At 41.6% G+C, this 72089-nt stretch overlaps 3 protein-coding genes across 4 annotated transcripts in view; 1 reads left to right on the forward strand and 2 right to left on the reverse strand.

Annotated features, from left to right (window-relative positions):
* Positions 1-12804: 12804 nt before the first annotated feature.
* Positions 12805-29595, reverse strand: dync1li2 (dynein, cytoplasmic 1, light intermediate chain 2). 2 transcript variants are annotated; one of them, XM_010863938.4, is made up of 13 exons: positions 29326-29595; positions 28514-28587; positions 28231-28347; positions 27913-28143; positions 24133-24299; positions 20061-20154; positions 19246-19381; positions 18989-19100; positions 18827-18886; positions 18074-18118; positions 17822-17939; positions 16511-16633; positions 12805-15903 (listed from the first exon to the last, which is right to left on the reverse strand). In XM_010863938.4, the coding sequence occupies exons 1-13, from the start codon at positions 29418-29420 to the stop codon at positions 15794-15796; spliced, it is 1482 nt and encodes a 493-aa protein (XP_010862240.1). In that variant the 5' UTR covers positions 29421-29595; the 3' UTR covers positions 12805-15793. The 2 variants fall into 2 exon arrangements, with proteins under 2 accessions (XP_010862240.1, XP_019900704.1); XM_020045145.2 differs by having other exon boundaries at positions 12805-15898; positions 29326-29592.
* Positions 29596-33867: 4272 nt separating this feature from the next.
* Positions 33868-40359, forward strand: si:dkey-56m19.5 (translation initiation factor IF-2). The gene is made up of 2 exons (XM_010863940.4): positions 33868-34117; positions 37528-40359. Exon 2 carries the CDS (start codon positions 37536-37538, stop codon positions 39780-39782), a length of 2247 nt encoding a protein of 748 aa, XP_010862242.2. The 5' UTR covers positions 33868-34117; positions 37528-37535; the 3' UTR covers positions 39783-40359.
* Positions 40360-62588: 22229 nt separating this feature from the next.
* nae1 (nedd8 activating enzyme E1 subunit 1) overlaps positions 62589-72089 on the reverse strand; it is a 12982-nt gene continuing 3481 nt past the window's right edge. Inside the window, exons 14-20 of the mRNA XM_010863941.5 lie at positions 71874-71949; positions 71713-71752; positions 71204-71290; positions 71017-71109; positions 70791-70905; positions 70377-70426; positions 62589-68690 (exon numbers count right to left, since the gene is read on the reverse strand). Coding sequence (XP_010862243.1) covers positions 68581-68690; positions 70377-70426; positions 70791-70905; positions 71017-71109; positions 71204-71290; positions 71713-71752; positions 71874-71949 — 571 coding nt within the window. The 3' untranslated portion in view covers positions 62589-68580. The remainder of the gene's footprint in view (positions 68691-70376; positions 70427-70790; positions 70906-71016; positions 71110-71203; positions 71291-71712; positions 71753-71873; positions 71950-72089) is intronic.

Genomic DNA, 72089 nt, shown 5'->3' on the forward strand with positions numbered 1-72089 from the left:
CTCCTTGCAACAACTAGTGGTGTGATAACGAACGGATTGGCGAGACGTGTGATTGACATGTCGCCATCTTCGACTACGCCAAATAGCCAGCCATGTTTGACAGATGGGGTAAAGATGCAGGGTAAAGATGCATTTCGGGATTGTTGACCACTGTTGCTAAAACTGGCGCTGTCGAGTAAAAGCGGCTGTGTAGATTAGGGTGTGTTGATCTAGGGTGTCCAGACGTCCCCGTTTTCTGGGATTGTCCCCGCTTTGGGTGGCCTCTCCCCGGCTGGAGCTTCCCTCGGAAATGTCCCCTTCTTAACATGTGCGTTCAAAACAGACCACATAGAGAAATAATATTTTACGTGGCAAGAATTGCGGGCAGTAGAGCCTACCGCTTGACGTCTCAGTCGCTTGGTGCTTCTTTTGGCCAACAGAGGGGACTGCTCGCTATGGCTGCTGCACTCTTCTATTCACGAATGGCTCACGTTAGTTTCATAGAAAACTGCTGTGGAAATCTTGGCCAGAAGCTAGCAAGTGTTAAGTGAAGCCACATCATCACAAACGTCTTTTCAAGCGTTTGAGATACTAGCTAGCAGAGACGGGACTAGATCTTTCGGTCTCGGGACCACATAGACGTGGTTTTGGTCTGGGTTTCCAGGGTTTGGGTCTTGGTCTCCAGTTTTCTGGTCTTGACTCAATCTCTGTCAAATTATGGTTGATCGTTATATCTGGTTGTATGGTGAAAGTAATTTTAAATAGCATTTTTTGGGGATTATCATTATCTTATTTTGGACTAGAATTGCAGTCATTAATAAAATTTTTGATAGGAAATTATTGAATTACGTTATGGTCCTTTACATATTGGATTTGCTTTAAAAGTTATTTTCTTACATTGTGCTGTATGATAAATAATCGGCAACTAACAAATATTGTGGCCTACAAAGTAAAATGATTTATTTCTTTATAATAATTTTCTCACATTGCTTTATATTTGGGAAACATTGGACCATCTTGGGTCTCAGTCTGGGTCTTGTTTTGTTTTTGTTAAAACTGGTCTTGGCCTTTTCATGGTCTTGATCTGCTGGGTCTGGGTCTCCAGGGTTAGGGTTTTAGTCTCCCCTGTTGTGGTCTTGGACTCCATCTCTGCTAGCTAGTGATGTTGTAATGTCACAATTGATTGCATAGATAGATCATCGGCACTATACGATTTAAATAGGTTATGCTAGCTAACATTAGCTATATGCACTGCTCAAAAAAATTGAGGGAACACAATCATCACAGTATAACACCAAGTTAATTAACATTCAGAGACATCAAAATGTCCAGTTAGGAAGCATAAGCAATTTTGAATGAATGTCACCTGTCTTGGAGAGACATCAGCAAGACAACCTGCAAAAAGGGAATGGTTTTGCAGGAGGTGGCCACAGACAATTGCTCTCTCCTTATCCTTCCTGACTGATTCTTCTCAAGTTTAGCATTTTGCTAGTTTCCTTGTCACTACTGGTAGCACAAGGCGGGACCTGAAAGCCCGTTCTGGTTGAATCGGTAGCCCAGCTCCTCCAGGATGGTACATCCATATATGCAGTCGCAAGAAGGTTTTCCAATTACAGTCTCAAGAGCATGGACAAGATTTCCAGGAGATGGGCCGTTACATGAGGAGAGCTGGACAAGGCCATAAAAAAAGTAATCAACCCAGCAGCAGGACTGGTATCTGCTCCTTTGTGCAAGGAGGAACAGGAGGAGCACTGCCAGAGCCCTACAAAATTACCCACAGCGGGTTACTGGTGTGCATGTTTCTGACCAAACTGTCAGAAACAGACTCCAGGAGGGTGGCATGAGGGCCCAACGTCCTCTAGTGGGACCTGTGGTCACAGCCCAGCACCATGCAGCTCGACTGGCATTTACTAGAGAACACCATAATTGGCAGGTCCTCTTTTGGTGCCCTGTTCTCTTCACAGATGACAGCATGTTCACCCTGAGCATGTGACAGACGTGAAAGTGTCTGGAGACACCGTGGTGAATGTTATGCTGTCTGCAACCTCATCCATCATTACTGGTTTGGCAGTGGGTCAGTAGTGATCAGGGGAGGTATATTCTCGGAAGGTCGTACAGACCTCCACGTGCTGGCCAATGGTACCCTGACTGCTGTTAGGTACCAGGATGAAATCCTCAGACCCTACGCTAATGCAGTGGGCCCTGGGTTCCTCCTGGTGCAGGACAATGCCTGGCCTCATGTGGCCAGAGTGTGTAGGCAGTTCCTGGATGACAAAGGCATTGATGCCATTGACTGGCCATCATGTTCCCCAGACCTGAATCCAATTGAGAACCTCTGAGACATTATGTATCGGTGTGTCCGGTGCCACCAAGTAGCACCATAGACTGTCCAGGAGCTCACTGATACCCTGATCCAAGTCTGGGAGGAGATCCCCCAGGACACCATCCGCTGTTTCATCAGGAACATACCCAGACTTTGTCAGGAGCGCATACAGGCATGTGGGAGCCATACACACTACTGATTCCTATTATCAGTTGCTGTGATGAAATTCACGCAAGTTGGAACAGCCTGTGATTTCAATAGTTTGCTTAGATTTGTGGTGTGAGTTTGAATCCAGCCCTCACTCAATTGGTGATTTTGGTTTCCATTGACCGTTTTTACGTCACCTTGTTCTCAACGAATTACACAATGTACAGTAAATATTTTGATCTTTAATATTATTTAGTTCATCGAGACCCGATGTGTGATTATAGTGTTCCCTTCATTTTTTGGAGCAGTACATTATTATGAATAGATTAGCTTGCTACTGACATGGTAGCTAGGTTAAAAAAAACATTCACTTGTAAACATGCAGCGGACGGGCTGCAAGATTACAATTTTAGTGGTTTGGTATTATAAGTATTAAAAATATATGTTTTAATTTTCATGGATAACATTTGCATAATGTTTTCTGTTACAGAGTGGAAAGGAAGGAGGAAGACTGCAGGTGCTGGTCATAAAATTAGAATATCATCAAAAAGTTGATTTATTTCAGTAATTCCATTCAAACAGTGAAACTTGTATAATGTATACATTCATTCCACACAGACTGATATATTTCAAGTGTTTATTTCTTTTAATTTTGATGATTATAACTGACAACTAATGAAAACCCCAAATTCAGTATCTCAGGAAATGTGAATATTGTGAAAAGGTTCAATATTGAAGACACCTGGTGCCACACTTTAATTAGCTAATTAACCCAAAACACCTGCAAAGGCCTTTAAATGGTCTCTCAGTCTAGTTCTGTAGGCTACACAATCATGGGGAAGACTGCTGACTTGACAGCTGTCCAAAAGGCGAACATTGACACCTTGCACAAGGAGTGCAAGACACAAAAGATCATAGCTAAAGAGGCTGACTGTTCACATAGCTCTGTGTCCAAGCACATTAATAGAGAGGCGAAGGGAAGGAAAAGATGTGGTACAAGCAATAGGAATAACCGCACCCTGGAGAGGATTGTGAAACAAAACACATTCAAAAATGTGGGGGAGATTCACAAAGAGTGGACTGCAGCTGGAGGCAGTGCTTCAAGAACCATCACGCACAGACGTATGCAAGACATGGGTTTCAGCTGTCGCATTCCTTGTGTCAAGCCACTCTTGAACAAGACACAGCGTCAGAAGTGTCTTGCCTGGGCTAAAGACAAAAAGGACTGGACTGCTGCTGAGTTATGTTCTCTGATGAAAGTAAATTTAGCATTTCCTTTGGGAATCAAGGTCCCAGAGTCGGGAGGAAACGAGGAGAGGCGCAGAATCCACGTTGCTTGAAGTCCAGTGGAAAGTTTCCACAGTCAGTGATGGTTTGGGGTGCCATGTCATCTGCTGGTGTTGGTCCACTGTGTTTTCTGAGGTCCAAGGTCAATGCAGCCATCTACCAGGAAGTTTTAGAGCACTTCATGCTTCCTGTTGCTGACCAACTTTATGGAGATGCAGATTTCATTTTCCAACAGGACTTGGCACCTGCACACAGTGCCAAAGCTACCAGTACCTGGTTTAAGGACCATGGTATCCCTGTTTTTAATTGGCCAGCAAACTCGCCTGACCTTAACCCTATAGAAAATCTATCGGTTATTGTGAAGAGGAAGATGCGATACACCAGACCCAACAATGCAGAAGAGCTGAAGGCCACTATCAGAGCAACCTGGGCTCTCATAACACCTGAGCAGTGCCACAGACTGATCGACTCCATGCCACGCCGCATTGCTGCAGTAATTCAGGCAAAAGGAGCCCCAACTAAGTATTGAGTGCTGTACATGCTCATACTTTTCATGTTCATACTTTTCAGTTGGCCAACATTTCTAAAAATAATTTTTTTGTATTGGTCTTAAGTAATATTCTAATTTTCAGAGATACTGAATTTGGGATTTTCATTAGTTGTCAGTTATAATCATCACAATTAAAAGAAAAACATTTGAAATATATCAGTCTGTGTGTAATGAATGAATATAATATACAAGTTTCACTTTTTGAATGGAATAAATCCACTTTTTGATGATATTCTAATTTTATGACCAGCACCTGTACATAGGAAGAAGTTTGAAGGAGTTTGAAGTTTGAAAGTTACAGATCCTGCCAATAGTGTACTATTTATTATAAAAGATTGGAAAGGAAGGAGAAAAGTGTGAGAAGGAAAAATTAAGGAAGTAAAAAGAGTGAAGGGAGGAGAGTGTAGAAGAGTAATGTGGAAAGGTAAAGAGAAGGAAAGGAAGAAAAAGGAAAACAAATGAAGAGGAGAAAGATTGGAGAAGAAAAAGTTGAGAGTAAGAAGAGTGACAAGCAATCCTGAAGAAAATACATATTTCTGAGAAATACACAGATTAGGTATATTATGTAGTTACTGATCTCATCATCTTAATACTTTATTTTGTTGTATAAGATTTCACATATGCTATTGTATTATTTTTTAATTTTGCTCGTGTTCTCTTCTGCTCTTAATCTACACAAGTTCTGTAATATAGCATTTCCTTTGTCTATCAGTGTGCCTGTTTGACTAAATACATGAAACTGGAATTCCCATGCTTTTGTATTACATAGATAATAACATTGGACATTTTTATAATATATTTACCTGCCAAACTGAGAAATCTGGTCACCTTATTATAGGATGTCAAACCATTCATTACTAGCTAAGGATTGATTGTGATTTTACCTGTAGATAATGTACATAAATAACATGTTACATTGTTACGTTACGTTATTCGCAAGTCCCTGGTAGCATCTTTAACATCACTGTGAAAAAGGACTTATGCGGCGATATATTTAATGAGGTTGGTGCAAATCAAACAGTTGGACAAAAAGGCCAATGGCTGTTAAGAAGCTCACGTCATCCAACTAACCATTTATATGTAGCATTTTGAAACTATTCAAGTCACAGAAGTCTTTGTCCTTCTTTGCCCATAATTCGTTAGTTTTGCTAAGATAACATACACCGATCAGCCATAACATTATGACCACTGACAGGTGAAGTGAATAACTCTGATAATTAGTTATCATGGTGCCTGTCAGTGGGTGGGATATATTAGGCAGCAAGTGAACATTCTGTCCTCAAAGTTGATGCGATAGAAGCAGGAAAAATGGGCAAGCGTAAGGATCTTAGAAACTTTGACAAGGGACAAATTTTGACAGCTCGACGACTGGGTCAGAGCATCTCCAAAACTGCAGCCCTAGTGGGGTGTTCCTGGTCTGCAGTGGTCAGTACCTATCAAAAGGAAAAGCGGTGAACCGGCGACAGGGTCATGGGTGACCAAGGCTCATTGATGCACGTGGGGAGCAATGGCTGGCCTGTGTCATCCGATCCAACAGACGAGCTACTGTAGCTCAGATTGCTGAAATAGCTAACTTCACTAATGACAGAAAGGTGTCAGAACACACAATGCATTGCTGTTTGTTGCCTATGAGGCTGTGTAGCCGCAGACCAGTCAGGGTGCCCATGGTGACCCTATCCACTGTCGAAAGCACCTACAATGGGCACGTGAGCATCAGAACTGGACCACGGAGCAATGGAAGAAGGTGGCCTGGTCTGATGAATCACGTTTTCTTTTACATCACGTAGATGGCAAGGTGTGTGTGGGTCGCTTACCTGGAAACCTTGGGTCCTGCCATTCATGTGGATGTTACTTTGACACGTAACACCTACCTAAGAATTCCACAGATCTCAATCCAATCGATCATCTGTGGGATGTGCTGGACAAACGGATCCAGTCCATGGAGGCCCCACCTCGCAACTTACAGGACTTAAAGGATCTACTGCTAACGACTTGGTGCCAGATACCACAACACACCTTCAGAAGTCTAGTGGTGTCCATGCTCTGATGGGTCAGGGCTGTTTTGGCGGCAAAAGCGGGACCTACACAATATTAGGCAGGTGGTCATAATGTTATGCCTGTTCGGTTTATGTGTCCTTTAGTGATTTGAGGTAGTGTATTTTCGAAAAGGATACAAGTTTTGTTGTTTTGAATTACAGCTCTTTCATACATATTCCCCCAATTTTGTGCAACTGGTCAAGCTAACAATCCTACATAATTTGTCATATTGAGTACTTGGTTGCAAATCCTTTGCATTCAGCGTTTAAATAAACACAACCAGATTGTGGGTGTGATCCATGGTGATGCTCTGCTAAGCCTACACTGCAGCCGTGTTCAGTTACTGTTTGTTTCTGGAATTTTTTTGCCTTCAGTCTCGTCTTCAGCCATTAAATTCCATGCTCAATTGGATTCAGGTTGAGTGATTTGATTTGGCCAATCAATAATGTTTCACTTTTTGTCCCTGAAAAATGTATTGGTTTTTCCAGAACTGTACAGCATTTTAAATTTACTTTTTAGCTAACTATAAAATGTCCATTATGTTGTTGAAGCTTACAATTGGTTTGCATCTTTTGTACAAAGGTTTTCCGTGGTGTAATAAGTCATTTGCCATGTGTGATGTTGATTCTTAATGTAACAAACATTTGGTTTTGACATACCTATTGTTTTGGCTACATGCTGGATTGATATATTGTGATTTTCTTAACCTCTTAATGGACTGCTTTACGGGCATTGACACTTGGCTCTTCTATAATATGAGACAACAGCAACAGACTCCAAATGCAAATGCCACCCCTATAATCCCCTTTTGTCAGCTTTCTTGTGCATCATTTAATGATGCAACGACACACCTGGCCAACGAACAGCTGAGCACGCATTTGTCCTTTTGGTTCCCCTTAAATGGTGTGACTGTGTAAAAAAAGCTGTAATTCCACTATGGTTCATGGATGTAAATACCCTCAAATTAAAGCTGACAGTCTGCCCTTTAGTAAATTTTTTCTCCAACTGTTATGTCCCAATGTTTAATTTCTGTGATTTAACAACTTTGAATTAAGCCATTAGCGACACTGAAATAATATGTATGTAGCGCATTAATCCACACCAATTATAGTTCTTTAAACTATGTATTTCATTTAAATTAACCTAGATATTTGTAGATCAAATTGCGTCATAACCTGAGTATTAGAGAGTAGGTTTATAAAAATTTTATCTCTAGTCCGCAGAAAGCAGCAGCATATTTTATAACATCCAAGTACATTAGACCAAGTACAAGTGAGTTTCACTGAGTAGTATTTGGATGTACTGCTGTTTCACATGGAAAGTACTGAAAAAAATATAAAATATAAATATACAAGCTTACTCTCTGTTTCTTTCTCTAAACCCATTGAATGAGAATGTCAGAACTGGTGGGATGGATCTTTGCATATTTCACATCATTACAGATTTATGTGTGGTTATAGATAAGTACAACATATCACAAATACTAAATATAATCAAGGAAGATCCTATGAAACATTAGCACCCCTGAGATTGGGAACCGCTTTGCAACTTCATCTGTTGAGCCTCAGTGCTTAATTTAAGCAAGTACCCTTGTGTCTGGGACAGAATTGCACTGCCCTCTCATGGTGAATATCGTGAGAAAACCAATACTACTACTGACTCTGAAAGTAATTTGTTCAGAAGCCTACTGAACCATTGTTGGCCTCAACAATGGTTCAGTATCCAAAGAACTGTTTTTAATCTTCAGTATATTACATTTGTCTGCCAGCCACTGAAGTAATTGCTACAACATGATTAGGTAAGTTGAAAGTGCCATATCTACATATTTGTACGGCATAAATGACCAGAACAATGTTATAAGTTAATGTCTGGAAGGGTAATGAGTTAAGAATGCCTGAGATATTCCCCATTTAAACTTTCTCCCTGGTCCGTCTATCAATTTTCATTGATGTGCATTAAAATTCAGGAGAAATGTTTACAGACTATAATTCAGGCCTAGTCGCAAATTGTATTTTTACAACTGTTTGCAGTCTTTAAAAGGAAAGCAAGTGTTAATGAAAAAGTAGTCATACTCAAAATTGTCTTATTAATACACACAAAGCTTCCTATTGTATGAATACTCACAGCACATTGCTGAATGTCATCATCATCTTCCGCTTATCCGGGGCCGGGTCGCGGGGGCAGCAGTCTAAGCAGAGATGCCCAGACTTCCCTCTCCCTAGACACTTCCTCCAGCTCTTCCGGGGGGACACCGAGGCGTTCCCAGGCCAGCCGGGAGACATAGTCCCTCCTGCGTGTCCTAGGTCTTCCCCGGGGTCTCCTCCCGGTGGGACGGGACCGGAACACCTTCCCAGGAAGGCGTTCCGGAGGCATCCGAAACAGATGCCCAAGCCACCTCAGCTGACCCCTCTCGATGTGGAGGAGCAGCGGCTCTACTCTGAGCTCCTCCCGGGTGACTGAGCTCCTCACCCTCTCTCTGCAGAGAATGCTCATTTCGGCCGCCTGTATCCGGGATCCCAAAGCTCATGACCGTAGGTGAGAGTAGGAACATAGATTGACCGGTAAATCGAGAGCTTCGCCTTGCGGCTCAGCTCTTTCTTCACCACGACAGACCGATACATCGACCGCATAACTGCAGAAGCTGCACCGATCCGTCTGTCAATCTCCCGTTCCATCCTTCCCTCACTCGTGAACAAGACCCCTAGATAATTAAACTCCTCCACTTGAGGCAGGCACTCTCCACCAACCTGAAGTGGGCAAGCCACCCTTTTCCGATTGTGGACCATGGCCTCGGATTTGGAGGTACTGATTCTCATCCCCACTGCTTCACACTTGGCTGCAAACCGTCCCAGTGCATGCTGAAGGTCCTGGTTTGAAGGGGCCAACACGAAAACATCATCCGCAAAGAGCAGAGACGAAATTGTATGGTCCCCAAACCTGACACCCTCCGGCCCCTGGCTGCGCCTAGAAATTCTGTCCATAAAAATTACGAACAGTACCGGCGCCAAAGGGCAGCCCTGCCGGAGTCCAACATGCACTGGGAACAAGTCTGACTTACTGCCAGCAATGCGGACCAAGCTCCTGCTTCGGTCGTACAGGGACCTGACAGCCCTTAGCAAAGGACCCAGGACCCCATATTCCCAAAGCACTCTTCACAGGATGCCGCGAGGGACACAGTCAAATGCCTTCTCCAAATCCACAAAACACATGTGGATTGGTTGGGCAAACTCTCATAAACCCTCCAACACCCCGTAGAGGGTATAGAGCTGGTCCAGTGTTCCACGGCCCGGACGAAAACCACACTGTTCCTCCTGAATCCGAGGTTCTACTATCGGCCATATTCTCCTCTCCAGAACCCTGGCACAGAGGCTGAGAAGTGTGGTCCCCCTATAGTTGGAACACACCCTCCGGTCCCCCTTCTTAAAAAGAGGGACCACCACCCCGGTCTGCCATCCCAGAGGCACTGTCCCCGACCACCATGCGATGTTGCACAGGCGTGTCAACCAAGACAGCCCCACAACATCCAGAGACTTGAGGTACTCAGGGCGGATCTCATCCACCCCCGTGCCTTGCCACCGAGGAGTTTCTTGACTACCTCTGTGACTTCAGCCCGGGTGATGGACGAGTCCACCTCTGAGCCCTCATCCTCTGCTTCCTCAATGGAAGACGTGACGGCGGGATTGAGGAGATCCTCGAAGTACTCCTTCCACCGCCCGACGACATCCCCAGTTGAGGTCAACAGCTGCCCACCTCTACTGTAAACAGCGTTGGTAGGGCACCGTTTCCCTCTCCTGAGGCGCCGGACGGTTTGCCAGAATCTCTTCGAAGCCAGCCGATAGTCCTTCTCCATGGCCTCACCAAACTCCTCCCAGGCCCGAGTTTTTGCCTCCACAACCACCCGGGCTGCAGTCCGCTTGGCCTGCCGGTACCAGTCAGCTGCCTCAGGAGTCCCACAAGCCAACCAGGCCTGATAGGACTCCTTCTTCAGCTTGATGGCATCCCTTACTTCCGGTGTCCACCACCGGGTTCGGGGATTGCCGCCTCGACAGGCACTGGAGACCTTACGGCCTCAGCTCCGAGCAGCCGCTTCGAGAATGGCGGTGGAGAACATGGTCCACTCGGACTCAATATCTCCAGCCTCCCTCGGGATCCAGTCGAAGCTCTGCCAGAGGTGGGAGTTAAAGAGCTATCTGACAGGAGACTCGGCCAGATGTTCCCAGCCGACCCTTACAGTACGCTTGGGCCTGCCGAGTCTGTCCAGCTTCCTCCCCCGCCATCGGATCCAACTCACCACCAGGTGGTTATCAGTTGACAGCTCCGCCCCTCTCTTCACCCGAGTGTCCAAGACATAGGGCCACAGGTCAGATGAAACGACAACAAAGTCGATCATCGACCTGCGGCCTAGGGTGTCCTGGTGCCACGTGCACTGATGGACACCCTTATGCTTGAACATGGTGCTCGTTATGGACAAACTGTGACTAGCACAGAAGTACAATAACTGAACACCGCTCGGGTTCAGATCAGGGGGGCCGTTCGTTCACTGGGGTAAACTCCAACACATGGCGGCAAAGCTGGGGAGCTATAAGCAAACCCACACCAGCCCGCCGCCTCTCACCATGGGCAACTCCAGAGTGGTGAAGAGTCCATCCTCTCTCAAGGAGTGTGGTTCCAGAGCCCAAGCCGTGCGTAGAGGTGATCCCGACTACCTCTAGTCGGAACCTCTCAACCTCACGCACGATCTCAGGCTCCTTCCCCGCCAGCGAGGTGACGTTCCACGTCCCTAGAACTGAATGTACAAAAATCTATTAATTGTAAGTTGGTAAAGGCCTTTAAATATAGTAATATATATATTTGAATTATAAAAAACATGTAGGTGAGACTCCCTGATTTTAATGATGGCCCTTGATCTTATTATTTTGTTGTTGAACACTTGTTGCTGCAGTATTTGTGTAGTGAATGCTACAGCGAGGCCAGACCACCCCAGGCCAATCTCTGATCTAAATATGTTTTCCCCCAACTTTCTAGAACTTAACAAATGACAAAGCACACCTTTCATCTCACCATCTCAACAGTTTTATACAACTCCAACAGATAGCAATTTCAAAACTAATATGGTACCAGATTTGAATACCTTGTAGTAGTTTACAATCATTTTATTTTGCAGTAGGTTATGACCATTTGGAACAAATATGTAGTTCTGCTAATTTTACATGGTTCATTCTGTAATCAGTATTTCAACACCAATTATGAGAGATCAAACCGTTGAGGTAAAATTGTTTCAAAAGAAAATTGCTAATCAGTAAATAAACTAGCGTCACAATTACTGACACACCTAGACTTACTTATCGAGTGGCAGCATGTTTTCAAGTTCATCTGAGTCATTAGGAACTTTTAAGAGGTCAACCATGAATCATTATATAACTGTTCTAAAAACATACCAAAATATCCATATTCAATCAATCAGAACGCGTTCCAGCAAGATAATTATCCAAAGCATTTCTCCATGTCAACAAGAAAATGTCTCAATTTACCACGGAATCTTTTAGCAATGGCCATCCCATTTCCCTGACCTAAACCCCCTTAAACACCTGTTGGGTGAGCTGAAGGAGTCCACAAGCAAGGACCAAGGACTCTGAGGAACCTAGATCCCAAGGAATTCTGGATCCCTTTAAGTATTCTCCCTCCTTATCAATCATCAAGAGTAGACTTGTAGAAATGTTATCATGCTACACATTTTTGAGAAAACAATTATCCTATTGTCAGTGTAAGATCAAACTGATCAACAACAATTACATACATTTAAATAATTGCATACATTTCTTTGCTCCTCTTTACCAATGGTGTCAATAATTCTAAAGCAGAATATGGTTTTCTTTATCAACCTTATGCACATTCAGCTAAGAAATGTGTTCTACAAATTATTGTAACAACTTTTTGGCAAGCCTCAAAACATATTTTACCATTAATCAAACAAGTCATTCCAGTTCAGCCACTAAATTGCTTTGGCATAGTACACCTGTAAGAACATACCGTTAACGTTGCATGAGATTTTGTAAGGTATAGCAGATACTTGAAGCGGTGTCAGTTGCCAAATGGCTTGCCCAATTAGGCATATTTTTTTTAAACAATTTAAAATCAAACTTAATTTAACATTCAATAGTTAATAAAATAAGAGCATAATTTCTATAATTTATTCACTTGGTAGCATTACATAGTAGCACAAAATGTGAAGTATAGCCTAAGCCTCATATGAAATCCTTGTCAAACAAAGAGATGTCTACTGTTGCGTTGTGTATGTATGTCCAGATGGTTTGAATAGAATCTCCATAAGAAATGGTTTTAATCAAATACAATAAGAATAATGGCTCCAGTTTAAGCTTAACCTTTCTACTGAGATTCTTTTTGGATACAGGCCCAGGCCATATTAACAGGATTTGAGACAAAGTGAAATTCAATAAAAACAGGCAGTGAAAACAAAAGGTAACAAAAGTCTGGATTCTTTGTTTTATTGAAGCCAGGGATAACAGACAATTTTCCTTATCTTTGTCGGCACAAAAAGCAAGATACCACATGGCTACATACTGCATCATGTTAAAGCCTTACAATCACACTCATCTGAATATGTCCTGGACAAAACACAGTCCATGTGGCTAAAATGTATTTATATCCTGAATAGATGAACTTGAAGCAAAAGCTTTTACATCTCCTATAAGTGTATTATTTTATGGAGTGAAGGCATATCACTAAGATTATAAGATCTGTTTTTCCATTCAATCCAGGGGATATCCAATATTATCAAAACAAGTGCAAAATTTAAAGCAGCATGAGTGTACAAGCCAAACATACTAATTTCTTTAAGGTAGCCAGATCTTTCTTGCTTTTTGTCTAAAGCAGATGTATTGTAACTGTGTGGAGAGAAACATTTGAGCAGTGCTTCACCCACAAGATGGCCATATTTGATGAATTGGCAGGTTGTTCCCACTCTAAAGATATCATTCCTATGTCATCAATGTAGTAATGCCTGCCAAGAACAGGATACATTTTTGTGCTGTAACTGCTACAGAATACTAATAGGTAGATGCAGTGCCATGGGCAGGTGGGTCAGAAAAACACCTGAAAAACTAAGGAACATTGTATTTTCTTTATTTGGATATTTTGTTAAACATCCTTAAAAAAACAAGTTGAGCAATTTTGAAGGCCAGGGACAAATCCAGAACATTTTAAGGGATAAAAGTGTCATACTTGTATGAATAATTCATGAATACAGGTTCTAAGCAGGCAGGATGAAGAGGATGCATTTCCTAGTTTTACCAATAATACCAGGGTGGGAAATGGCTTACTTCTACAAAAGGTAATGCATCAGACTGTCTCTATTGTGCTTGCATTTTAGAAACAGATCCTAGAAGCTAATTTCTGCCTATTAAAGATAAAAATAAGCATTCAGAATCAAAATCCAATTGTCATTTTGCGAATAGATTAGTTTACGCAAATATGAAGTAGACCGCACACCTTGTGTTTTTTTCCCTTCTTTAGTTACCAGGCTAACTACATAGACTGCCTCAGAATGGACTTTGGAATGATGGTTGTGCCAAGCAGGGCCAGGAGAGATGGTCACCTGGGTACCCAAGGGTATACTACACACAGATCGCTGCATCTTTGGTTCCAGGTCCCAATTCTGTTCTTTCCTTTTCTGTTGTTTTAAAAGCCATGTAGGTTTTATTGCATGGTTTTTATGTAATCAAGACTATAAACGCTGATCTGCAAATTAACTAAAGTTAATTCAGACTGTAGTTTTGAGGGTGATCAAGTAAATTGTATGTGGTCAATCTGCATTGCAAAGAATTGATTTTTTTTTTTAATTATTTGATATGGTACAGTATTAGAGAATATAATCATCGAAAATGTAAGAAAAAAGCTTAACAGAAAGCAAAAACAATTTGAAGTTGCTAAGGAGAGAAGCAAATGTGGGTTTAACTAAGAACTACCGAGTGAAGATGGTGAGCAGATGGACACATTTTAAACTGTACATTGAAGGCAAAATGTCAATATTGTAAATGGGCACTGAACAACATTCTGTGGATACAGCAATTTCCTACTGGGACGCAATTTCTACATCTACATGTAAAAATTGGGAATGTTTAACCTGACCTGTCTTATACTGTAGCTTGTATCAAAACATTGTAAACAGAAAAAGAACAGATCTGCATTTCATTTTTAAGGATAACCCATTTCATTAGAAACCATAGCAATTGATTTCCATACAATTTGGCTGCACAAGTGTTCATCTGGGGGACACAAATACTCTAAACATGTGGAATCTAAAAATCTGCAGCTAGATATCTTTACAGTTTATACAAAGAAAGGCATTCTTATTGCTCAAGCGAACAATGTCATCTAGGCCATGGATGTAAGCAAAAATTCTTATGCAAAGACCACAGACTTGTTATACAAAAAAATAAAATAAATTACTTGAATGACAGAACTGGACAGACAGAACAAACTTTTACCATTGGTGCTACAGTGCATTTCCTCTTTAAGTAGACCAGCACCTCTACTATGACACAAACAGTTACTGTGCCAGGCACTTGGGAGTTATAGTAGGAAAGCTGCTGCCCCTTCAAACACACCTGTAGGCAAAAGAGCATTCGTTGCAAACTCTACACCTGCCGATCCCAACCATGCTTGTTTTATAAGAGACATTTCTTCGTTATTTTGTCAATTGATTTTTTTGTACAAAATCAAACAAAAGCTAGAATTGCAATTTTGCTGATATTTACAGAATCCTTAGAGATTACTGGTTGGACCTGACATTTCTGTTGGCAAACCTCGCTGTTCATCAGCTATCTGTGTCACATTAGTGTCATGACGTCAGTGGAGTTTAACATATGAGATACAGCTAACCTGTTTTCTAATCGGTAAATGGTGAAAAACATTTGAAGTACAGAGATTTGTTTTATATAAATACATCAGTATCATATCTCTGACCTTTTTAAATACTCTAGAACATACTTTGTTTTTAAATGGATATACTCAGGGTTAAATTGACTTTTTAATAGCAACCGCTTTACTTCCATAAGATTAGCTGAATAAGAAGCCACAGTACTTTTCCACTCTAAGCTTGTGAGGGAGTTTCCCGAGCTAACTGGGGGCTTGCAGACCAGGGGATTTGGCTGCTTCCCAGGGAGTGTGCACACATTATTTAACCAGACATCCCTTGCAAAAAGAAACTTTACAATTGAAGTTATAAGGATAAATACAGCAAAGTCTTCAACTTTCTCCATCTCCAAACCTTCAACGTTAATTATTTCTCTGTCACCAAAATAACCAATATATCTGATATCTCAAACTCATTTGGTGAAACAACGGTCTGTTGCTGAGTGATATACACACTGAGAATTTGGTCATTTCGTATTTTTTAAGCTTGTGTATGTGTTTGTTTTCCAAACTAGTGGACAATGCTGTTTTTGCATTCACGCTTCGTTCTCTGTTGGTGGTGTGTTGTTAGTGGTAACCATGGCGTCCGGTTTGCGAGTCATTCTATCCAACTCTGCCTGGACGTCAGTCAAAACCGGCTTCTGCCCTTGGAAAATAAAAGAGAAAACAGAAAGTAATCTCCTGTAGCTTCTGTGCTTGTACTATAAATAAGACATTGACTGTTAAGACCAAGCCAGCAAGCGGATGGAATCTGATGTGCGGTTCCATGCTGGGAGTTTCGCACGATTGGTGCACCCATGCAAAACCAATCACGATACACTGAAAAACAATCCATGCATATTCTCTCAGTTTTATATCATTATTGGTACAGGCCAGGAGGACACAAGGGCATGTGAGGACGTTGGGACAATGGGTTAAAGCAACTTCAAACTGAAAGGATGAACAAAAAATTAGAAAAGAAACAGGCAGATGTGGTAAGTGCCTGATGTCAGTTGAGGTGGTTTTGAGACATCATGCAGCCAGAGGTTGACAGCAGAGCTGTTCCATGCATACAGGCCTTTCACCCGATCCTCCATTGGCAGGGACGTTGAGCGGAACTCTTCCCCTAGTCTAAAACCTGCCAACCCCGCCCCCTCTCAGGCTCCACAAGTAAACCTTCAGACAAAAGCATAGTCCAAAGACAATAACAACAAGCGGCTAACCCAGAGAAGAGTCAGTGAGGCACTGGATGTCCACACCAGAGGAGATCATACCAGTTTTCTTGACAGATCCTGGAGATCCTGCTCCTGCAGCTCCTGGACTCCCAGGGGCACCAGTCTTTTTACTCAACAAGCTATTGAAGAAGTTGGCCAGGACTCCCTCATTTGCTGCTGCGCCTGAGAAACACACGAGACAAGCATCCTTTAGGATCTGAACCAAGACATACAATTTAAAGAAGTTGTTTCTCCCGTGCAGATATTATAGTATGTTATTTTATCTTTAAAAGATAAAACATTCAAGGCATAAAATGGGATCACGTTTAAAATTAACACAAACTATGTTGTTAAATTCAAAGCACATGCTTTCCTAGAAGATTAACTGTCCAAGCTATCCAATTCCATTCCTCCCCACCTGTCCTTGCCAAAAGCAATCAACCACACAGTGGGGTTGCAAGTCTCAATAAAATGTGGTTTAATTTACACGAGCGCACACGCACACACACGTTGATGCTTGGCAATGTGGGTGGATTGACATCCTACCTGTTGGGCCCTGTCCGGGGCCTCCCACAGATAGGGTCACAGTGTCACTAGACCCCCCTGTCTCAGCCCCAAGGTTTAACACTGCTATATTATTGTGCCGTGGGGAGTACGGTCTGTTCTCCTTCTCCACTGTAAATCCTTGTAAAACTAAAGAATGCACTCTCTAAATGTTCTTGTCTCCTGCTCCGTTCAAACTTAGGAGGACATGAAGTCTTGGCCCACATCTCCTGAGTACCAGGCTCTAAAGACTCATTGCTGCCACAGTCCAAAGTCCTCCTGGCTGTGTTGAAGATCAAGACAATAACCTTGACGATTCCAGCTGCTAGTCTGATAACCACTCCCCACCCCACCCTCCTGTCCCTGTCCTTGTCCTTGTCCATCTGGTCATGCTTTTGACCTGGATTAGGTTTTACAGACTTTGGACACAACCCAAATGCATTTACTAATTATTATAACTTGTTCACACTGGTCACCCCTCAAAGCCTGGTTCCTCTCTAGGTTTTTCCTAGCCACTGTGCTTCAACATTGTTGTTGCTTGCTCCTTGGGGTTTCAGTGTTTTTTAAAAGCACTTTGTGACAATTGCTGATGTAAAAAAGGCTTTATAAATTTATAAATTGATTGATTCTCACACACACACACACACACACACACACACACACACACACACTATTTGAATGTATACCTCAGGGGGGCAGTAGTCACACAGCAGTCACACACTTCCAACTCCCATTAGAAGTGTTGCTCAAATTACTGCCAGTTCCCATACAAATGTTTCCATGGTGCTCTGTAAAGGGAGGGGCGTCTGTTTCAGTGGGCCTACTTACCCTTCATGTTTGGGTCAGGTTTCTTCACTGTAGTCATTGGCGAGACACTGGCCACATTGGTAGGGCCTGTACGTCCAGTGGGCCGAGGAGAACCAGAAGCAGCCCGTCCAGGAGATTCCTAAAACAAGGACATAAAACAGAGCAGGGTAGAGTGTGGCAAATTACATTAATGGCTCCTATTGATGCAATGATGGTCATTAAACAGTTATTTGTCAAGAGGCTAGGGTTGTGGGAGGTAAAGATCACACTTACGGTTGTTCCTCTGGTCGGTGTGGCAGGCTGCTTGGCTAACAATGACTGATCAACAAGGAAAAGGGATGAGGGAATAGAAAAGGATCAGAAACAAATTACATATTGCCAAACATTCGACATTTTATATTTCCAACCCCAATAAAATAAAAAATTGAAAACTCAGTAGGGGGGAAAACACTGTCTTGGATAGATCCTGGTACAGGATCCTAACAGGAAATGACTGAAACCCAATACAAAGAGGAATTGGATTTCTATGAAGGAGGTTCTCTTGACAAGAGGAGGAAGTGAGAAGCCCAAATGAGCAGACTTTTTGTTCTTCAGCAGATGGCGTCTTTAAAAAAACTAGGTGAAGGAAGGACTTTGGGTAAATATAAAGCTGAAAAGATTATACCATTTCCATTAATATTTCCGTTTTAAGAAGTTAGACACTTTGTAAGGCTTAGGGTGTTGTAAATATTGTAAAATAAGTAGGATATCCTAGCAATTTAGAGGAAAAAAAACATAAAATTGACCCCAGTCAGGCTAAAGCCATGGGAGTTGTCAGGGTCCTGACTGCCCTGTGTGGAAAAGGAAAAACCATGCTTTTGATGCTGATGAAATGAAACTTGCTAAACAATCTACAATTGAACCAAACCAATCACTTTCTCCGCTCACTGCCATCCAGCCAGTATCTTTAAAAGTGGAGAAAAGAGTATGACAATGTAAACATGAACGTCACCCCGGAGTTGGTTCTAGAATGTTAAACACACCTACCTGTTGCTTCATAAGGAACACCTGCTCATCCTCCGCGTTTATCTCCTTATCATGAACCAGCTGGAGCGACAATGCGTGAATGTCAAAGGAAGTTGCATAAGGAACATCAGAATGAAACGGAAAAGGTCATGGCTCTTATCTATACAAGTCTGACAATCCTACCTTTCGTATTGGAGGCTTAATAATGAAGTCTTCAAAGGGGTCTTCAGGTCTCACTGTCGTGAAATTTTCATGCAAAATTGCAATTTTCTTCTCATTGTCCCATCCAGATGGACTAACAAAAGAAAAGTTCTGTTTGGTATAGGAGGTACAAGTATACTGAGCCCTGCTCAACGTGTTTTTACTATAACCATCAGAGATTAAGGTATGTATACCTGTCACCACTAAACGTTTGGGCACATTACAGAACATTCACTTACATCAAAATAGCGTCCTTCTCCACCACTAAGGCAGGCGTGGTAAATTGGAAGTCGTATGTTTTGTGCACTATGTATTTATAGAGGTGATCCAGGTTCTTCTCCTCTTTGACGGAGGTGTAGATCAAGGCAGCACCATCTGTCAGGTGAGGTTATGGAACATGCAGCAACAAGACAGGGCAGAGGATCCCAAAAGTTTGAAAAATATGACACACCTTGGTGTATACAGTTTTGCAGCACACCTTACATTCCCCTATTAATATATTTAATGGAAATCAACACCATCTCTTCTGATCCACACAATGTTTTCTGTGAAATCTCCCCTCTTAGATCATTTGAATTATTTCTCATGACGTGTACATTTTCTAAATTGGTTCCGTAAAACAAATTAAACTTTGAGTTAACACACTGACTGAGATTTTTCATCATAATAACAGACAGTTTTTTGTTTCTAGGGCAGATGATGCTGTATAGCCAATCATGCTCACAGGCTATCATACCAATTTAGAGGGCTGGGAAAAAAAGCTACAATACAGATGTAGCCTCACTGAGAACCAGGAGTCAAGAAACATGAAGGATGTGTGACAATTCTTTGGAGGTATGGCCAGTCGCACAGATAATCGGACCAGTGAAATGGTTTATCTGATGGGTATGGGTGCTATCAAGTAAAAATGCTAATTCCACAAGTCATGTTCATACAGGACATTTCTCAAGGCAAACCAGTTAAAACCCAGTGTTAGACATCATTGTGTGTGCCCTACAATATTATTTTAATTGTGTGTAATTCTTAGAAGTGACAGTCTGAGTGGTAAGGATACACTGTAAGCAAAATCGTCGGATGTGGGACTGAATGAAATCGAAGTGCTCTTCTCTGTAGTCATGCTCCTTCTCTAAGACACTGACTGCATCACACTGAAAAGAAGGAAGAACACGGCCATTAGTTTAAAAGGAGCAAGAAAAGGATACACTCTTGAGGAACATAAAAATGACTTGCATTAACTCAAGCTAATCTCCACCACTCTGCCTCCCTCTTATCAGCTCTCCTATACCGCATTCCGTTCACCTTGTCATTCCTCCCACCCTCCAGAACGGGGCAGAAAAACCTAATGGGCAGACATTGCCACATCTCACACACACACACACACACACACACACACACACACACACACACACACACACACACACACACACACACACACACACACACACACACACACACACACACACACACACACACACACACACACACACACACACACACACACACACACACGTTTGTATGGCTATCCTCATGGGGACCACAAAATAGAAATTGCATGCTCCCTTGCCCTAATCTTAACCCTAACCCTAAACTTAACCTCAATAAAGTAACATTTATGCCTAAACTTTACCTAGATGTAATGCCTAAACTTAACCCTAAAATTAACCAACAATGCCTGGACCTTAAAGAAAACCCAATTCTAACTCTAAAATGAATTGTAAGTTTGACCCTAAACCTAAACCCGACATTTACTTTTGCCTCATGGCGACCGGCAAAAGGTTCCCATGAGTCCAATTTTTCAGGTTTTACTATTCTCATGGGGACATTTGGTCCCCATGAGTATAGTCAGACAACACACACACCCCACCCACACCCCACCCACACCCCACCCACACCCCACCCACACCCCACCCACACCCCACACACACCCCACACACACCCCCCACACACACATTGACAACAAGACTGACTAGCTGAGCATGACTAAACAAGTGCTGGATTAGCCACTTCCTGAAATCAAAAATGGCTGTGGCAGACATGGCAGTACTAATTAAAAATGTAGGATCCTGTCATAAAATAAGTGCAGTGGAACATCAACTCGTCAAACCAAGAAAACCCTTATTATCCAGATAAACCACGGTATTGCTGGCATTATCTTTCCAATATAACAAGATTGGTAACCTGTGCGGTCATGTCCATAATGACACAATTGACAAAATAAATTACTATATTGAAATACACTGCACTCGAATACTAAAGCTATGAGGCACAAGGTGTGGTAAATGGCCAATATTACAGCTAACAGTGTGTGATCAACAGTTAGCCATGGAATACTGGTAATACACCAAACTGCCTGAGATATGTTATTCTTATGAACCGGTAACCAACACAAATAGCGCTAAAAGAGGTGGTAAAAGAGGTGGTAAAAATAGTCTAAAAGAGGTGGTAAACTTAACACGGATCGGTCAAAAACATTTCTCTGCTTCCCTAACTGCTTGGTTACCAGTTGAAAATAACAATAAGGGACCTCTGAGGTTTGCAGGACATTTACGCAAAGTAAGAGGGGAGTGTGGGTTTTGGTCAACTCTGCGGTGATGTGCATAAGAACAACGGCCAAAAGTACTGGCACCCATGCTCTTCAAATAATTCACCATGTCTCTCTATTTGGTCTCCAAAATTAACTGCAATTAAGCTTCCTATAGCCATAGGAGGCAGCAAAGCAACACCAAAACATTGCTGAATGTCCTCCATGTTTGACTATTGGGAGGGTTTTATTTTTTCTTTGCAGGCTTAAATTTTGTTTTCTGCAAACAGAGACATTGTGCTTTCTGAAAAAGCTCTTATTTAGTTTAATCAGTCTACATGAAATTGTGCGAGAAGGACTCTGGTATGTTCATGTGAGTCTTGGAAAATTGCAGTCAGGCTTCTCAAGTCACTGAGCAAGGGGTCTCCAAACATACAACCCCCTTTTACTAAGTTGGCAACAGGCAGTGCATGTTGAAACTAGGGATGTGAAACTAGGAATGTTAAACTAGGGATTAGCGTTAGACATGAATGTGATTAAACGTAAAATTAGCTGGATATAAAAAATAAAAAAAAAGAATTTAACAAAATGTATTGTAGATTCTTCAAAGAAACTTCCCTTTGCCTTGATGATAGCTTTGCACAATCTTGGCATTCCCTAAACCAGCTTCAAGGATGTAGTTACCTGGAATGTTTCTCCAACAGTCTTGGAGTTCCCACATATGCTGAGCACTTGTTGGCTGCTTTTCATTCACTCTGCAGTCCAAATCACCCCAAACCATGTCAACCAGGTTGAGGTCAGGTGATTGTGGAGGCCAGGTCATCTGATCCAGCACCATCACTCTCCTTCTTGGTCAAATATCCCTTACACAGCCTGGCGGCATTTTATGGGACATTGTGCTGTTGAAAAACAAATGATAGTCCCACTAAGCGCAAACCAGAAGGGATGACGTACTGCTGCAGAATGCTGTGGTAGCCATGCTGGTTGAGTGCGCCTTGAATTCTACTGTAAATAAATCACCAGCAAAGTGTGCCACCAGCAAAGCAGCCCCACACCATCATACGATCTCCTCCAGGCTTCACAGTGGGAACCACACACGCAGAGATCATCCGTTCACCCACTCTGCATCTCACAAAGACACAGCCGTTAGAAATCACAAATTTGGATTCATCAGACTAAAGGATAGACTTCCACCAGCCTAATGGCCATTTCTTGTGTTTCTTGGCCCAAGCAAGTTCCTTGTTATTGGTAACCTTCAGTCGTTTTTTCTTGCAGAAATTCATCCATAAATGCCTGATTCATGCAGTCTCCTCTGAACAGTTGATGTTTTCTGTTATTTGAACAGTGTGAAAAAGTTTTGGGCTCCAGTTTAAGGTGCAGTTACAGATTTCGGAGGCTGGTAACTCTAATGAACTTATCCGCTGCAGCAGAGGTTAACTCGAAGTCTTCCTTTCCTGTGGCGGTCCTGATGAGAGCTAGTTTCATCATAGTGCTTGATAGTTTGTGACTGCACTTGAAGAAACCTTTAAAGTTCTTGAAAATGCTGAATGACCTTCATGTCATGAAGGATGGACTGTGGTTCCTTTTCCTTATTTGAGCATTTCTTACCATAATATGGATTACTACAGTACAGACATAATGATGGTCTTCTGTATACCTACCCTACTAAGTCACAAACCAACTGATTAGCTCAAACAAATTAAGGAAAGAAATTTGACAGATTAACTTTTAATAAGGCACACATGTTAATTGAAATGCATTCCAGATGACTACCCCATAAAGCTGGTTGAGCGAATTCAAAGTGTGCAAAACAGTCATCAAGCCAAAGGGAGACTACTCTGAACAATCTACAATATATATATATTTTTTTTTGTTTAATACTTTTTTGATGTGTAATTTTATAGTTTTGATGTTTTCACTTTATTGTACAATGTGGGAAACAGTAAACCTTAAAAAATACCCATGAATGAGTAGGTGCCCAAACCTTTGATTGTTACCGTATATATACAGCAACATGTTTTAATTTCAACTGTCTCATTTAAGAAATTTTATATTATTTGAATAAACTGCATCGTGCAAATAATTTTGACAACAACTGTAGTTCTCAATCAATCCAACATTGTCAAAAATCTAGGTAATAATGTACTGAGAAATACAGCATTTTAAGACATTCCACATGTAACATTAAGTCCACGAACACCCTACGAACAGTGGAGAAGACATCAACAGACTGAGTATCAACAGACTCCACAACAGACCAAAGATGAATTCCGCTGAAGTAAAATAAATAACATCTCTCCCTAAAGGCCATGGAGAAACAAAAATAAATGAAAAGAGCTCATTCAGTACATCCTTGTCATGACCAGCATGTGAAGTACTGCTGACGGCAAACTGGTGTTCTTCTAAAGCAGCCATTCACCAAATGCTCACAGCCATTGAATAATACAGTGCTTTCATGGCTTGAATGTGCGGTCTTATGGGCAACCACCGAAAATCAATGACTCTAGACAGGGGATGATCTGGCAAGAACCAGGAAGCAGACCACCAGTGGAGAGTCAGTTGCCTACTAATTGTAGGTATATTCAACAATAGGACCTCAACTTACTTTTGTGCAAACTACTAGTACATGGATGCCCAGGTTGTGTGTGAGTACGTTGTCCCCAAGTGGTAACACCACGCCCTCATCATCACCCCCCGCAGGAGGACCACGTCTCTGCGGGGAGGCTGGGTCAGCCCCCTCCGGTTCTGTGTACTCCTGGAAGGCCTTTACCACTATGGAGCAGAGAGGAAGGTTGCATGGTTAGATTAGTCATAACACATTGATTTTCATACGGAGGTTTAGATCTCCTCACCACATCATTCAACAGGTTTTACACAGAGACAATATTTTCCTGGGATATATATATATATATAAAAAAAAATTGCATTCAGGACAATAACTTCACATGGGACATCATTGGAAACGGGACATGTTTAACTAGGGCCCTGGGTTTACAGACAGAGTAACCTAACATGGGAAACAAAATCACTAGTCTCTGTTCTTTACAGATTGTGCTTTGGAGAGGAAGGTGTGATGGCTTCCAGTCAACCCCTTAACCTCCCTGTTCCTAAGGCCATGCTCACTGTGGTCTGCACCAGGTGTGTAGACATGAGCTGATCTGACATCAGATCATCTCCTGCCGGCTCCAGCTCTGGGGCTGGAGAATGAACTCCCACTGGGTTTTAACATACAAATGAATAACAGTCTGCTGTAATCAAGAACAAAACCCATCCATCATTTCAGTTCTCTACTCAGGCTGGGTCTAACTTAATATGAAAACATGAGCTTGTCTCTTAGTATTGCTACAAGAGACACTTACACACCCTAGACTGTACACTGTCAAAATGAAAACAAACACTTTACAACTCACTTTTATACTTTGACTGAGTACATATTCACCCACCAATCTAAAAAAAATATTCAATTGGGACTCTCACCCTTTGATTAACACCATGAAACAACAAATGGACAAATTGTCACAACCAGACTGTGAAACACTGTAGCTCCTACAGGGACACAATTGGCCTTGGTGGATTTCAAACATCAGACCACCAAGTTTGGGGTAGTTTAATAACCCAATCTTGATTAGTGCTTTTCTATTGTGAGGTGGTTTGGATGCTCTCTGCTATACTTAAAGGCCTTGTAAAAACAGATCAATCTAATCAGACATCATGACACACCAATTTCTCAGAGGTGAACTTGATTCACAATAATTACCTTTGTGTCATATTTGCGCAGTCAAGTTTTAGTTTTTCTATTTTAAAAATGTCCACCCTATTTACACCGCAAAGAGCTTTACTAACATGATTACTGTTGTCAAGGATGAAGAATAACAAATCAATACACAGGTCCATTTCCACAAGCGGGTCTGGATACCATGAAGATGACTCAACAGGGCACTGTCGCAGTCTGTCCACTGGATCCTAGTACTGCAGCTGTCAGGGGTTCTCTGGGAAGCCACTTCCCTTCCTCAGGAACTTAAGGAATGTTGCTATGTCCCAAAAAGACAGCGCTGCTACAGGACCTTCATCTACAAGGAACAGAGTCTTTACATGTCAGGTGGCCAGGCCTGTGTCCTCTGACCCAGGCACTCCCGCTGCCCGTTCAGGGTCTTATCCCCGCCAGCCAAAGCTACAGTAGAACCCGGATGCAACAGACAAGTAAGGGAGACAAAACAGATGATACACATGTGCTCCCCAAACAGCTACAGCAAAAATGCAATGTTATGACATTTAGACTCTAGTGGACAAACAATAGTCTCCTAGAAAAACAAATGACTGCTTGTGTGATAGCAAGCTCAAATCACATGGTTATCCCTGCAGAATATATACTCTCAGGCTGGAACTACTTTGTTATTTAGGCTTTTTTGAGGATGACATAGATAGCATAGCCCTACAATTCTTACATAACCTAGCTGAGCGACAAATGTCTTCACAGTAGTAAAGATAATTCAGTGCCTGAGAGACTACGGAGGTCCCAGGTCTAGCCGTTATCTGGACTGTTATGATTACAGATTTCTACTCAATCTGACACCAATTTAAATCAGAAGGAAAGAGAAATAAGGGTGCAAGTCATTGTTGGACTTTGCCTACTTAACTGTTCTAGTACAAACACAGGTGTGGCCAAACAGACTAACAGCATGTTAGATACACATTTACAATCAATTCAAAGTATAAAAGTAATCTTACATAATTCAGCTGTGGTCTTATAAGGCAGATACATAAGTTTTACTGGCAAGAAGTTGCTTTGGATTAAATTGCTAGGGCATTATGTGAATGGGATACTGTCAATCTGTATTATTTTACTGTAAATTACAGCCAGGATAAAAACAGCTGCTAGAGAGGCACCATAAAGCTGGACCTTGACCACAACTGGTTAATTCTTTCATGCTTAGATTCATTCTGGTGTCAGAAGCAACCATGATGCAACACTGCTGTAAGAGTGCATGGACGTGGACACCAGGAATTTGGCTCCTCCTCCTTTTGGATATGTCGCACTATTCTGACATGTGCAACGATGACATCATTTCTGACATCCTGAAAGATGACCACTGTCTGGATGATATGCTACACCGCTATATTGGAAAGATGGCATCATTTGTGGATGGGCAAGTATTAAAAAAAAAAGAGCTTGGCAGGGAGAGTATTAATGTATCAGTCTTGCCACTGTGGGCGAATATTTTAGGAAACAAGCCAAAAACAGACCTATACTATTGAACAAAGTAAAACATATTTACTAGAACAACACAATTGCCAAACCAAGGATCCATCAACCTAAATTCTGTCCTTTTGCCCAGGGGTTTTCAAACTAGAGTCCTTGAATTTATCTGTCACTCAGCCAATGAGAATCAAATGTTTATCCAGTAAGTAAGAGTAAAAATTATTCATATTAGTTTGCTGCAAGCATTCCAGTACAATACTTATTTTAAGAACATGATACAAAAAATATTTTAAAAAAGTAGGGGGTCCTCTGCTACAGATTAACATTTGTGGGCCCCGACATTAAACGTATGAAAACACTTGATTTAGCCTAGAGTATAGATTTAGTAAATCACAGATAATTGGTTCAGTATTTGCCTTAGTTTATTCAAAATAGGCCACCACTCAATATTTGCTTAGAATCCAGTAATGTGTTAGTACTTTTTTGTCAAAGCTTTTTTGCTTAAATAAACATTATACATTTGCCACTTCCCTTTCCTCTTTCACACAACACACATTTCAGTTTATCACTAAATTCAACTGGTTCTCCAATTAGAAACAGAAGTCTAGAGTAGTTCTAGGTCTAGAACCTGACAAAACATTTCTGAAACTATCCCTTGGGCAGATAAACAAGGCATTGGCTCAGTTGTGGACCGCAAATTCAAAGCAGTCTCTTAAGAATCCACCCCAGAACTTAAACACTGCCTGCTCAAGAGATAACCTCTGGCAAAACTAGTAAGAGCACGCAACTTCAGAACAGACTAGAAAAAACACTATTTAAATGATCAGGATGGGATCGTTCAGTGCATCAAAAATCATCAGAGAAAGTCTTTAGTCCTCATGACTACACACAGCTGATAAACATGGGGCATAATAATGACCATAACAACAAGTCATTTTAAACTTAATTGTCCATGCTTTGTACTGCCACTTCCTTCATATGAAAAACCAGCCAAGCATCCACATCCTCTGCCCTCTCTGATGGGGTACAAAACCATGTCAACAACTCAACAAGCAACCAGATTCTTGCAATAGAAAGAGCAACGATTACAGGCACCTCCTGTGTGACTACAAACAAGCAACGCTCATAGTTATGACTGGCCTTTGCAGCAGTAGAGGTAAAGCAAATTAGTTTAACACTACATACTCCTCTGTTCCATCTCTCTCATCTCCTCCGGTGGGATCTTGAGCTTGTCCACATGATCACGTAACACACTGGCCCACTTCTGGAGTGACTCCATAATGGTCCACGGCCTTGACATGTCTGCCACAAACACTGCTAAGCTGTCGTTCAGGGACTCTGCTGTCACAGCAAACTTCAGGAGGCCTTTGTGATACAAGTCTCCGTCTAGGATCCACACGTTACAACGTGTAAGGTCTGCAGAAATTGAGAGATTCACAGTCACTAACAAAAACAACATAACCCAGGGCAATCATTTGTTGGGCCACTGAGACAATAACTTACCATCTATGTCCTCATCATGGACATTCAGATACAGATATTCCAGCCCTCGTCCTTTCTTATTGTGTTCTGCTCCTTGAAGTTTTGCCATAAGTGTTGTTTTTCCTGACCCATCTTCCCCTAATAGGAAAAATAAAAAGAGAAAGTTGGTTAATATTATGGTTTCCCTTTACTGAATACATTAAAATGTTATCGGTATACATATGCAACCTCTCCTGAAACTGAGTTAATACTATAGTCCCCTATCTTTTGTGATTAACGTTAAAGTTTATGGATTTGCACTTACCAAAAACCAATATGTTTTTCCCGGATGGCAACTTAGAACTTGAACGTGTGGAAACCTCGCTGAGAATTAAAGTCCTGAAGGATACAACAATAAAATTAGTTCGCTAACAATAAATGACAAAATAAACATCAGCTTTTATTGCGGTCTGCCTACAAACACCGTTAGCTGGCTCTAACGTATTCCGCCGATTAGCTGGTCTGACAGGTGTCAGGTTACCCAGGTAACGTCAATAAGCTGTCATTGACAGCGATTAGCTATAATTTCAGTAATATTTTAACAAGTGTGACTGGTATAACAACAACAGATATGCACCTGTGCTAGCCGTAACAAGTAAACCTTTGCTACATGTTTAGTCCTGAACCATCAGATACCTTACAACTAGCTAACTAGAAATTAGTATTGATTTGGCGGTTAAATGGGTTCGCTTGCTGAGCTAACGTCGATAGTTACAGACTAGTTTATAGAGACATTTGACCTGTTTGTTATTCGTTGGGTGTGGGTGCAGGAATTCTTCAATTTATCTTACTGGGCTAGCTATCATTAATAGACTAATTCTTAAATAAATAATGACAAGAGAAATTAGCGAAGTTATTCCGTAGTAGCCTACCTAGCAACCGTTTACTATAGTTACAATATAACTAATTATTTTCTTTTGTTAGCTAGCTTGCTAATGTTAGCCTACTGATTTGAAGGCATCCGGGCCGGTTTTTTATGGGAGCACCCGGCAGTGACAAAGCAGAATGAACAAGTCAGCAAAAAGCCTTTGCGTTACGGAAAATGTGTAATTGTAAATCAAGAGTACTTGAACGTGCCATAGGTTTTGTCCTTCCTCGTCTTCAGTGTTATTTTCCATAGTGTCGCCTGCCCCGGCTGCGCCCAGGAGCTTCTTCTCCAGAACGGGAGCCATCTTCTTTCTACACAGCCACAAAGAGCAAGGCGCGACTTGGTCGCCCTAGGACCTGGTTAAAACTCTGTACACGCGATTTACACTGCAACCAATTCCGTAGCGTGGCGCTGCATTGCTCTTTCAAAATCTAAATAAACAACAAAGAGAAGTAGCCAATTGTCAATAAAGAAAGACATATAGACAATAGGTCAAAGTTAATGACAACTTTTGGTGATAATACTGATGACCTAACTATTTGTCTGTCATAATCAAAATAATTTGCCAGCTACTGTACCACACTTTGCGAACTAAACCGAGTGCACCTATTTATCTCTAGCTTTCAGACAGTCTCCACCCCAAAACGATATCTGATATCTATTTTTATATATAAGCAAATACAAAATTTATTTTAGTATAAGTAAAGAACAAAAGCAACTTGTCATGAAAGTGTTGTGTAGGCAAATTGTGATCAGGCATAATTATAGAGTGCTCAGTACGCGTTGGCTTGCATGATGTCATCCCTTTCCCTTCTATCGTGCATTGTAGTCTTACGACTGGTCCGGGATCAGTTGCACAACTTAGGCCATCATACGATTGGGCAAGCCTGGGGCGGGGAGAGCTGACTGCGCATCAGATGTTGGAATAAATAGAATTAACTCGCCGCAGCGCAGAACATAAATTGCAGATATAAATAAACGCCACCTAGTGGAACGAGTAGGGATCATACGTTAACCATGCTCGAATTGCAGTACATTTCTTACTTTACAAGAGACAAAACATTTGAGCTTTTTTCCCTTCAAAATACACCAACAAAACTATATTATATTTTTGCCTTTCTGTTATTTACTATCGTAGCGGAACCAATTGAACAGACAATGTGTCATTCCTAATGGTTATTTACTTAAGAATACTTTAAGAAGAATACTTTATAAAGGTCTAGTAGTTTTAGCTCTTTATTTATGTAATAAAATTTACACAAAAAATACCACATTAGTTTAAGCTGTGTGCTTTTTTTTTAGCTGCTTGCCTTATACTGAGTGTGGGACTGCACTGGCTGAATAATACAACAATGTAGGCAAACTAATCAATAACAATTGTAGTCATTAGTTTAATAAACTAGTACTCAGATAACAGATTTACAAACTGTCTATGAACATTCCATTGTAAACTACTTAATCGCCTTTATAAACTACACCTAAATGTAAACTGTTAACAATTTGGAAGAAAACAATAATTTCACCAATTACATTTGGTTCTCAATTTGTTCACACATCGTTTCACTAAATGTAAAGTGTTGTAATGTTTTAGCTAATGCCTCTCAGATACACATTATTATCATTAATATTAACACCAATCAATGCACACAATCATTACATAATAAGTATTCACAAGTAAAAACATGAAACAACCATACCAAACCCTTTTAAGCTTGCTTTCCAGTAGTTCAAACTAGAATGACAGCAATCAATAATTACATCTGGGCTGTAAAGCTGAACAATCCCAAAAGCATGAATCACTGTGTGAATAATGCCACTGTGAAATGAATAGAGCAGATATATAATGCTGAGATTATGGAGAGACACAGAGACCCACTTGCCCTACCAGAGCTTTAAAACAGACAACCAGGCCAGACATTTGAACTGGGACGTCTACATTATTGCTGTAGATAATTCTCAACAGACTCCTCATACATCTGGGTTTCCCCGTACATAGATCCAGGGTAGATTGCAGGGAATGAAGGGGCACAATGATACAGGGATACTGACTGAATTGAATACCAGAACTCTGTTCCATGTGGAACTGGACCGAAATACCTTTACCCCCATTGTCAGTGTAGAGAAGCCTACTCCTTATGGAAAAAAATATTTGCCATTCTTTGTCTCATTAGAAGCCTAAAACATGCCTCTATACTGCTATTCAGTTGAATGGCAATTATTGTTCTCTACTTCCATGCAATATATTACACATTTTTCATTTTATTGTCATGCCAGCTATATTTTTAGCACACACAATTAGGGAGCGTTCTCTGTACCTAGAGAGGGTATCTGCACCCCTTAAATATAATACAATAGTCTCTGATACACTGCCCAGCATAAAAAAGAAAAACTACTCCCTGTATGGTTCCAGTGCGTACTTTTAACAACAACTATTACAAACAAAAAATAACAACAATGACTACTAATACTACTAATACTTTATTTAATAAAATGCTTACTCCCAAACTGTGGTCCCATTAAAATACATTTGTTGATCATTAAGGATACTTTCACATTGAACAGTTGACGTAATTCTGTAGTTATGACACAAGGTGACACTCTCCACATAGGATTATTGCTTTCCAAAACATGTTATTTCTTGATGAATGTTATGTTGTGCTAAAGGAGAAAGCTAATCTAACCATAGCAGGCATAACAGAAACATTTATTTTACAGTATTCAGGGGGAAAAGTAGCTAGGTTAAAGACACCTTATTCCTGAAACTAATAACATAACTGCACAGTGGTCTAAGTCACTTTTCCACATTAATATAGTGTCATTGTGATCAAGTCTTTGATCACGGCATACCAACTGTGCCTGGGACTCTTGTAGAAATGGTAGGGCAAATTAGCTCAGCACCATCCAGGGGTGATGGGGAGGATTTTGGATGGTGTTGCGTTATGCTGTCACGCTCCATCAACTCCTAGTGGGTTGGATCCTTACAAGCGCAATTGTGATGGTTTGCTGGAAAATGCGCTCTCCTCTAGGTGTAGAAACTTTCTGCTTAAGTGAGCAGTGTGATAATAAAAACGGTTTGGTAGGATGAGCTCGGCAGGCAGATGTCCTGATTGACTTTCCTGAGCCTGTTGGGAGTTGCTTCAACAAGGCAGAGCCATCATCATGAATTTTGCTTCATGTAATTGCAACGGGAGGAAAAAGGAGGTAAAATAACAATATTAAAAAGTACAGAAACATCCTGTTTGGTCAAATGCTGGGTGGCTAAAACCCTATGGGGACTGAGCCAACATTGCCCCTAGTGGCTGCTATTGAAGGCCTCCCTGGGGACCTGAATGAACATCTATAATTGCATTAGATCTGGTATCTGAACTGCCTGCATGGGAAACAGCATGGGTATAGTCAGGTTCCCAAATAGGTGGCTTATTTCTTAAGGCACATTATTCCCTCAGACTGCATTTGATGAGCTTGTGACGCTGCATGTATTGACAGCATTGTTTGATAAAAACATACGGTTTCATGTCTTGGAAATGTTTATTCCCTGGCTGTAACTGCACCAAATTATGAAATAACTTCTCATTTGTTAGATTGCATTTCATGCATGCTAATTGATGAAACATGAAATCTAATGAGATTATAGATTTCTTCTCTATTGAGAATTGTAGGGGTAGAGGCTGGTTCTGTCCAATTTCAGGTGAGACAGAAAAAAACGTGTTTGTTTTGTAAGGTGGGATCCAGATGTATAAACCACACAGGCCAGCTAGTAATATCTGCTTGTGTGATTAAAAATGAAATGTAATTACATACTACGCAGTTTCTTACCTTTGTGGTTGCTAGATGAAAAATTGACATAAAAATAATTACTGGTGAATGAATAATAATAATATTTTACCATTCCTCAATCTTTCTCCTGCGAATAATCTTTACTTCAGTTCACAGAAACAAAATGCAATCCTGGGCATTAACAAACCTTCTCATGTATCCAATTTTGGTAGAAGAAATTAAATTCTCTGTTGTTTAATTGTTTCATTAAAAGTTCCCTTTTCCCTGTTATTCCATATGATGAGCTACTGTACATTAAAAATAATGTTATCTCTAGATTGAACTCTATGCACACAAAATGATTTGGTTTATATAGAGAGTAGGTTGTAGAATTTAATTAAACCTTAACCCTAACTTTAGCCCAGTAACACATAGAAGACAAATGGCACAAATGTGCCATACATCAGAAAAAGTAATTCTGAGAGTGACCTTTTGGCCCTCAGCCAGCTTTGCAAACTCTTATTATGAAGAACAGTAGGTAGAATCTGTAAAAATTAAAACACCATGTAACTGAGAGTTGATGGCATGTGGTTTATGTATTTTTGGAAAGTTACTGGAATGGATCAGCTCAAAGTGCAATACATGTAATTATTGTTGAACAGACGTTATTGGAAAGCCACCTGAGAATATAAAGCCAGTTTCCAATTTGGACTTCGGAGATTTCCTTTTTCATCATTCACCACATGATCGTATTTATTTTAAAGTCTACAAAATGTGTCTGTATTAATTGTATTCCATCTTTTTACTGCAAATGTGTTTAACTTTAGCTCCAATAACTGTTTCCATTTTGACACTGATAAAGACGAAACACGTATAATACTGAAAGGGAAGACTGCAATCGCGATCACTGACTTAAATAGGATTGGGAATCCAACGGATAAAGCTAATTAAATCTAAAGAAATATGCACTTGGAGAGGGGGGAGATTGGGGAAGGAGGGGTTACAGGCTAGAAGTGTATAGATTGCCGGTAGTGGGTAGGATAGATTGTGATAGCGACAGATGTCTTGCAAACCTATAGCAGCACAAAAACTGTCTTAGTAGATTGTACCTCAGGGAGCGAGGAGGACTTTGGTGCAGCTGTCAGTCGCGAGATTACTTCTATTATCAGTCCGTGCTCAACCCTGCAAGGGAGTACATCAGTTCCTCGACTCTCCCTACCGTTTGGGTGTAAGGCAGTAATCCAGGTTGGTTAACTTTTTTATCCATATTTATTCCCTTTTATTGTTTTTCTCATTTTGGTGAACATAAGGGAATACAGAGCCAGCAGTTGGTAGATTGAAGAGTGAGTAATAAAGAGGAGAACGTGTGGGGTATGCTATCCTTTGTTCTCTTTTTTTCCACGTAGGCGGTTTTGCATTCCTATATCATATGTCGATTTTAGGATTCAACATCTTCAAGCTATGATTTGGTCAGGGTTTTATTATGTGGATGCTTTAAACAGTCTTTAACAGTATTTGAACAATGTCTCTGCACTTGCGACGGCGACCAGCGCGAGGCATGAGGAGGTGTGGGGAGAGAAAAAAACGCCTTGATTGACAGGGCTTTGTGTGTGCCCAAATGTAGTTAACTGATGTAATACGTCTGAAAGCATCAGATGTAGAATAAAGAAAAGATTCAAGTTTAATAGAAATACATCTAAACATTATTCCACCGTTCCTCTGGTCTTTACACTAGATGAAAAAAAGGGGTATTGGTGAATAGTGAAGGGGAGGCTGGGTGGGGGTGATTGAATCACTGCGCTTGTGCTTCTTTCATTGTCGAAAATAGATGGTTCAGGTTTTTTCCAGTCACTATTATTGGTTCTAAAATGGAAAACATGAAATACTGTTATGTATCCAAGCAATAAAAGTTATAACCAGGTGGATTTCACAGTTCACTTCATTCTGCAGCAGGCTAGGATGCCCTTCTCAGCTCTGACAAAAGGACCCATCAGATGCTATGCGCATTATTTTCATTCATCTCAACAATTTAGGCCAATTAGAATTGTAATAGTAAAGAACACATGGCTACCCCGTGGTGTTTACAGTAAATATTTTTGTGATCATATTGCTGTAGCTTAATACGTTCTTGCCTCTCATCCCTGAACCGGTTAATCACTGATTAATCGCCTGTAGCCTATGTGGTAGCCTATGTGTAACCTTCTTCCCTAAGGTGTGGATACCTTATCATGTTCTTCTGGCTGATGTGTCATATTTATTCAATTTGATCTAATCCACAGAAATAACCACAGTGATTCAGTTAATTGGCATGCTTGAATATTGGACAGTGTTTTTAATATGAAAGCATGGTTATGCAGTAGCCCAGTAGAAGGCAAGCATCACTGCTTCTTCTGTCCACACCCCTTCTTGATTGCCCCAATGCAGCACTATGGACAGCTCCTATTATGATCATACCTATGTTGTAGTTAAAATAATTATGCCATAGGGCAGTCACTCTCTTAACTCAAGACAAAGGCTGCTTGCAAGACTGGCCCTAGACTTTTGGGGCCCTAGGCAAAATTTGATTGGGGGATACCCCATCTCACTGCAAAAAGGTGGTGGCTCCCCTCTAGATGGCAGAGAAGAAATTACACTTCAAACTTAATTCTACAGATATTTCCACAGGACATAGACAGAATGTAGCAGTTGTAAGTACCTTTGTTGCCATGCGGTTACAATTAATTGGGGCTCCTTGGTGCTCAGGGTCCCTAGGCACATGCCCTGAACGTCTAGTTGGTATTCAGCTGTGATTAGTTTAGATAACTAGACTAACAATCCAAAAAATGGAAGCTGACATGACTATTTTAGTGTCTGTCTTGGCTAACATTACCAGACAAAACATCACAACCAGTTTTAGAAATTTTGCCTAGAGTATTTTACAACTTATTATCCATAGTAAGTTGAGACCTTGGTTGTGTAAACAAATTGGAATTGCATATTTAGCATTTTTCACTTTTTCTGGCTTTTTTGCTTTTCTTGATTATGTCAGGCAGAAACCTAACCTCCATGAAAAAAAAAAGGCCGATATAATATCTATGCCAAGGATATTAATAAATGTGAAAGCCAGACTACTTCTATCTTAAGGACTTATGATGTATTATTATGTTCAAATGCAACCTCTCAGATTATGTTTAACTTTAGTTCTCTGTTTTTTGATAGGGAAGTTGAAGTCTGATAAAATGATCTCTTCCTCTTACTAACATTTGTTTGTGATAATCTTAACCTGACAAAACATGACATGAATACTTTGGCTATTGCTTTTCTGTAATCAGTGAAACATGCATACCACAACAACTCTATTAATTTCCATGCTTTATGAAAGGGGTTGCACATTAACACTTGCATGCAGAAATTGAGCATTTGTCTGTTTAATAAAGTGTTATCCTATACATGCTTTCTCTAGCCTGAATCATATCTAACCTTTGCACTAAACGGGACACAAATCCAGAAAAGTCACAAAAAATGTAGTTATTTAGTTATTTGTCTATACTTATTTACAGTGCACTCACACTAGACAGCTATTGGGTTAGTGGTTCTGTAAATATTTTCACCGGGTTTGTTGAACAGGCCCCAGTCACGGTCATTGTACAAGCCCCCTCTGTTTCACTTTCTCTTCAAATATACACACATGCACTACCAGTCAAAAGTTTAGACACACCTACTCATTCAAGGGTATTTATTTAGCTTTACTATTTTCAGCATTAATATATAATAGTGAACACAAGAAGTATGAAATAACACATGCAATCATGTAGCAACCAAAAAAGTGTTAAACGGATCAAAATATATTTATATTGTAGATTCTTTAAAGTAGTCAACCTTTGCCTTGATGACAGGTTTGCACACTCTTTGCATTCTCTCAACCAGTTTAATGAGGTAATCACCTGAAATATCAGTTAACAGGTGTGCATTGTTGAAAGCTAATATGTGGAATTCCTTTCCTTAATGCGTTTGAGCATTAGGTAGGGTTGGTATACAGATCATCATTATGTCTTCTCGAGTGTCTTGACAAAGAAAAAATCAAATGCACTGATTTCAACAGGTGTGTAGACTTTATTGTAAAATGGTTACTTTCCCAGCAATGCAGAATTAAGTTGAATGATGATATAAATAACTATAACACAGGAGGAATAAATATACTCAATAAATAACAATAACCAACGTATATGCATGGTGTTCCAGTACCAAGGGCAGTGTTACGAGGTAGTTGAGTGAACTACCTCTAACCTGCCATTCTAAAAGTGCCAGTAGGAATCTATGCACAACTAAATCAGACCATTACTGGGTAACATTAGAATGACAGGCACATCGTAATATTACCCAGGATTCCAGCTAGGGTGTCTCGCTCTGTGGTTTACACAAGTACTGGACAGTTTAAAACTTTGAGTAGTTCCCATGCAGTGGTGTTTTTGTCTTGTTGCCAAGAAGCGCCCTGCCCTTCAAAGGCTGACTGAATGCTTTCTTACAATAGAGACAGGAGGCACTGTGCTGGCATTGTCTTGCATGTTCTTTAGCTTTAATGTGGTATTCAGGTTTGATTCTAAATACCTGAAATGCATACATCACTCACAACAACCTGTCACACGTTAAGTAATGCAGATTGTATTCACTTTTAGGAGGCACCATGGGAGGAAAGCTGAGCAAGAAGAAGAAGGGGTATGATGTCAGCGACCCAAAGGACAAGAAGGAGGAGGAGATTACTGTGGCTGCTGTGAGTGCCATTGATGTCGTCGCCAATGCCGTGGAAAGCAAAGTGCCGGCCCCAGTTGCTGAGTTGGCAGCGAAAGCTGCTCCTACCGTGTCTGCTGCATTTGAGGAAGGCGTGGAGTCGACAGCGGCAGCCAAAACAGAAGTGACAAAAGAGGACCTGTCAGCTGTAGAACCAGTGGCCAAGGGAGCCACTGCAGAGCCACCAGCGGTATCAAACGAACCTGTGGGAGCAACAGCAGAAGAACCAGTGGCTCCAGAAAAAACAGCTGCTCCAGAAGAACCTGCAGCAGCACAGGAGGAGCAAGCACCTTCGGCAGCACAGGAGGCGCAAGCACCTGCGGCAGCACAGGAGGAGCAAGCACCTGCTGCAGCACAAGAGGAGCAAGCACCTGCTGCAGCAAAGGAGGAGCAAGCACCAGCTGCAGCACAGGAGGAGCAAGCACCAGCTGCAGCACAGGAGGAGCAAGCACCTGTGTCAGTACAAGAGGAGCAAGTACCTGCGACAACTCAGGAGGAGCAAGCACCTGCGACAGCACAGGAGGAGCCAGCACCTGCTGCAGCACAGGAGGAGCCAGCACCTGCTGGAACACAGGAGGAGCAAGCACCTGCTGCAGCACAGGAGGAGCAAGCACCTGCTGCAGCCCAGGAGGAGCAAGCACCTGCGGCAACACAGGAGGAGAAAGCACCTGCGGCAGCACAGGAGGAGAAAGCACCTGCTGCAGCACAGGAGGAGCAAGCACCTGCTGCAGCACAGGAGGAGCAAGCACCTGCTGCTGTACAGGAGGAGCAAGCACCTGCTGCAGCACAGGAGGAGCAAAAGCCAGCGACAGCACAGGAGGAGCAAAAGCCAGCGACAGCACAGGAGGAGCAAAAGCCAGAGGCAGCACAGGAGGAGCAAAAGCCAGAGGCAGCACAGGAAGAGCCAGAGCCACCCGCTGCACCAGAAAAGCCTGTAACCCCAGAAGAGCCAGTGATGGCTGTGGCACCAGCCTTGGTTGCTGAGTTACCAGTAAAAGCTACTCCTGTGGTGTGTGTTGCACTGGAGGCCGTGGTGGGATCGGCAGCAGCCACCACAGAAGCAACAGAAGAAGCCCAGTCAGTTCCAGAGGCAGTCGTCAAAGGAGCTACCGTAAAGCCAGAAAAGCCTACAGCAGTAGCAGACAAAGCAGTTGCATCCCCAATAGAGCCTGAACTACCAGAGGAGACAGTGGCAACAAAGGAAGAATCTGGGGTAGCAGATGAGAAACCAGACACACCAAAAGAACCTGTGGCACTGGAAGAACCAGTTCCAGCAACAGACGAACCAGCAGCTGCGACCGGTGAACCAGCAGCTGAACCTGCTGAAGAACTAGTAGTCTCCATGACAGCCTCTTTGGAGCTAGCAGCAACATCAGAAGAGCCAACACCAGAGGTGGAACCTGAGGCTGTTCCTGAAGCAGAAGAACAAGTTACAAATGAGGCAGCAGAGATTATAGACGCTAAACAACTTGAGTCTGCGGCCCCAGAGGTTGAACCAGAGACTGTTACAGTAGAGGTCCCAGTGCCTGAGGCTGTGGCAGAGCCACCAGTAGAGGCAGAGGCAGCTCCACTCACCTCAGGGAAGGAGACTGCACCTGCACCAGAATCTGTCTCCGAACCAGCCTCTGACGAGCTCCCTGCACCTATAGATGAAGCCACTGCAGAGCCCGAACCTGAAGCTGTTGAGGCCAAGGCAGTAACAGAGGAAGCTGAGCCAAAGGCAACTGAGCCAAAGGCAGCAGAGGCTTCAGCTGCTTTGCTGGAAGAGGCAGCCAACAACGCAGAACCCATCCCTGAGATTGTCATCTCAGAATCGGCTACCCCTGCTGCTGCAGATGAGGCTAGTGCTGAGCTAGAGGAAGCTGTGCTGGAAAACAGGGAAGCGATTTCCACAAAGGAGGCTGCTGCTGATTCTGTAGTCACTGAGGTCAATGGGGAGTGTCAGGAGCAGGCGGTCAAGCCAGCTGCCAAGTCCTCCCCAGAGCCGCAGCAAGAGGAACGTGTCAACGGCATTGACAAGCCGGAGAAGGCTGTCAAGGTGCAAAATGACTGTGAACTAAAAAAGGACTTGAACCTGACTGACGACATTCAGATTCCTGAGGCCATCAGTGAGGAAATTAGTCAGGCGGTTAACTTGGTCTGAAGCTAATATAAATGTGAAGTCCCTGATGATACGAAAAAACCTCCAACAACACAGGCGTCTGAAGATAAACATCTACATGTCTGTTGTGGTTACTCAGGCAAAGGAATTTCTGTTTAACCAAAAAGAAATACAACCACTCAAGGTCAGAGAGAGACAGGGAGAAAGTGAGACAGGAAGAGGTGTAAGACGAATGCGGTGTTGAGAGTTTTTGCCCCACATGTCATTGTGGAGGTGCAGCTGTGCTTGCAGATTTTGCGATGAGATAGAAGCCAGCGAAATGTATTGGACGAGTAAAGACAAACCGAGAAAACTGGACTGACAAGAAAAAAACTGGACATTAACATTGGAAGTTATGAATGGAATGAATAGTTTTGCCTTTGTGTTTGAGCCTGATGGATATTAAAAACGTGTTTATTGGAATAGCATTCTATAGTATGTAATTTAGACTTTCACATATCTTTTCCTTAGCTATATGAAAAAATCATCAATAAAAAGTGTTCGCCTTTTATAATGGTGCAAACAGTGGGGGAATGTTCAGTAATGGCTTGAAAAATAGAATAAAAAAAGACTGTTATAACTGATTGTTGATTTCAGTTTTATGTATTCTGTATCAGTTTGTGGACACGTTCCATAATTTTATTTTATATTTTTATGTTTATAAATTGTTTATACTTCATTTTAAAGTACCTTTACAATGGATTATATTAAATTAACCTCAGTAAACCTTGGTAAAAACAAAGGAGGTCTTTTAAAACTTAAAACAGACCATTGCTTTATTAATGTTAGCCAAAAGACTGAGTGTACCAGTATCAGCAGTAGACATTATTTACTGAACATCTGGACTCTGGTCATTTATAACTTCTAGAGTTACATACAGAACAGGTTACTTTTGGTTTAGGGATTGCCAGTTTATAATACCAGTAGAACAACGGTCTCAAGGTCAATGGCCTTACAAATATTTAGCTTGGATGAGCTTGGCTTGCTTGTGTGCCTGAAACATTTGGATATGGTAAATGCATGCCGGCAAAGATAATTTCATAGGACGTTTCTTCCTATACGTCTAACATGATAATAAGCCATCTCATTGGCTGGCTGGCAGCGCACATGACCCACAGAATTAAATGGCATGGGGAATTGGGGGATGGGTTTACATTCTTGGAGGAGGAAGGGGCTCTCAAGGTGGTGGGCGGGATGAATGGGGGATGGGGGGGTCTTAGATGAAAGGAAGAGCTCTGACGCAGCACAGAGAAGACAACCATGACAGGCCAGCTAATCTCTTTGGCTTTCTATATTTATTTATTTTTTACTGTTTCAGGAACTGAAATTCAGCAGGGGGATGGAGAGGTTGAAAGAGAAGGATGGCAGAGGAAATATGACTTTCAACACGTAGGGCTTGTTTGCATTACGAGAGAGAAACCTGATGCAGTTCAGACAGAATTGTCTTCACACTTGCAAAACATCTGGGGGTGTCTACTGAAAATGCGGCACACACTACCTCGGAAGGTGGCGTCTCAAGCTATAAATATCTGCAAGTTTACACAACAAAATAATCTAGCGTCTCGAGTCTTGTTTGATATGTCTCATGAAATGAAAAGTAATATAAACAAGCCCTTAGTTCATTGGCTCTTATGGAATGTTCCAGAATACAGTGTTCACACCTTCGCCTTAAAAGAGGGGAGAGGGTATATGTCATGTGGGTGCCAAAGCACATGCATTAACAAAAGGGAAATACATGTTTGTACGTTTTTGTGTGTTTATACTGTATGTTAATGAATCTGGGTGTTCATTAGTGTCTGTGGCATATGGACAATGTATTAAGGAATATGATACAGAATATATAGAGCATGGGTCTGAAAGAAAACCTGATGGAGATGATACAGAATATATAGAGCATGGGTCTGAAAGAAAACCTGATGGAGATGATACAGAATATATAGAGCATGGGTCTGAAAGAAAACCTGATGGAGATGATACAGAATATATAGAGCATGGGTCTGAAAGAAAACCTGATGGAGATGATACAGAATATATAGAGCATGAGTCTGAAAGAAAACTTGATGGAGATGATACAGAATATATAGAGCATGGGTCTGAAAGAAAACCTGATGGAGATGATACAGAATATATAGAGCATGGGTCTGAAAGAAAACTTGATGGAGATAATACAGAATATATAGAGCATGGGTCTGAAAGAAAACCTGATGGAGATAATACAGAATATATAGAGCATGAGTCTGAAAGAAAACTTGATGGAGATATCAAAGGTTCCCAAGGGCCTTCCGACAGCACCATAATGAGCTCCTCCACATACCAATGCTGAATTCTCTCTCCATTTTCTTACAAAAATATTTGGGCCCTCGGATTCATGAAAGGAATGTCCTTGAGTGCTGGGGGTTGGGTGGATGGACTCACTGGGTTGTTTTCGGTCTCCTATCTGAGGCATTCTGTGTCAAATGGTTTCAGTGTATATATGAAAATAGGATAACATTTAATTGGTTTCCCTGTTTAGATTAGATTTACCTTTATTGTCATTGAACAGTACGAGTGGACTAAAACAAAATGCAGTTTGCATCTAACCAGAAGTGCAAATAGAAGAGGGCAGGAAATGTATTAAGTAAAGTGTATGTTACAAGTGGAATGTATAGATGTCCAATTAAACCAAATACACTGCAAAATGGCAATTCTAAATGAGCAATGAAGGCAAATAGGGGAGGGCAGAAAATTGTTATGTATATTTATGGGCAATATTTATATCAGGAAATTATATGTAAATTATAAATATCTACTGCTCCCTTACAGAGCCACTAAGAGATTCTTTAAGCAAGCTAAACAAGCTGAAGTATATTGCTTGCATTGCAGGTATTGATTTAAGTTGATGTTTTCATTGCATATTGATAATGTCTGTTTTAAGTATTAAACATGTTATACACATACTATTACACTCATTAATAAATAAAACCAAATCATTAGTTTATAGGGTAGGTGGCCTAAAGATATTCAGAGACATTTCTAAAATAGTATAAACAATATATGTTACAGCTTAAAAACTGCAATCGTGTATATCCACTATTACCATGAATTTAGTTGTGTTTTTTATCCTAAAACATTGAATAGCTCTATTGTGAATGCTATCTTTTAAAACTCAATTGTGACCAATGGGTTTAAAATGTCCCCTGCTTTTATTGAACACTTCCTCTGAGGTGGTAATGCAACAGTTACGTAACCAAGGAAAAGCGTCAAACCACAGCATCAAATATTAACTTTTCTCCTTAAATGAAGAAAGGGCATGTGTTTGCTAGGATTGCACTGGTTCCGGCAATTTTAGTGGGACAGGATCAAAGTGTGGACATGTTAACATGAGGAATCCAGTTACCCCATACTGAGAATATCATAGCTGGGTGGGAGATTTTTATCCTCTAAACATTGTGTTCTGTCTCTGCAATTTAACTCTTTTGTAAAATATGAACATTTATATATGGATAATGTGTAAACAATATTTTGTATACATCTTTGTGTCATTGCCATTGATATAGTTATAGTTCATAGAGATATATTCAACATATATTATATATTATTATATATATTATAATTATTTAGAGGTTTTCTTGTCTATAGATGTTCTGTACTCTTATGTTTTATGTTTTACGTGGACCTTAATGAGCGACTGCTACTTGTGCAATGGGTAATAGGGATTCTATTAAATGAACATAAACTCTTTCCTCCTCTATTTTTCTCTTCTCTTTCTCCTTGTCTCTCCCTGTTCTGTATTCTCAGTGACCTGTGGTTTTGGGGGGGAGGCTCTCTTTGCATCTTGATTTAAAGACTGCAAACAAGTTGCATAGTTCTGCATCCCCAGCTGCATTGCTTGGTTACACTAACACTATGTGTTCCATACTAACACTATGTGCTCTATGCTAAAACTATGTGCTCAATAACACTATGTGTTCTATACTAAGACTATGTTCTCTATACTAACACTATGTGCTCTATACTAACACTATGTCCTCTATACTAACACTATGTGCTCAATAACACTATGTGTTCTATACTAAGACTATGTTCTCTATACTAACACTATGTGCTCTATACTAACACTATGTGCTCTATACTAACAATATGTGCTTTATAATGACACTATGTGCTCTATGCTATCACTATGTGCTCTATACTAACACTATGTGCTCTATACTAACACTATGTGCTCTATAATAACACTATGTGCTCTATACTAACACTATGTGCTCTATACTAACACTATGTGCTCTATAATAACACTACGTGCTCTATAATAACACTATGTGCTCTATGCTATCACTATGTGCTCTATACTAATACTATGTGCTCTATACTAACACTATGTGCTCTATACTACGCATTGACACTGAGCTGAAAGGAAAGGAAAGGCCCTCATTCTTCAGTAATTTTTCAGTGGGGCCTTTTGACAAAAACAGGACGTAAACTTAGCAAGTAAAACTGACAGATCCCCTCAACATTTGACACCATACAACAGCATTACAAAATCCAGGGTTTTCTACATTTGTGGAGAACTAACATTCTAGTAACATATTGTTAAACACAGCCATTCAAGCTAACACTGACATGGAGAGAAGTTAGAGCCCAACAGTGAATTAAACCCAGTTCATCTTCCTGGTAATGTAACATGGTAAGGGGACTTTCTGGATCAAGGTCCCCCCGCTCCTGACAGCATGTGATAGCAGAAATAATTTTAAATTTGATTTAAAAATTTAACTGAGTCTCATGGCAAAATGTGAAATAATTAATTAAGATCTCAAGTCTTTAATGAACCTGTGCATGTCTAGAGAGAGAAGCAACTATACATACTGGTGCTCCCCCCAACTCCAGCCCCTCAGCTGGGCTTTCAGCTAACGAATGTCAGCTGGCCACAATGCAAACTCAACATGAAATGTTATTAAATCAGGACGATTAGCCTGGTGATTGGATACATACATATATGACTGCCTTTTTTCTCCTGCCTTTTGGTGAAGTGTTCTTTCGTCATAGCCACATAATGGCTGCTGTTTTTTATGTAACGGGATTTCTTTCTTCTATTCTTTGAGGCTCTTTGAGGATGACTATTTAGCTTCAGAATTATTCATTAAAATAGCAGCAAAAGGAACATGAAGCAAATTAATATACAGTTGTGCTCAAACATTTTCATACCCTGGCAGAAATTGTGAAATGTTGCCATTGATTTTGAAAATATGAATGATCATGCAAAAAATCATATGAAGCCATTTATTATCACAGTTTTTTGGCTCCTTTTTAACTCATAATGATAACAGAAATGACCCAAATGACCCTGATTAAAAGTTGACATACCCTTGAATGTTTGTCCTTGTTACAGACACACAAGGTGACACACACAGGTGAAAATGGCAATTAAAGGTGAATTTCCCACACCTGTGGCTTTTTAAATTGCAATTAATGTCTGTGTATAAATATTCAATGAGTTTGTTAGCTCTCACATGGATGCATTGAGCAGGCTAGATACTGAGCCATGGGGAGCAGAAAATAACTGGTCAAAAGACCAGCGTAACAAGGTAATGGAACCTTATAAAGATGGAAAAGAATATAAAACCATATCCAAAGCCTTGCAAATGCCAGTCAGTACTGTTGAATCACTAATTAAGAAGTGGAAAATTCTGGGATCTTGATACCAAGCCAAGGTCAGGTAGAACAAGAAAGATTTCAGACAAAACTGCCAGAAGAATTGTTCGGGAAACAAAGAAAAATCTACAGGTAATCTCAGGAGAAATTCAGGCTGCTCTGGAAAAAGATGGTGTGCTTATTTCAAGGAGCACAATATGATGATACTTGAACAAAAATGAGCTGCATTGTTGAGTTGCCAGAAATAAGCTTTTACTGCCCCAATGCTACAAAAAAGTCTGGTTACAATATGCACCTATACACGCCTCACAGCTTCTGTCATTTGGAGTAATGAGACCAAAATAGAGCTTTATGGTCACAACCATAAGCGCCATGTTCGGAGAGTGGTCAACAAGGCCTATAGTGAACAGAATACCATCCCAACTGTGAAGCATGGTGGTGGCTCACTGATGATTTGGGGGGGGGTGTGAGCTCTAAAGGCACAGGGAAAATTGATGGCAAGATGAATGCAACATGTAATCAGAAAATACTTGCAGACAATTTGCATTCTTCTGCACGAAAGCTGCGCATGGGACGCTCTTGGACTTCCAGCACGACAATGACCCTAAGCCCAAAGTCAAGTTGACCCTCCAGTGGTTACAGAAGAAAAAGGTGAAGGTTCTGGAGTGGCCATCACCGTCTCCTGACCTTAATATCCTCAAACCACTCTGGGGAGATCTCAAATGTGCACTTCATGCAAGACAACCAAAAACTTTGCATGGCATTTTGCCAAGACGAATGGGCAGCTATACCACCTGCAAGGTCTCATAGACAACTCATAGACAACTATTACAAAAGACTGCATGCTATCATCGATGCGAAAGGGGGCAATACACAGTATTAAAAACTAAGGGTATGCAGACTTTTGAACAGGGGTCAGTTCATTTTTTCTTTGCTGACATGTTTTGTTTTATGATTGTGCCATTCTGTTATGACCTACAGTTGAATGTGAATCCCATAAGAAATAAAAGATATGTTTTGCCTGCTCACTCATGTTTTCCTTCCAAATGGTACCTATATTACGAATTCTCCAAGGGTATGCAAACTTTTGAGCTGTATCCATACAATGACCCTTCACTGAAGTCAATTTCTTCTGTATAAACATCATTGTCTGAACACTCATATTTTTCCTAGCCACTGAAATTCAACACTACTGTTGTTTGCTCCTTGGGGTTTAAGGCCGGGTGTCTCTGTAAAGCACTTTGTGACAACTGCTGTTGTAAAAAGGGCTTCATAAATACATTTGATTGATTGATTTGATTGATTTATATCACTCATATTCGATATGTGTAATATATTTGTGTCCTTCAGTTCGTCCATCTCTTAAACTCCCTCAGGTTCATCATTGTCTCCCAGCTTGCTACCCATCTGGGCATCAGCACAATGCTGTTATTATATGCCTGCTTGCAGAAGCCTATTATTAGTCAGACCCCAGTGGTAGTAGGGATTCTTATTGATCAGTGGGGTTAGGCTAATGGCTACTTAACGGCCTTTGATTCCTTCCCTCTGCGTCTCATCCTCTTTCAGACTACTGGTGGAGGTGAGCAAGCACTTTAGTGCTGACCATGCTCAATGTGTCTGGGTTTAGTAGTAGTAGTAATAGTGGTTGTGTGTGTGTGTGTGTGTCTGTTTGTGTGTGTGTGTGTGTGTGTGTGTGTGTGTGAATGCTGATGTGGGATAGAGAGTACTGATGAATGCCCCAGCATGTGGGCTATATGGGAAAAATCAGACCTTGCCACAAGACAGCCAAAAAATGTAATTGTATATTTGGACAGTCGAAATAGAAATTAATTAAATGGTGTCAGAAAGAACCAGAAGCCCCAGAACCGCAGGCTCATTTTCCCTACGTACAACCTAACAGGTCTTAACGACTCAATTATCATATTTGGGTACTCAACGGATTTGCCTTTGCACCAAATAATCAGTTGAATGTATGTAGGATCATTCATCCCCAAACTGACAGGAAATCTCCCCACAACGCACACTGACGTACTGCTTGTTCAACCTTCAAACTAAGAAAACCTTTACCGAAAGACAATGCTCTTGAAGATGATAACATCATGCTTTTTCCACCTGCAATCGCAGCTTGTGGGAACAATGGTGGAGGGTGTGTAAGTACCCACCATGTGTGTGTTTTAGATTAAAGATTAAAACTCATTCTGTAGTGGGTCACCTTGATACATGAAAGGTGGAGCCAGCCAAACCACCGAGAAGTACACAGCGACTTTCAAGTTTGTGTGTACTGTAACGCAGAAGTGGTCAAGCACAGTCATCAAAATGCACAAACAAGCAAATGCTGTGAAGCGTGACGATTCCTGTAATTGTGAGTAGCTTGAGGCCAACCTAACTATAACGATTGGAATTAAAAAATAAATGCAAACATACTTTGCAACATTCTTTGCCTGACACAAAACTTTATTGTGGATTCAAGCATGGATAGTTTCTGGAAAAGCATGGATAGTCATGGAAAATCACATGTCACCATTGTGATTTACATTTGAAAAAAAGAAAATATCCCTCCGTGTTCAACCTCCTACCCCGGCATGACTGTTGATCTATTGTGAAATAACCTTGGCTTTTAGGGCCGGTAGCTGTGACCAAGCAAAATCAAAGACCTGCTTACTAATAACGACGGCAGTGCCAAATAGCCTGACCTATCCTAGTGAATTATTTATACATTAGATGACTGCAGGGAGAGATAAAATGGGTGGGGTTGCATGGAGAGAGGGCTAATAGAAAGACACAGGATAAGAGATTTCTGTAATGTACATGTACAGCGATCTAATGTTATGTACGTGAGTTACATTCTGAAAGGAAAACACAGGACATGGATACATAGAGAAGAGAGATGGGGACAGAGGGAGCAGCTGAAGGCAGTGTTATAGATCTATGATCCCAACCTGTCACAGCTGTAGTCTGGGCTACAGATGCCTGGAGCCTTTCCCAGAGGCACCAGCTGGATGGTTTTCTGTCCCTGAATCTTAAAGATTCAGCCGTCATCCGAAGCAGCACAGGACGTTCCTGATGATGAAACAACCATTCCCTTTGCGCAGCAGGAGGTACTGGCCTCTGTATTGGAGGAAAAACACACACAAACACCCAACCACCACCTCACCTATCGACCCAACCGCTCACCAACAATCCCACAGACTATACTCTAATGTGCACCCTCTGTGTGAATTAAAAGCTGATAAAAGCTACGACAGGTTTCTGGGAAATATTTTCAGTCATGGTCCTTTTCCTGTACTGTTGGCCCAAAGGAGAGGTCACACAGGGAGCACAGTGGTGCACTGAATAAACCTCCATCTTGAAACGCTCCATTCTTCTTCAGCTGTGCCTGACAAACATGCTGGGGAGGTGGAATGGATTTTGCAGCCATTCCTATTTTTGCATAGATTTTTTCGGAAGAAAGGTTAATTTTGATAAACCGTTTTCTGTATACATGCAGTAATCATATCACGTTCCAAGTGGTTTGACCACTTTAAGTGAATTGTAAGTATTGTTTCTTTTGTGTTCAAAATCCCCATCATGGAGCCATGAATGCTGCAACATGTAATTTTCCTTTGTACGGTTTTGATTGTGGAAGCCAGAACACTACAGGGCCTCTCTAATGGTCTCAAAATTGCCTTCTGGGTAGGAAATGGCATTTTTCACTCCTGGACATGTTATACAACAACTGACAATAAGGGCTGAAAATAATCACAGTTATAACCCTGAAGGGACATTTTGTGTGTGATATACAATATTGGATAGGAAATTCCCCAGTGAATAAAAAAAACGATTTTATGTCACAGAGTTTATGTCATTTTAAAAGTAACATGACTGTACACATATTGTCTCAATAGATTAACTAAGTAAATGGACAAAAACCAAGGTAAGTGTATAGACTGAAATACACTGCTCAAAAAAAATTAAGGGAATACGTAATCATCACAGTAGAACACCAAGTCAATTAAATTTCAGGGATATCAATGTGTCCAGTTAGGAAGCATAAGCGATTGGTACAAATGAAAGTGACACTGGATAGGCAACAACAAGACAAGCCTCAAAAAGGGAATGGTTTTACAGGTGGTGGCCAAAGACAATTGCTCTTTTGTTATCCTTCCTGAATGATTCTTCTTTAGTTTAGCATTTTGCTAGTGTCCTTGCCACTACTGGTAGCATGAGGTGGTACCTGCAGCTCCTCCAGGAGGGCACATCCAGCAGCAGGATTGGTATCTGCCCCTTTGTGACCAAACTGTCAGAAACAGACTCCATGAGGGTGGCATGAGGGCCCGATGTCCTCTAGTGGGACCTGTGCTCACAGTCCTGCAACATGCAGCTCGATTGGCATTCGCCAGAGAACACCAGAATTGGGAGGTCTGCCATTGGTGCCCCATTCTCTTCACAAATGAGAGCAGGTTCACACTGAGCCCATGTGACAGACGTGAAAGAGTCTGGAGATGCTGTTTTGAATGTTATGCTGCCTACAACATCATCCAGCATGACAGGTTTGGCGGTGGGTCAGTGATGGTCTGGGGAGGCATATCCTTGGAGGGTCGCACAGACCTCCACGTGCTAACCAATGGTACCCTGAATGCTGTTAGGTACTGGGATGAAATCATCCAACCCATCGTCAGAACTTAACGTTGGTGCAGTGGGCCCTGGGTTCCTCCTGGTGCAGGACAATGCCCCGACCTCATGTGGCAAGAGGATGTAGGCAGTTCCTGACAAAGGCATTGATGCCATTGCCTGGCCCTATGATTGATTTCCTGCTTGTTGGGCCCTGTCCGGGGCCTCCCCCGGGTAGGGCCACAGTGTCGCCGGACCCCCCTGTCTCAGTTCCATGGTGTTACACTGCTATATTATTGTGCTGGGGGATATGAGGAATGCACTTTCTAACTTTTCTCAGTCCAGTTTTACATATTAGGAGGAGATGAGGTCCTGGTCCACACCTGCGGAGTACCTGGTTTGGGGGGCCCGTTGCTGTCCTTGTCCACCTGGTCATACTTTTGACCTGGTCTAGAATCAAATAAACTCTGGATTTAGCCCAGAGAAATTTATTTATTATTCTAATTGGACTCTTAATATCTCACCCGGCACAGCCAGAAGAGGACTGGTCACCCCTCTGAGCCTGGGTCCTCTCTACGTTTCTTCCTAAAATTCGGCCTTCTTAGGGAGTTTTTCCTAGCCACTGAAATCCAACACTACTGTTGTTTGCTCCTTGGGGTTTAAGGCCGGGTGTCTCTGTAAAGCACTTTGTGACAACTGCTGTTGTAAAAAGGGCTTTATAAATAAATGTGATTGATTGATTGATTCCCCAGACCTGAATCCAATTGAGAATCTCTGGGATGTTATGTATAGGTGCATCAAGTAGTGCCACAGACTGTCCAGGAGCTCACTGATACCCTGATCCAGGTCTGGGAGGAGACATGGACACTGTCTGGCATCTCATCAGGAGCATGCCCAGACGTTGTCGGGTGTGCATACAGGCAAGAGGGGGCCATACACACTACTGAGTCACATTATGAGTTGCCATGATTAAATTCACGGAAATTGGAAAAGCCTGTGATTTCAATTGTTTACTTAGATTTTCAGTGTGAGTTTGAATACAGCCCTCAATCGGTTGGTGATTTTGGTTTCCACTAACCGTTGTTACGTTATTTTGTTGTCAACGAATTACACAATGCACAGTAAAGATCTTAATCATTAATTTATTTTGTTTATCGAGACCTGATGTGTGATTTCAGTGTTCCTTTAATTTTTTTGTGCAGTATGAAGGTCTGTTTTACTTTAAGGCTTACCAAAGCTCTGCGTTTTGACAACTGTGTAAATCTTGTCAGGACAAGGTGATGTTGGTCAACATATTAGTTCAAAATACTTTTGCTTATATTCAGCCAATATTGATAAAAGGGAACTTGTCATATAGACATTTACACGATTATCAATATGGTGTGGGTGGTATAAGCCTACACGAAACACAAACCTTATTTGAAGTGGATTTAAAAATCCCCTATGGAAGAATTGAATGGGGTAACAACCGAAAGGGATGCTTGTCCAGTTGTACTGCTAGGTTCTATAGGGATTATGACTCATTTGATTTCAGTCAATGGCATTTATACTGGGAATATAATGTATAGGACACATGACCGCCCTCATACAAACGATATGCCACCAGTGGGGAAAATCCATTAAGTTGCGTGATGTCAGCCTTCATTAACTTTAATGTACAGTAAGTTACTGTGACAGTCCTTCTTCCACTGGCCTTTCACCTCGAGTTAGTAAAATCAGGGATCACACTCACACAGACACACATAAACTAATGAGTATCTGTTTGGGAATGTTGTTTGTCACATGGACCACATTATCATAGCCAGCAGATATTTGTCCGTAACAAGAGATATCTGTACGACAAAACTGGCACCCTTGTTTGGGCAAAAGTCTCAACAAAACAATATTTTTTACCCCACAACTGATACCATAATACAGTTAAGGACCTTTTTCTATTTTGTGAATTCCACATTGCCGTTGCTATGGTTTCTATGGAAAAGGCTTATTACAGAGAGCCCCTCGTTCTCCAAGACGACATCGCTGACTTCCTCATTCTGTCAGCTGAAGTTGCCACTGGATATAGTGTTAACAGAGATTAGCGTGTTGATCCTGAAGCGTGCCGGGTCTCTGTTCCTGACTAGGGCAGCCCCGCTGCGAGCAGCCAGACTCATGTGACGCTCCGCAGATGAGCCATGGCACAAGTCACACAGCCCCAGGCCAGTGATGGGGGTCAGAGGGCGACAGGGGAGGGTGGGGTGTGTTGGGGGGAAATAGCCCCTTGTCAAGATGTGGGCAGTGCCGCGGATCCCTGCATTTTCCTCCGTCTGTGGCTACCTAATTCCCTCTCCTCATTAAATCCCCTACTCCCCATTGTGAAGCCACTCCAATCTGCCGCTCCCTAACCCTCCGCCTACGGCAGCGCCATATGCCTGCCACTGCTGGCAGAGACACAGGATCCGGAATTCGACTCCCACCGATTCCGAGAGGAGAACTGATTTGGCCCGCGAGGAAACAAACCCAAATATCGAGCCTCATCACATTCCACTTGCATTACACCGTGTGTTCTCTAACACTTGGATCACATGCCAGCTCATGACAGGCCTTGGAGAAGTGCAATTTGTGGTGAGCCCTCTCTGCTGGTCGTCTGGGCGGACGTGAAGACCACGGTGTGTGGTGTGGTCAAGACTGCATTTGCCACGCTGCCTGTTTTCCTAGAGGGGGAGGAGCTCTGCTCTTTTGGAGGGAGATCATGCTGGTCCCACACAGCAGAGCCAGACTAAAAGTTCCTTTGCAGTGGAGTACCAGGCAATAGGATTAATGACCCCGCTGTCTTTCTAGCCTGAGCTGGCCAGAGGGAGCAGACCTAACTCGCAATACTAGTGTGTACGAGCAAACGACAATGACTTGTAGGAACATCCACGAAAGGTCAGGAGGTTGTTGTATAATCTCCTGGATGTTCTTAAAATGTCCTTAGAAGGTTGCTTGTTTTTGGGATACCATTCCATGAACCTGAACGGCCATGTCAAGAAAGGAAAGCACCTTGATTTGTACCTTGAAGCTTGATATGATTTAGATGCGACCTCGTTGAGAAATCAGCGGAACAACTCTAGTAATCAAACAACGTTTTGATATGAACACAAAAACGTGGGATATTTGGGAGGATTCTTGAGCCAACCATCTAGCTTTACTGGATGTTCCTGTGTTTGTGAAATCATAATCAACAGACTGAAAACACAAAACAGTGACAGATTGTGGTCTAGGCTAAATGTTCTAGGGTTTCTTCTTGCTGAAAATCAGTATTCAATTCAATTGTCAAAGCAATAAGCATAAATCATTGTTGCTTCCCAAACATTGGGTTATTGGTTATGCTCTAGGTGTAACCAGAACCCAATGGCCCAGTCGCTAACACTTTTCTGCTGCATTAGCTTTATGGTGCAGAGGAGTATTTTATTTGGGTGGAGTTGCAAACTGTAAGCATGACAAGGCTGGCTGAATATTACCAAGTCCATATGGGAGAAAAGAAAAGAATGGGGATATGGATCATTCTATGAACTAGGGTAGAAATGAGCAGCAGTTTGGAGCTGTTACAAAGTCATGAATAATAATTTGCCATGTACTTCCATATGACCAAATTATGGTATAATACATACAATGTGATGCATACGTTTAAATACATGGTTATGGTTAAATCCTTTGACACGGCTGGAGTCTTCACAGTTTTATCATATAGATTATCGTTTATTATATAGATTTAATTACAATAACCTAGAGTTTCGTAACAATAACATGCATTCAACAGCTGAATTATACATTGACATGGACTTGGCTTTCGGACAATTTCTATGCATCTCAGAAGTGCTCATTTCGCATATGTAATAAGCAGTGAGGCTTTAATATTGCAAATTCAGGGCTTCTAACATGATGAACAGAACAAAATACATTGACAATGTTTTCCATAAAATATACATAGTAGTTGAAGGTGCATTTGTACACTTGGTTAGTTTTAAGTGGATATCATGATGCAACATAAACTAGTTGTCTTAAAGACAGTTCAGTGATAGGTAGCTCATGCGATACTGCATGTATCTGAACAATATTCAGAGTGCCGGAATTGTTTAGCTCTATTTTTGCATTGTTAGAAGGGTTAAGATAACTATGTTGTGGCCAACATGAAGGCTAGTCTCTAGAGGTGAGATCAAGATCTGTAATTTATTGTTCTCTGATTTATAGGTCAAGGGAATCAACCAAAAAACACTTTTCTCTAAAATCATTGTTGTTCTCGTTTGCATACACCCTGCTCACAGTTAACAACACTGAGCCATTGTCTTTATTTTAGATTTTATTTTTGTGGTTGGTGAACACAGTGGAAAGGATGCTAAACCATGTCTCCATCCAGAATGTTTCCAGATCCTAATGGAGTCAGCCCTTTTCAATTAAAACTACAGGTTTTCAAATAAATTCTAGTACAGAGACTGTGTTGTCCATTGCATGTTCATTTTGCGTTCAATTAACCATTAACTTTGAGTTAACTCCACTGGCAGATACGTTTCAGCCTCTTGACAGAGGCAAACAAGTTATTGGCCTAAATATCCTGGTACTAGGTTAAGTCCATAACGCTGTTGCCTCTGCCAGGATGCTGAAACTGGTCTGCAAGGGGGCGTGACTGCAAGTCAGTGACCCAAGATTACATAGAAATCCATAAAGACATCCACAAATACTCTAAACATGTTTGGGGAACTTCCACTTGGCATATAGAGCAGCAATTTTGTTTATGTCTGACCTGCACTTTCTGGCTGCCCTCCGGGTGAAGGGGAACTTCTGGAACAGTGGTGTGACTGGGGTGGACTTTCTTGGACTATAGTCAGTGAAGGACAGGTGGCCACCGATTGCCCTGTCTGTAGACCACACAATGAATTGCAGTTTACCTGTGCAGCAAGCAAACGCAGACCCAAGACAGATGGTGACGGAGGAGGTGAGAATACACTCTGTGATTGATGCATAAAGTCGTTTCGGTGTTGACCGGGACTTCCTTTGTTACAGGCTGCCGCAAGAGGTGCTGCTGCAAGCAGCCAAACAGCTGATCCCTCAGGGGATGTCCAGGGGGAGTGGTGGGGGGTGTTTCCTGAGGTGGACCACCATCTCCACGGAACATGGACTCATTACCATCAGGTACTTACAGGCCCGGCGCCAGGTTGACATGACTGAGGGTGTATTTTGTATGAATCACTTAATCACTTGTGTTCCCCTCCCCCAAGTCCCCCCGAGATGAAAAATGTATAAGCGTATCTATGGATATACAGTATCTCACAAAAGTGAGTACACCCCTCACATTTTTTTAAATATTTGATAATATCTTTTCATGTGACAACACTGAAGAAATTACACTTTGCTACTATGTAAAGTAGTGAGAGTACAGCTTGTATAACAGTGTAAACTTGCTGTCCCCTCAAAATAACACAACACACAGCCATTAATGTCTAAACCGCTGGCAACAAAATTGAGTATATCCCTAAGTGAAAATGTCCAAATTGGGCCCAATTAGCCATTTTGCCTCCCCAGTGTCATGTAAAACTTTATTGTTACAGGGTCTCAGGTGTGAATGGGGAAAAGGTGTGTTAAATGTGATGTTATCGCTCTCACACGCCCTCATACTGGTCACTGGAAGTTCAACATGGCACCTCATGGAAAAGAACTCTCTGAGGATCTGAAAAAAAGAATTGTTGCTCTACATAAAGATGGCCTAGGCTATAAGATGATTGCCAAGACCCTGACACTGAGCTGCAGCACGGTGGCCAAGACCATACAACGGTTTAACCGGACAGGTTCCACTCAGAACAAGCCTCGCCATGGTCGACCAAAGAATTTGAGTGCACATGCTCAGTGTCATATCCAGAGGTTGTCTTTGGGAAATAGACGTATGAGTGCTGCCAGCATTGCTACAGAGGTTGAAGGGGTGGGGGGTCAGCCTGTCAGTGCTCAGACCATACGCTGCACACTGTACCAAATTGGTCTGCATGGCTGTCGTCCCTAAAGATGATGCACAAGAAAGCCCACAAACAGTTTTCTGAAGACAAGCAGATTAAGGACATGGATTACTGGAACCATGTCCTGTGGTCTGATGAGACCAAGATAAACCTATTTGGTTCAGATGGTGTCAAGAGTGTGTGGTGGCAACCAGGTGAGGAGTACAAAGACAAGTGTGTCTTGCCTACAGTCAAGCATGGTGGTGGGAGTGTCATGGTCTGGGGCTGCATGAGTGCTGCCCCAGACCATGAAAAAATTGACATTTTCACTTGGGGGTGTACTCACATTTGTATACAGCGGTTTAGACATTAATGGCTGTGTGTTATGTTATTTTGAGAGGACAGCAAGTTTACACTGTTATACAAGCTGTACACTCACTACTTTACATTGTAGCAAAGTGTAATTTCTTCAGTGTTGTCACATGAAAAGATATTAAAGGAGCTTTGTGAATCAAACATACATCGTATAGTGACTCTCTAATTTCATGTCACATAATGTCTGATAATGTGGCTCTAAATTAACACAAAAAAATCATTTTCTTGACGGAAACCAGTATGTTTTAGTATTGTATCATTACATCAACATAAAAAATTCTGCAACAAACTAAAGGCCAGACAGACTTGTGTACTGGGCATGCCAACAAAACATGCAGTGTCCATGCTTCATGAGTCATGTGAAATGACATGGCAATGAAAGACACTAAGCATGGTGTAATGTTTTGAGGGTGCTTCGTTGCCTCAGGACCTGAATGAATCGCCGTCATTAAAGGAATAATGAACTCTGCTTGGTATAAGAAAACGAAGGGAGAATGCCACATAATCCTTCAAAGAGATTAAGCCAAAGCACACCTCAGTAATTCATAAAGAAAATAATCCAAACTACACAAGCAAGTCTTCAAGAATGTCTAACAACCTAAAAAAAAAAAAAATGGAATGGCCTATGCAATTTTCATACCTAAACACCATTCAGATTCACCAATAAAGAGCAGTTCCTGCAAAATAACTCACAAGTATTGGTAAGTTAAAGCAATTGTGGTTCCTTTAATTTTAAAATGTGGTTACGGATAAATGTAGATCTATAACAGGCTAACTTCTATTCTACGTCACTGTAACATAATTCGGCTCTGATGTTCTAGCTTCCTCCTGGTAATCATTCACAGAGACAGACACTGTACATGCAAACACTAATAAATGAGGAAGTAGTTGGACAGACTAGCAACATTGAAAGAAGGGAGATTTTTTTTTTGCTGCCTTATTCTGAAAAGTACATTGATCACGTTGAGAGGGGCAATGAGTTTAGTCCATTGTCACACAATGAATAATACGTAGAGAAAACAATCCTACTGTCAGATAAAGAGAGTAAACCAGATAAAAGATGCCTTCACTGTGCATTATCATTTACATGACATTTCAGTTTACATTGGCATGTTCTGACAGATAAGCCGTGACAGGGACAATTGAGGGATATTTGCACCCAGAAATAAACCAGTCCACTATCAGTTTTCACTATCTAAACATCTAGCCATATCCTACATTAGAAGGCCGGTATAAATTATACTGCATTTCACTACGCAAAAACAAAAATATTACCAGTAGGACAACTAATGTTTCCTCTACCTCACGCACCCATGAAAAGTAATCATGTACAGTACAGCAAGCTTATGAAATTGCATTTCACGTTCAGACATAATGGTAGATTTTAAGACTTAACATTGGAGTTTTTATCATGATTCTGGGGAGATTTTTGAAAAGTTTGAACCAAGAGACTTGGGCAATGTCCCTTTTAGATGAAAGGAGACAAAAAAGACAGCTCACCGAAAATACTCAAAATACTCAAATTTACTCCATACCCGTGTATGGAGGAATGTCATGTTCTGCCGAAACTAGATGTCAGACCACTAAGTCCATTGTTGTTACAGGTCTGATAATAAGACTATTTCATATCGTTATACCAGCCTCCTGGTATACATTTTATAATACCTTTATAGTTGTTTATTGAGGAAGTGTGATCATTATTTTATTATTTCAGCACTCCACATTAGTTTTCCGAAATGCCTCCAGCCTGCTGATGTGAGCACTGGAAGAGAAAATCAACTAGTCATTTCCTCATTCACTCAGTTAGAAATTTGGATTGCTGCACTCTATTATTCAACAGCTCCCAAGTCAAGCACTAACTATGGATAATGCTGATGCTCAAACAAGACAAACGTGTTAATGGTGACAATAACATTAACAGCGTTAAGCATTTTTTATTAATCGCACGCGTTAGCTTTCACACTCCTAGTGGATAGAGGTCATGGAGAGTGAAAAAAGGATAGAGGACAGTGAGAGTAGGATAGAGGACAGAGGAAGTGAGAGGGTAAGACAAGGATAGAGGACTCAGAGGATAGAAGACAGGGACTCACTCGTATTCACTGCCCTGCCCTTGTCTCCTCTCTCTCTCTGTCCTACACTGATCAGGAGGGACATTGTAGCTGAGAGCACTTAGTCTAGACAACCCTCAAATACACATACTTATATAAGCAGTAACACACAACTAATGACACTTTCAGAATAAAACTACTGGAGTCGAGGGGACAGGCAGCAACATCACTCTCTCAGTGACCCCAGCACCTCCCTACAGCACTGCAGACCAGGCACACTAATAGATGTCCATTTGCAAAGAGGGGGTAGAGAATCAGGAGGAGGTACAAGGCAGCAACAGGCTTTCAGGGTCTGACTATGTCCCCCCTGGCTATCAAGATTACTAGTCAGACAGGTTTCTCTCTCTAACAAATAGAACAAGCATGACTCAGCTCTTTCTGGGAGGGAATCACAGCTCAATCTCCAATATAAAACTGTCAAGGAGACGAGGTCAGAGACCGTCTCTCGGCACCGCTCTCCAAAACATTTGGAAGAAAGGGAGAAAAGGTCTCGATGAGAGACTGGCTCAGCTGGTGTCTGGGTTGGGGGTTTGTGTCTTCAGACCGAACCAGCCGACTCCCAGACAGATACACAATAATGTCTACAATAACACTACTTATCCCTCTGAACTTTGTAATCATAGCTGGCTGGACTGACTGACATTTGCCTGACCTCTGTTTGATACTTCAGGGCAGATAAGAGGGTTAGTATTATTTAATGTTCAAATCTGATTTAATTGTGCTTATAACTCATTAGCTCCTTCTTAGCTGCTAGCGAAAAGGACTAGTTATGTTATGTTCGCTCACATTCCATCCTTCTCTATGGTTAAAACGTCCAGTCACATGGAATGCAATACATGCTGTAGTGATGAGACATCCTGTGTTTTTCTTAACAGGGCCCCTGAGTCCAGAAGACAGAGGGGGAGGGAAGGGGAAAACAGAGCAACAGAGGAAGAGAAACAGAGAGACAGAAACACAGAGAGAGACAGAAACACAGAGAGAAACAGATACAGAAACACAGAGAGAAACAGTGAAAGAAAAATAAACAAAGAGAAACAAATACATAGAGAGAAACAGAAAGATAAACTTTATTGAGACTTTCTTATTTCACTACCCCCCCCCACACACACACACACTTAAAACCACCTTGTGTGCCAACAATACTGCACACAAGGTAAAAAAATATTACCATGCACTCAGGGCCATCGCCAGGAATCCTGGCCCCACTGAAATGATATATGCCTGGGCCCCCTCACTTATAGATGACATTGACATGGGCCCCGTGAATCACATCAACGTTTCCCTTAGCGTGGGCTACGGCCCCGCGTACACTCCAAACAAGCATATTCCATTGTGTACAAGGCTATTTTTGGCATGGGTGTTAGGTCTATGGTTCAGAGTTGGGTTGAAAGGGTGAAAAGTGAGTTTTTTGAGATTACAGAGAATATGACATAGTGAGACTAGCGGTTAGAGAGAATATACCTTTTGGGGGAATAATGTTTGGGGTCCCCAGAAGGATAGTAAAACCTAAAAGTGGGTGTAAATGTGTGAATGGGTGTGTGCTCATAGGAATCTCACTCAGGTGTGTGAAATTAAGAATTATCCGTCCTTCCATAACTGGTCCACATGGTGACTGCCTACCAGCCGTCAGCCAAGCTGGTTATTAAATGGTTTCAGGGTGAAACCTTGGCCTGCGTTACTCAGGGTGCCCCCTTGTGGTTATTAGGGATAGGAATCGAATGTTAAGGCAGGCCTACATCTGAACCTCTGAACCTACATCTGAAGCTTTCTCTCTTTCTCACCCATCCACCCACCCCCACCACACACTCTCCAAGTTTCCAGCCCCTCCCCCCACTAGCCACGCTGACAGTGTTGTATCTGCGGCTTTGAGCTAGACGCACAGAGTCTCATCTTGCCTGCTGACACACAAAACACACTGACATACACCATGACACACAGCACATCCCACCAAAGTACAAAACCTCCACACAATGCTTAAGGCTACCACTTTCCATTCTACATATGTGATATGATTCAGAGTCCTTTTAGGGCTGAGTGGGAAGGCCCTCTGCCCTAAGACACTATTTACCACCTTCTCGTACGAATTTACAGCCTTTCCTCAGCCTGATTCAATACAAGTAGATAACACAAATGAAGCATAATAGTGCCATATTAATTACACCCCAAAAAACATAGGATCGCTAAGAGTTGAATTTGCGGACACAGGAAAATCCAAGGTACTTGGTTTAAGGTAAGAAAAGCATGGCGCCTACCAGTAAGAGTGAGACAGAGCAAAGGTTGCTGTTGAGATTACGTCCAATCCTGTGGTTAGGATCACCGGACCTCAAACAGGATTTCTTATTACCTACTCTCATCGGTTTCTGATCCCTCTCAGTCCCATGCCTGCCTGTCTCGTAGCCTCACTACGGTCGGACTCCATCCTAACGTGTACTCCTAGGATGTACAGACGCCCCCTTCTGCATCCATGGCCATGTCAGTTTCCCGTCTGCCCCGCCTGCTTCCTGAATCTCGTGGAGCACCGGGCCACGGCACTTATCTGTGAAATTTGTCATGCCCCTCAACCCTCTCTCAACACCTCTCTGTGGAGCTAGCCCTTGGTCAAACCTGGCCCCATCTAAATTTAGATACAAAAAACTCAGCACGACTTCATTTGTTCGGACATTGTAAGAGGGCCTCATCTGGGTGGCTTTCATAAAAATAAATAAATAACTACAGTTGTTCTCTGAAACGGTGCCCTGCGTTCACCACTGGGAGAAGCCGTTCACAAGCTTGTATTAAAGAAATGTGTAACTGTGCTTGGTAAATAAAGTGGTTCTAAGCTTCCTCTGTAATAGCCTCTCGCTCTGCTCCCACTTGCTGACCTGGGTCTCCCAACCGCTCAGGCATCCTTAGTAACACTCATTCCTCCGCAGACCTCCAGAAACGTTTCACATTTCAGGGAGATACAGCCTTGCTCTGGCTGACCGCAGAGCTCTCCCAGAGTGGGTGAGCTGAGCCCTCTCTGACAGCCCCAGGGGCCCACCCTCAAACCTCATGGAAAAACATTTGTCAGTCACCTCTGAGCTACACCGAAAAGGGCAGTAAATGATTTGTATGTAGAGTGGGTGCTGTTCTGTTCTGTTTTTCTTTAACGTGGAATTCAAAGCCATCGATGGCAGATCATTGTGTAAAAGGAGAGAATGCCAGAGATAACAACGATACAAGGGGAATGTGCATATGTTCATGTTTTCCTGAGTTACTGACACATTAAATACGTAAAATACATCACAAGGTGATTATGAAAACGACAAAAAATGTATTAATTAAGAAAGGTGTTTGAAAGAAATATACAAAATGATTATCTTTCTATGCAAAACAAACAAAAATATCAATGCTGAGTTTACGATCATTTAAATTCCTACGCTCTAGTAGAAAAGTGTTTCTTGTGATGGGTTTTAAGTATCTGGTGGGTTCATGAAAATAAATAACTGGTCAGGTCGAAAAAGTATGAGATGATTTTGAGAATACTGCAGGAAAGAACAAAAGTGTATTGTAGTTGCAGAAGATGTCAGCTTGCATGGAACAAAACATATTTTGAGGGAAAAAAGTTCATTTGAACAGCACCTATAAAGAGTTTCCCATTTCAGGATAAAGACCAGGTGAGACAGCCATAAGCTACTAGCCTCACATCATCAGCAACCAGAACATTCAGTTCTGGCAGTCAAAGAGAGCTGTTTATCTAAAACTGTCCTGTGGCACTGAATCTAGCTTGTGTTCCTGCATACCAAGCATTCATGGAAATAATGCTTTATAAACCAAATAAACACTTTTATATTGTTTTGCTTTTTCATTAACCCTATTTGAGGAGGGTAGTCAATGATACAGGTTCACCTCAATAACCGGTGGAACATTTTATGTTCAAAATAAATTCATAGTTGACCTGCCATACAAAACAACCTAGGTTTATTCATTTGTTAATAACAGAGTAGTACAACTATAACATAATAGCCCATAAGATAAAAACTCAACAGTGCATGCCACAAAGCAAAATACTTAGTAGAGTAAGTAGCTAAGTAGAATAGCTAAGTAGAATCTGCTGCAAATTCATGTTCAGATTACATTATTCACAACTAGATTGTAGGCAACTACGTGATAAAATGTCTACTACGTGGAATGATACTGGGTTGATTTTTAAACAAGTCACATTTTATTGTAATTAAGAACCGTACAAACTACAAGTTGAACTTTAGGTCTACAAAACTACATTGCTTTCAGCCTGCCTCTCATACGCTACTTTCTGTCCCTAATTGAAACTAAATAAGTTAAAAACAAACTAAACTCGTTTTTTTTCTCTAAAACTGAGGAATGTTTATAAGATACAGAAATATAATATAGAGCAGCGCTTAAAGCTGCAGCAAAAAGTCCGCCGGTGAGGAGGGCAACTGATCTTCCAGGGGTAAGTGCACTTCTACAACATATCATGTATGTATACATTACACCAAGCCAATATGGGCCTCTTATCACTCCCCTGTATAGATTTACCACACACACCACATAAAACCCACAAACAGTCATTATGAAGTGACACTGCCGATAGGATGACATCGACTTACTAGAGCCATACAGATTCAGGGGACAGAATTGTACATTAAAGATAATGTTTCACAGTAGTTAATTAACAAAATGTAAATGTACAAACGTGTGATTCCCATTTCTTTCATATTATTAAAGGCTCCTCCTACAAACAAATATCTGGGACGTTATATTGTATAGAACATATGAAATCAAACTTACGGACATTGATGAGCAAACAAGGTCACTGTTCATATAAACACAGAGGTTCTATTTTATTCGCCAAATAATTAATTTGATTAAATCCAAAGTAGCCATTACAAGTTGTACGTCAGGCCCGTGATGGATCGCACCAGGAGGAGACCAGAGAGCCCTGTGGATGGAGTGTGTGTGGAACCTGACACCCACCACAGGCCCCGTGGCACATATCAAGAGATGAAATGACAAGGGGTTTGTCTGGAGGGGATGAACCTGGGGCCTGTCTAAACTCCAGCTGGACAGAAAGACAGAAACAATGTTGCATATGACAGACAGGCAGTCAGACAGACACCAACAGAAAGATACATAACACCCAAACACAAATACACAGAGAAAGCAGACAAAACACATGCAGACAAACCCTGAATCTGGATGGGAGCGTTGCATCGGCCTGCTGTCTTTCACCCATTTACACCACCACTCACTAATGTCAACACACTCTGTTCAAGGACAGCATGTCAATTAAAATGATGACCTCCCTCAGACCTTTACAAAGAGAGCAGGAATAAATTTTACGCTAGTGAAGGGTGTTTATTTTAGGAGATCTCTTAGCCAAACCGAAATGAGGGTCAGTGGATGTTCAACCAGTCGCTCCCATTCCGTGCAAAAGAGTGCTGAGAGAGTTCCTTCATTACTTGCATGGGCTGGGTCGTGTTGTGTGTTTACACTGGTTCCCTGCAGAACAACAGTCCATCCACACTGGCACATCTTAGTGAAGGTGTCAAAGGTGCAGGACATGCCCCTCAGTGCCCCAACTCCCGGACTGGCAGGCTTAATTCCAACACAAACAAACCATAAAACCCATCTGCATACCCACAGTCAATATGGTTTCTTGCAAACAAGCTGACAATCTCACCACAACATCTGAGAGCTATATGCTGGTCTCTGAGACATTAGGTCATTTCTGACATGGAAGATTTACCTCTTTCCCCACAGAGTTCTTCCTGAACTCCTTAATAGACTCATGTGAAGGCTTATACATCCCACTCCCCTGCTGTCTTAACAGGGAACAAACTGACCGCTCCACTCAAACATCCATGTTTTAATACAGTTGGCCCCAGGGAGGAGAGCTGAGCGCTGGAGACAAGCCAGACAAATATCCAAAGCAATAATGGCCAGACATCAGCAGAACTGCCCCACTCTCTTCTCTTCAGAAGCAAAGTTACCTTTCAAAGACTGCCAATTAAAGGATGGGGAAAAAAATCATCTCTGGCACAGTAGCTGTTCTGCAGAGTCAGTGTTACTGAATCACAGATAGATTTTTATTTAATAAAGGGGGAATCAGCAGTTGAAACAGCAACAAAGTATTGTCCCCGAACATGTTTCATTAAAAAACCTAAGGGATGAGGCTGGAGAATTGTAAACGGTATAAAATTCATAGGCAGAGATACGGACATTCATGACAACAGCGTATAGTTTGAACTAGGTTTTGAGGATTTTTGATGGTTTGTTCAAATTGACTTTGTGTACACCTGCTGGAGCAAAAAAAGCCAATACTTTGGTTTTGACGAAGTATGGCATTTGAAGTAAGCTCATTTTTAAGTTACATTCTGGCATATGTAGCAACACCAGATTTTTTCCTTTAAGGTCTGAGGACATTGTCCTGCCTACCCTGTTACTAGAGATAAAGCTGCTCTCAGGCTGGGATGCTGACACTTCGATAAAAGCCTAACTGGAGTAGACAGTGCACAAGACCAGATGGGTATAGGTGTGTGTGCAAATGGCATTGATATAAAAAAAAAAAAAAAAAGAGGGCAGAGAAGTCTGTGGGTGGATGCACGTGTCACCAGAAAGGCACAGGAGGGAATGATTCTAATGAGCTGCAGTTTCACAACACATTCACAACGTTTAACCCCCATTCACAACGTTTAACCCCTGAAGATGAACCAGAAAATATTGGACATTTTAATTAATCTTCATCAGCACATCTGCATTACATGTATTCTACAGAGGCATGAGAACCTACAGTACACAACTCAAAAACAAAAGAGCTACTCAAATTAATTACTTTTTTGCAACTGATTAAATTACCAGTTCTCACCGCTTCATGGTACAATGTCTGTCTGTCAGGATAGCAAGCAGTAAACACAGAGATACTGTCTCTTTCTTAGTAACAGTAAATCAAACATATTATTATACTATGACTGGTTAAAGGCAATACAAAACAACCCCAACTGGGCCCCACTGGTCAAACCAGACTGAAACATTCTCACTCTAGATTCCTGTTTTAAGCCTTTTAATCTAAATTCCCTAAGGTTGTGTCAAATGAAGAAAGCATTGCATATGAGGGAGGGGGTTTGACATTGTTGTCCTATCTGTGTGCAACCTGAGAGCATTTGAGGAGAGAAAGGCTCCACCCATGGCTGGGCATGGTCATCCATATTAATGAAGACTAGAGGCTCTGTCCTGCTGTCCTATTCTAGCCTTGGGGCACGTGGGGGATGTGACTATCAGTCAATTGACGCTGTGTTTCAATAGAGCAATCCAAATGGAAAACAACATGAACAGCTCAATAAGAAGCAAAAACTGCTCAACATAATATATATTCATTAAACTGACTTGAACGGAGAAACTATTTTCAGAAGTATCATGTGATCAACTTCATAGTGTACGTCGAATGTGTTCAAAGGATATTAGGAAAATCAAAAGACCTACGAATTGGAATAACAGTAATTATTTTTCAGCTCAGTGACCTCTTTCCTGTATTACCACAGTGCACTGGCCTCAAAACAATCTTACACTACTGTTGCGCATACAGAAATATCCAATTCTGCAACCCCTAACACCCCATGTTGACAGTGAGACAGCATGATTATATCAAGAACACATCAGGTCATGTAATTGCACAAGACCATCAGTTTCACAACGGTAGTTACCAAGTTACCATGTGAGTTGGGCACATCTGTGTTTATTGCTCAGCGATGGTTATTAGCGGATACTCCTATCTAGCAAGACAAGCAACTGGCGAACCCTGATATACCAAGACAAAGGCTGCCCAATGACCGTTAAAGGTAATCAAAGCCATCCCCTGTAAGTTCAAATGATCTGTACCGTCATGGGGATGTGTTGACACAGCTGTGTGGAGCGCTGGACACCATGTTAGCCAGATCTGACTGATGTTCTCTGGGCTCATGCTGTCACTGGAGCTGGGAAACTGGCCCTTGGAAGAGGAAAAAACGTCCAGAGAAACATCTGAGGCTATGCAGGTTAAGAGGCCTAGCTGGGTAGCTGGACAAGATTGGCAAGTGACATGAAACCAGCTTAGAGAAAATCCGGTTTGTACTAAAAAAATATCTGAGACACTTGGCCTGAAGCAAAGGCCATTAGCAAACACATCAGGAAACGGGATAAATTGCCAACATTGATATTTAATTAAATATCCTAAGAAATACGAGGACGGTAGGCCATTGGGGTTGGGGCCAGTAAGCATCAGGTCACCGTTTCAAATCGCAAAAATGTGAGAAACCTGTAGTTTTAGCCCTAGAGCAAGACACTTAGCTGCTCCCATAAGTCCCTCTGGGTAAGAACATCTAAATGAGTGAAACACAATAGAAGAAGTCCAAATTAAAAGAAACCCAATTGTCTTTAGAGTTAGGGCCAAGTCACAGATGGAATGGTGAAGGTCAGAAATTACCATTCAACCCCTTTACTCTCCTGCTTGGTTCGGCAGTCGAGCGGCTTCCTTTCTGCAGCCCATGCAGTTCAACCCCCACTGTGTGTGTGATTACATTCAAGGCTGGTTAAATAAAACTGGCATTCCAAACACCATAATCTTAGACAGAAGATGAAACGTTTTGTTTGGGAAATGGCCTGAGTTCTTTTTGGCAGGCCGCTCGAACATCGAGATCCACACCGTCCTCCGCAGAAAGAAAGCGGGGGTCTTAGATAGAAAAAAATCTGCTGAGGGAAAATATCACTCCGCTAAGCCCTGCCGGTGAAACACAAATGAAAAAATGTCAGCGCCCTCCATAAGCTAACCAACACAAATTCTAAATCCCACAATTATGTAACAACCACCAATGTATAAACTATTGCTCTTAAAAAAGTGCCCTGACCGGCTGCAACACAAAACAGATCAAATGCAAAACAAAGTGGCTATAAATTTTCAGCGCGTTACTCAGCAACAATGATTCCCGAGACAAGAACATTAAACAACAAAATGGCATTGATGACTTATCAACAGTAGTTTTAAGCAGGCTTCTCATTAACATCCTATAGACAATTATGTCAGATACAATGTGTGCCATGTAGTTGGCATTCAAGAATCGACTGAAGACAATTTTCCAAGGACACAGTACTCAAACCTTGCACATGGTCTGCCCGCAAACATGGGCAAGATCACCCTCTACTGTTGGGCTACTAAAATGGGATTTCAAAAAGGAAAACACACTGAAACCACAAAACTCAACTTTTTTAAATATAAATATTAAACCACACAGGGATTTATTTCCTGCAGTGAAATACAGACGAGTTTCATAGATTAGGAAAAGAACAGTTGTTGAAATGTTCCTGGTGGGTGAGTCTCTGCCCAGAGTGTGGAGTCAGCTGAGTGCATGCTCACCACAGCACAAACGTTACATTTAGTGCCCAACGCCACGCCACGCCACGCCACGCATCCCCAGAAAATGCTCTATAATCTAGACTCACGGATGCAAACAAACAAACACATTACACAAGTTGTCTAGACGGAAATTGCAACATATGATGAGCCTTGAGTCATGTTAGGATATTCTACTAGTCAAACAAAATGTTTCACTACCTTATTTGACCATCAGTTCAGGAGGGGCACAATTATGGGAATTATAGCCCATAATGGCAAATGTTTTGGGGCAAATAGGTGGGGTGATTTTGGCATGTTAATCAAGACGCTTGAATGCTTGTTAGCCAATAGGCCAGGAGTACCATACATACCATTCACAGACAGCTTCCCATGAGGGCACAAACGAGGCGAGTTCCTTAGGGATGTAACGTACAGGTAACAAAACACCCTTTTACTCAAACTACACAGCAGGGCATTTTGAGGGGAAGAACTGCAAGTCCATGCACCATTCCGGAGTGGTCTGAATTTGTCATTTAAACATAAACGTTTATCCTTGTGTGAGAAAACCCAGTAGCCTTAAGACAAAAACATTGAAATGCACTCAGAAAACACACCCTCAATTTATCCAAACTTTCTTTAACTTAATTGAGTTACAACATAAAAATACTGTATTGGAAAAACACAGTACAAATTGAGGCTTTCTATCTACATACAGTTTGTCATAACTGCTACGGCGCTGACGCATTCCACTGATATATTTTACATAGGGGTTAAGTGCGTGTCATTGAGGAGGAGGCGAGCTCGTTCTACAGCTGAAACGTGGCAGATGTCTGGGACATGGCATTGTAGATGAATGTGTTGTTGAAGGGCACAAACTGACGGGTGATGATTTTGATGACCTCTTGGGCAGCAGATCCTAAGGAAACACATTAAAAGCATATCGAAGGTGATACATTGGCATCAAAGCTATCCCACGATAATAACATGAAGATACTATGAAGATCTGTATGTTTCTGGTGTGTATTACACAGAAGCGACAGTCTGGTGAGATAAAGGCTGTTTTCCTGAAGACTACTGTGAGTTTGATAAGCCAGCACCCTACATCATATGCTGGATAGAAATCTCAACTTCAGAACTGGATAATAATAGCTTTTCTTTTTGCCTCAAAAAAGCATAAGAATGATATTGCTTCATAGTTGTGTTTAAGAATAGGCTGTGCCTAAATTAGCCTACACTTTAAGCAGTAATCCCAGCAAATGCTGTATATGATATTATGAGATGACATTTTTTATGCATCTTGTAGTTATAATATTTTAGTAAACAATCATTTTCTGAGACTCATGTCAACTACAAAAGGCAATGCACTCTCAATACAGGCTCTCGCTAGCTAAATACATCTATTTAACTCAGTGGCAAGGTTGGAACATATGTAAAATAAACTACAGAAACTGCTCTATAATTTCAGGGGTTACAAACCTACCATGTTCCACTTGGCGAAGATTAGCATTTCTAACTCGCGTTATAGCTCAAATCTTTGGTTATTTGGTTGCTATGGCAACACAGCATGAGTGTGATAGCAGGGACAGAGCAGAAAACATGCGAAGTGTTCAACTTAAAGGAAATGTTAAGGAAATATATTCTTGGTTATGACAATGTATACAGGTGGATGTGTTTTTAAGTGTGCCCATACTACTCAAAGGCTGATTTGGGGATACAGAGCGCAGGTCATTATTTATAGACCTTGTGAAACCTCAGTGTAATTTCCTGTGTTCAAACTGAATATTTATGTTTTGTTACGGTGCTATCATCAGAAATTACACACAGACCACAAATAACGGTGAAATATTAGGCTGGAATATTTGGGAAATAAGCTAGGATAGGAAACTTGTCATAATATTAATATAATACTGCATTTCGTTGTACTATACTTGTTCTGTAGAATGACAATAAAGTTGAATCTAATCTAATCTATTTATGACAGGCCTGGGAGGATAGGTTCATTGTCATTTGATTAATCATTTTGCTATTTATATATGTTTTTTCTCTCACATTATTGGTCACTGGGCTATCTTAAGTCTATTCAAACAACCTTTTTGATGAGGAACCTTCATGGTTTCATCAGAAGACAGATGGTTTTGGCTATAGACTTAGGATGTTGCATCCAACATGAGGATATAGGGGACCAATTTCATCCGACCGTAGGCATTATCTTACATTTTGTGCCACTTCGGTGGAAATCCCTGGCTCTGTCCGACCTATCCTACATTGACTGTGGTCTTGAAATAGGCTGTAACATATAGAAATACGCTAATTACTCAGAATGTATTTTTTTCGGCCCCTGCTATGCACTGAAAAACTAAATTATTTACAGCTCAGTGGCAGGCAAGTTAAAAGAGTCGAATCCATTGTCTGTTCGGTCTTTCACTCTTTTCTCTATTAACCAACCATTTTTATTCAGCGAGGCTACTCACAAAAACATTTCTGAGGTAGAATCTTTGAGGTAGAATTTCGCTAAACAGAGTCTGTCATGGCCATTGATAATGTCCGTTAAACCTAGTTGATTTACTATTGAGCCATGATGGAAAGGTCCTGTGGAACTCACCTCCCACAAAGGATGCAACCGTGTGTGGTTCTGCAGCACCATAGCGACAGCTGTTGATGTGAAATGACAGTGTAGGTTAAACCACGTTTCCCCTCATTGACGACAAACTCACTCTGCCCGTTTCACAGTCAACCATGCTGCCTGGGAACCTGAGCACTTAGTTTACATTGTTTTCTATCATAAAACATCTTATTGCTCACAATGCAAAACATTGTTGAAAACATTTTCATGGGCAGGTTTTGGCTTGCAAGCAATGCTTCACACAAATGCTGACAAAAATGTAGTGCACCACTTAACTGGAAACACAGTGTCAAAGCACAAACGAACCAACAGAAACCCTGGGAAGGCTTTATGTGGAGCATGTCTCATAAGGACTGTTTTCACAGAACCAACTGGACGTGAGGCCAAACGTACAACTCGTGGATGTAGTCGTCTTTCACGTTAACGTTGAGGCCGTACTCCTGCAGCAGGCTGTGGACACACAGCTTCAACCTGCTGATGTCTTCTTCCACCTGGTAATCGTAGACACCTGTCGAGAATAAAACCACCTCACGTCATCTGGGGAGAGGCCGTTCCCGACGCGGCACAGGAATAGTTTAGCTGAGCGCCTTAGGGCAGAGCCGTGCCGGCCCAGTCCTACCTGGGTAGCGGGAGTGTTGCTGGTAGAAGCGGTCCACAGAACGCAGCATGAGGTACAACACCATCTCCCCGTCTGCCCCGTCCATGGAGGAGGCTGAGGGGAGAAAGCGGGAGCCGCCATCAACACACGCCGCCTTAGGGGCGGGGGCGACTGCCAAACGGAGGCGGGAGGGTCGGGTGTGACTTACTGATCTCGTCTTTGTTCACCGTCTCCGCGCCGTATTCTTCAGCCAGGGAGCGGCAGCGCACCACCCGGAGGAAGGCAGCGTTCTTACCTGCAGACCGACCACACAGCACAGGCCACCGTCTCACCAACCAATGTCACAGCTTTACTAACGCAGGACAAACAACCCCTGGCGGACAGGATGCTTTCAAATGCTGTATTGTTGGGAACTCAATTTGAATTCCTGTCCTGTTGCATTGTTCAGATGGGTGGGGGTGTGTGTGTGTGTGTACAGCATGTGTGTTTTTGATAGTAAAACAAGTAAAATCGTGCAAATTGAGGACATTCAGCCAGTCTTGACTTCGATGAAAGCATTATCTGACTTGGGGTTAAGTTAGGGTTATGTTTAGGTATTAAGTGTTAGGTTTAAGTTAGGGATAGAGTTTAGGCAAAGGGGTTAGGTTATTAATGTTAGGGATGTTTTTTGTGTGTGTGTGTTCAGACACACGAGTGTGTATTTGTGTTCTTACTCACAGAATAGTTTGATGTCCTGCTCAGATATGCTCTCTGAAGTCTTTGGCAAAGAAACAGACAAAGAAATCAGCCCATTTAGTGAGGGATAAAATTAGAAATTCGGTGTATTTTTGGCATCCCTTAAGATTAAACGTCCATGAGACTGCAAAAAGTCCCTGTACCTTTCCAACAGACTGCAGGAGAGACTCTACATGCTTAGACACGACAGAAGCATCTTGCATGGCCTTCTCCCTGTAACTGAAAACATGAATACCCTGGTCAGGACTACAATGACCATGACAGCACCAAGCATATAATGTGTTTGATAAATAAGGCAATTCTAAACAGAGAGTGAAATCTCAGCACTATATGGCTCAGCACATACTATTATGCTATTC

Source organism: Esox lucius, chromosome 2, assembly GCF_011004845.1.
Source record: "Esox lucius isolate fEsoLuc1 chromosome 2, fEsoLuc1.pri, whole genome shotgun sequence".
Taxonomy (NCBI): domain Eukaryota; kingdom Metazoa; phylum Chordata; class Actinopteri; order Esociformes; family Esocidae; genus Esox; species Esox lucius.

Bases quoted from the DNA above. Each gene is read 5' to 3' on its own strand.
- dync1li2 (XM_010863938.4), bottom strand. From the start codon at position 29,420: ATGGCTCCCGTTCTGGAGAAGAAGCTCCTGGGCGCAGCCGGGGCAGGC. The intron at 20,155-24,132 runs GTAAGTTGAGGT...CCTTCTTTTCAG, and splicing joins TACTAGTAGTTTGCACAAAA to TGTGATGCAGTCAGTGTCTT. The intron at 18,887-18,988 runs GTAGGATTGTCA...TTGTCGCTCCAG, and splicing joins TTAAGCCTCCAATACGAAAG to CTGGTTCATGATAAGGAGAT.
- si:dkey-56m19.5 (XM_010863940.4), top strand. From the start codon at position 37,536: ATGGGAGGAAAGCTGAGCAAGAAGAAGAAGGGGTATGATGTCAGCGAC.